The sequence below is a fragment of the Saccostrea cucullata genome, unplaced genomic scaffold, assembly GCF_032062105.1.
Source record: "Saccostrea cucullata isolate Sc308-1 unplaced genomic scaffold, CSIRO_AGI_Scuc_v1 ctg302, whole genome shotgun sequence".
Classification (NCBI taxonomy): Eukaryota; Metazoa; Mollusca; class Bivalvia; order Ostreida; family Ostreidae; genus Saccostrea; species Saccostrea cuccullata.
Window position 1 is genome coordinate 16,272 of NW_026923913.1, and position 65,103 is coordinate 81,374.

Here is a 65,103-nt window from a genome sequence, read left to right on the forward strand (position 1 = left end):
TAAATACAATATCATGAGAATGACACAAATGAAATTTGACTTTATTTTTTGAAATTTTAGAAATACAGAAATTTTCAATATCAAAACAAAAATTTACCTGTTCATTGGTGTCCTTACATATTAATTGGCCTTCGTAGTTCATGGTGGGCTTAGCAAGTGGGTATTCACAGATGAAAGTATTGTTGCATATGGTGCCAGCACCCTAAAAATTCAATGTGAAAGTGGTACATGTACACACTGGCTGACTGGTGCACACATACTGAAAACAACTATCCATTATTATGGCAACTTTGATTTTACTTTGAACTTACGAGTGATTGTCAAAAGCATCAAATTTCAAAAGCAACACAAAATTGGCTGATCAATACGAAATACGCACACTGAAATATGAAGATCTAGTACATGTGTACATTTAGTAGCTGTTTAGTTTTCTTTAGAACGTGAACTAAGTGCGTTTTAAACTTAAACTATTCAGTCAATATACTCGTATTCTCACCTGCTAATACTAAAGGCATGTCCGTATTATTTGATTCATTGATGTGATGATCTTCGTCGTGAAATAATCATGAAAATTGACGTTCAGATTTCGGATCGCCATCATGTTGTTTACTGCTGCCATAGCGGAAACACGTGGTTATTTCAATTCGTATCAACTCATACAGTGATGAGTCGTATTTATTTATAAATGCGAGTTTTTGTATTGTTAAATTTCGTGCCAATTGTAACACAATGAGCGTAAATTATAATGTTAATTTAAATATTAATTATGTGCAGTATAATTTTTGTTATATTAAAATGATTGTGTTAGAAATTATAATTGATACTATCAGTGTATATATAGAACAGCGGACATTGATACCCTTAATTATGAACTTGTTTACAAACTCTTCGAGATTGGTTATAATAAGAACGTCTTCATTTAACGGACAATTTGTTTTTATGTGTTGTGCACCAACTTTGACACTTTCCAATCAGACTTATGAGGATGATGCACCGATCTAATTTACTAAGGAATGTGCAAGTTCTCCGCTGTCCACATAAATAAAGGACATTGTTGTATCCTATAAGGAGATGGGGAAGAGAACTTTCGTGAGGGGCGGACTATATCAGTGTTAATGAAGTGATTCTTCTATTAACTAATTGTTATGACCAAATATGTAATTCCCCACTTATAAAAGTTGTGTACACTGAGTATCAGTAGCTTTTTACCATCCTAGCTACGAGACGGACTATGAGAGCTTATACGAACTTAGCTCTGAGACCAATGTGACATAATGACTATGTGAGCTTTCACCATCTTGGCTCCGAGATCTTTATAATTGAACTTTTTGATGTACCATTGTTTGTTTGATACCTTTGCTGTGACTTTTTAATAAAACTATAAACTTACAAAAGTCTTCTTAATCCAAACACATTGGCTAATTGTGTTATATAACGGATTAATTGGTGCCCGTGACCAGGACCAGAACGGGAAGTCTCACAAGGCTGAAAAGTGAAAAGAAACCCAAGACTACTGTAAGTAACTGTTTTATTATACCTTGATTTTACGGTATGGACAACCAAGACATGGGGAACGGTTTCGACTTAGGGGGTGCCTTTGTGACCTTGTCGACTGTAATAGAAACTAAATTTGATGGTCTTGATTCAACAGTTAAAGGTTTATCAAATGCAATTGGTACAAATGGGATTTCAAATATAATAACACCGTATGAGGGGGATCCTAGCAAATTTAAAGATTGGGTAAAATCAATTGAAAAGTATTCTTTCATGAACAATCTATCAGATGAAAAAGTCAAAATTGTGGCTTATGGTTCTAGCCGTGGGGCGGTTTCAGACTTTATTCAACGAATTCTCACGAATAACCCAGGGGGGACCTGGAATGCTTTGAAAAATGAATTATCCACAAGATTTGCTGAAGTAACTGATTCTCAACATGCGTTCATGTTATTACGAAAAGTTCACCAAAAACCCGAAGAAAATGTTCAGATTTTCGCTGAAAGATTATTGTCATTGGCCGAAGAAGCATATAAAGGTCTCGAAGGGGGACCTTCAGTTGAACGTCAATTGATTGGAATATTTGTCGATGGTTTATTACAAGACAGATTGAAATTCAAGGTCATGCGTGAAAACCCTGCAACTTTGCAAGCAGCTATAAATTGTGCTATGGCTGAACAAAACCTGTATAAGCGATTCGAACTCAGGTCGGGTACTAAGCAGACCCATATACCCATGGAGGTCGACCATTTTAGATCTAAACGCCCTTCAAAAACAACACCAAAGAGAAAAAGTATTTATTCAGTAAATAGAGCAGCAAGTTATCAGAGTGTTGAATGTTGGAATTGTGGAAAGAAAGGACACATTAAACGAAATTGTAAAAATCAAACTAAAGATCAGTTAAACGAGTAAACTCCTTCCAAAATAGGGCCATTGTAAGGAGTAAACATTTGCATGAATCAAAGAATAAAATTGAAAATAAAAACATTCCAAATTTCAAAATTAATATTGCAGGAAATCCAAATTCTTGTATTATTAAGATTAACGGTCAGAAATTTCGCGCACTCATTGATTCTGGTGCGGAAGTCTCTTTGATTCATTCAAAAGTTTTTAGGTCCTTTCATAACATTCCACAATTATCTAAAGAAAGAGTCAATTTACAATCTGTAAATGGTGATACGTTGAAAATCAAAGGAAAAACAAATGTCAGTTTTCAAGTTGGCGGCATGACTTTGAATCATCCATTTTTTGTCATTGAAGAAATGAATAGAAATGTCATATTGGGGCGCGATTGGTTGATCAAGAATGGCGTGCGCTTATATTATGATTTAGGGTCTTTTAGAATTGGGAAAACGTACATTCCATTTCAAGAAGATATTCATATCTCTGCAGTTGTGCGAGCGACTAGGAAATCTGTTATCAAACCTCAAACTGCGCATGTTTGTTATGGCAAATTGAAAAGAAGTTTTGTTACAACTGATGATTTAGTTGAAATCTCATCACTTGATAATGGTTTTGTGGGAGGCGAACCAGGGCTAATGATAGGCAATTCTTTAACAAAAGTTAAAAATAACAACAGATTGCCCATTTTAATTGTAAATAACACCAATAAAACAATTAAAATTAAACGAGGCTGTCCGATTGGTAGAGCAGAAAATGTAAATAAATCAACAATCGCTTCCATTAATAAAATCGAGAATGCATGCAAAACCTCAAATCAAATAAACTTAGAGCAAGTTGATGTGCCAGCAGAGAATAAAACGAGAATTGCAAAATTATTAATTGCTAATAAAGATCTTTTTGCTGAAAGTGAAACAGAATTGGGTCAAACAAGCACGGTTAAAATGAAAATTGACACCGGAGATCATAAACCGATCAGACTGCGACCATACAGAGTACCGTTAAATAAACGTCAAATTGTCGAAAGAACAGTAGATGAAATGTTAAGCGCCGATATCATACGAAGGTCAAAATCTCCGTGGAGTTTTCCGATTGTTGTAGTAGACAAAAAGGACGGGTCGAAAAGATTTTGTGTTGATTTCAGACAACTGAATAAAATAACTAAAATGAATTCATACCCTTTGCCGTTGATCGATGACATCTTAGCTACTTTGGGGAATGCTAAGTATTTTTCAAGCTTAGACCTTAAATCCGGTTATTGGCAAGTTGCTATGGATGAAGCCGACAAAGAAAAAACAGCTTTTACTTGTCACAGAGGTTTATTTGAATTCAATGTAATGCCATTTGGGTTATGTAATGCTTCACAAATCTTTTCACAATTAATGAGCGAGGTTCTTCAAGGTTATGAACACTATGCTACCGCTTATCTTGACGATGTGTTGATCTATTCTGCAACGTATGAAGATCACATAAAACATATTCAGAATGTGTTTGATAGGCTTAGGCAACATGGATTGAAATTAAAACTGAAAAAATGCAGTTTTCTGAAAAATGAAACAAAATATCTAGGTTTTGTTATTGATAAAAACGGAATTAAACCAGACGAAGATAAAGTTAAAGCGATTCGGCATGTGCCTGTACCAAACTGTGTTAAAGACGTGAGAAGTTTTTTAGGGATGTGTAGCTATTACAGAAGGTTCATACCAAACTTTTCAAAAATAGCCGAACCACTAATTGACTTAACAAAAAAGTATGCAAAATTCAAATGGAATGAAATGTCTCAAAGAGCGTTTGATTACTTAAAAGAAAGTTTAACCGTGGTTCCGTTGTTAGCCTATCCAGATTTAAACAAGGAATACATTTTGTATACGGATGCTTCTGACAAAGCAATAGGGGCGTGCTTGGTTCAAGAAACAGATGAACACGATGACGTCATTCATGGGGTTAAAAATGAAAAGCCAATTTATTATTTGTCAAACAAACTGAGCGATACTCAGACGAGATGGTCAACGGTAGAAAAAGAAGCATACGCAATTCATTACGCGTTACAAAAATTAGACCACTACTTACACAATGCAAAGTTTGTGATAAAAACAGATCATAAGCCGTTGAAATACTTATTGGAAGCGCCAATGAAAAACAAAAAGATACAACTTTGGGCTCTGAGTATAGCTGGTTACAATTGTAAAATAGAGTACATCGCAGGAACAGAAAATACGTGCGCAGATTTATTGTCGAGATTGCCAGACGATCCTGAAAGGAATAAAGAGGAAAACGAGAAATTTGTTGACCCTGATGTAAATGATAAGACATTTGAAATAAATTTCTTGGATTCAAATTCGTTTGATCCTAAACAATACGCTAGTTGCGAACTTGAAAGACCAGATCTACCTTTCAAAAATGACCTTGAAATTTTAAATGAAGAAAATGTTGACATGATCAAAGAACAAATCAAAGATCCAGAAATATTAAAAATCAAAAATACCATCTTACAAGGAAGGGCCGATAAAACAATCTTAAGTAAATACATGCTAATAGATGATGTTGTGTATTTCCTAACAAATCTGGACCATGATCCTATCGTACGCTTGTATGTTCCTCAACACTACAGGGATGGTGTCATTAAACAATACCATGACGATATTAAGCATATGGGAATAGACAAAACATTTGACTCTATTAGGCAAAAGTATTACTGGCCAAACTTGTATCAAGAAGTTTACAGTTATGTAACTAAGTGTGTTACATGTTCTATGAGGTCCTTAAAGAAGTTAAAACCACCACTTCAAGAGACAGACATACCTCCATATCCATTTGCAAAAATTGGGTTAGATTTGTCGGGCCCATACCCTCGGTCTTTATCAGGGAACAAATATATAGTGGGGTTTGTTGATCTATTCAGTGGCTGGCCTGAGGCTTTTGCTGTGCCAGATAAAACAGCAGAGACAATTGCTCATTTGATTTTAGAAGAAATCTTTCCGAGATATGGGGCGCCTTTGCAAATTGTCACGGACAATGGGACAGAAAATGAAAACAAAATTGTCAGAGAAACATTACAAGAACTGAACATCTCACACGTTACTACATCATATTACCATCCACAAAGTAACGCGAAAGTTGAACGATTTCATCGCACAATGCATGATGTTTTGTCCAAGAAATTACAAGATAATCTGACGACATGGGACATACATCTCAATCAGACATTAGCTGCAGTTCGTTTTCACATCAATGAATCGTCCAAGTTCTCACCCTTTTTCTTACTGTACAACAGGGATGTTGTTTTACCCATCGATAAAATTTTGAAACCTAGACGTAAGTACATGGGTGAAGACCTACATAAAATAGCGCTTCAGGAACAACACAAAACCTTTACGCGCGTTCATAGATTAATGAAAAAAGCAAAACAACAACAAATGAAATATGCAAGTAAGAACGCTATAAACGAAGAAATAAAAGTGGGAGATCCAGTTTATTATAAAAACAATCAAAAACAAAGTAAATTGCAAAGTAATTGGAAACCCTTTTATCGCGTTATTGAACAAACTACGCCTGTGACATTCAAAATTAAAAATCAGTTGGACGGTCGAGTGGTGAAAACACATAAGGAACTCTTGCGATTGGCAAAGGTAGACTGGGAAATTCCAAAAGGGGAAGACGGTAGACCTATAAGAAATGCAGCATATGCATTACCCCCTGAAAATGACGATTCAGACGAAGAGGACAAAAATGACAATGTACCTGACATTGATGACCCCAATGACGAAACACCATTAGCTAGACTTGCTGATAAATTTAGGAAGGAAAGAGACGATTGGTCAGATGAGGACGACATACCTTTGTGGGAATTGTCAAAACGCCTGAAACAACGACAACAGACCAACACTGGACAGGACATGGACTCTGACAAAATAGAAGATACCAGTGACAGTGAGACCATACCAGTATCAGACTTTGACGAAATGGACATAAACGAATGTAATCTACAAAAGTCTGAAGAGAAACCCATAAGACGAGACGAGACCTCAAATGATGGAAAAATATTTAATGATGAAACATTAAAAGCTGTTAAAACTATCCTTAAACTGTTACTCTGAGCAATCCCACCTTATTCTATAATCACGTGAAATATTTGTTACAGATGGCACTCAGACTTCATATCTTGCCACTTGAAATCAGGGAGATGATTAGACGATTCACTTACCAGGCTCGCATACAAGAGAAGAAACCCCTACAGGACGAGATGAAAGAATTAAAGAAACGAGGAATCCTCAATCCACCTTCTAGAATCTACACCTATAATAAGACCAAGAAATTTCTGATCAAGCGTGGACTCAGCGAAGAAGAAGCGGACCAGCAGGCCACTGGGATCGCTTATGCGACACACTTCTTCGCCAGTGTCACAGAAATCAGAATGGAGTTAATACTAATCATAATCAAAGAAACATCAAGATTTCTGGAGGCCAAATCATTGTCCTTGACATCTGTCAAGGACAAAAGGAGAATGTATGACACAATTGGTTGGCTGGCCAGAGGGCTGATGGACTATTCCACAAACGAGGAAGAAGCAGTCCGGATGGCTTTGGACTTGGCTGGGGTAGCCATCATCGAGAATGAAAGCGAAGAGTGGTTGATGTGCGTGGAGTAAAGAAATTGGGTCCTGTGTTATATAACGATTTAATTGGGTCATATTACATAGTGTACATTACGGAAACTGTGTGAGGGCTAACTAAATGAATCGTGTGTTATTAACGTGAACTTTGAAGACAGTTCTGTAAAATTATATAGAACCAAAGCAAAAAGTACATTTATATATAAATGAGTGTGGTCAATTTAAATAAAATGCTATGTGTTTACGGAATTTTTCAATGTAAAATAAAAGATAATAAATAAATAAATGTCCAAAGAAATCTTTTCTTATTTTTATTTGCAGGATTATGGATACAAAACCAAAACCACCTATAATACCTGGTAAACCCTTTAAATTAAAAGAATTATGCGAATTTCACCTTTATGGACGTATTCGTTGGAACGAGAAAAACAACTTCAGGCTGTATGAAAAATACTTTAGGCCTCTCAACACCCCAAAGTGCATTGATTATTTGCGTGATTTATATGAATATCATCAGAGTCATTAATTGAACATCACTAGTGCTACAGTAAGTAGCGTGTCTGGGTATGACATATTGGAATAAGTTTTCCAAACTAGATATTAAAGGGTAGATTAATGAGGTTTAAATGAATTTTAAAAGTATTAAATCTAGGATTACACTTCGTAATGTGTCAGAGTATGACAATAAGATGACGAAAATCTTACCTAGAAAATAACTTGAGACTTATACGGATGGTATTGTTGTATTTGTAGGTAAAATGAAGAATTTTATAGTTGGGCTTTTATTACTTACTCTTATCTTTTCTGGTACAACTAACACAACCCTTGTGAGAGAAAATGTGCTTTTTGAGAAAATACGCGAAATTACAACTACAAAAAGTAAATGGCTACTGACCCTGGTTATTGACCTAAAATCATTTAATTCCTTTATAAATAATCTTTATGAGGGTCTGAATGAAATTAATAAAGTTGCTGTTCCCCTTGTTTTCTTTTATCAGCCTTCACAAAAAAGACGGTTTTTCAACTCGATAAAAGGTTTAAATCAAGAGATTATTCGTGTACAAGAGTCACAAAATGAATTGTTAAGCGCATTTCTGGCAATACAACCTTTACAAAATGTGACTAGAGAGAAACGGTCTCTAATTCCAATAATAGGAAAAGCATTAAGTTTTTTGTTCGGCACGGTTAGCGAAGATGACATTCAAGCAATTCAAGCCAATGTAAACGGCCTAATGAATAATCAAAGAAAGATAACTCACGTCTTAGAAAAGAGTTTGACAATTCTAAACATATCGCGGGTTGAAATAAAGGAGAACAGGCACGCAATAAATGATATTTTAGAATCCTTATCAGTTTTGACAAAACAATTGAATAATTTTTCAACAACCATTGAAAAAGAAATTTTACAACTTGATCATTTCACTCAGTCTTATTTACGAATAAACGCGGCACTGAATGAAATTAAAGATATGACTTATGACGGTAAACAATATTTAAATCACTTAATGTTACAATTGAACATGCTTTCGTTGGGTCATTTATCTCCAGATATTATAACTCCAATTAAACTAAAGAAAGTATTAATTGAAATAAAGAATAAACTTCCCAATAAAATGAAATTACCTGCTGATCCGGAAAGAGATTTGTGGTCATTCTATAAATTATTAACATGCACGGCAACCTTGCAAGGAGATCAAATATATGTTATAATATCGATTCCTTTAATAAATGAGGATGAAAAATTTGAAATTTTTAAAATATACAATTTACCAATTGTTGCTCATGAAAATGCACAAAAGAAGCCAATTGAAACAAATTCAAGAAATTCGTTGGTTGCTCATTATGACCTAGAAACAGAAATTATAGCGATAAACTCTCAGAGGACTAGTCATGTAATAATATCTAATAATGAGTTTGAAAAATGTTCTCAGCCTATCATTGGTTACTGCTTCGTCAAAAGTCCTACCTACAAAACTAATTTGTCGAGATTATGCGTAATTGCATTGTTTTTACAAAATGAAGCAAATATTAAATCTTACTGTCGTGTTGTTGTAAAATTAGACACAATTTTACCATCAGCTAATTATGTCGCAGACGGAAAGTGGATTATCACTACTCAAAAGAAATTAAATTTAGAAATATTCTGTGAAAGAGGGCGTCAACAAGGTACTCGGTCAATGATCATAAATCCTCCTATCCAAGTTTTGCAATTACAAATGTCATGCACTGCCAACTCTGATTATCTGACACTTCCACCATATTTTCAAAGTGAAAGTAATTATAACATCAAACTTCCGACTGCGGAATTCTTGCATAGTTATAATTTAACATCGGTAAAATTATGGAAACCTTTTCATTCCACTTTTCCAAACTTCACCTTACGTAATTTACCCGAGAAATTAAAAGATGTAAAAAAGATTCCTATGAAAAAATTAATTCAAGAAATTAAGAGTGTACAAGATATTCCTGTCCTTGAAAATGGTTGGCCGATGTGGGTATATATTCTTCTGGGATTAATGGGTACTATTATCCTGGGGACTATGATATTTGTATATTGTAAATTCAAAGATAAATGTGAGAAAATGTCAAGGTCAATGATGTGTTGGTTGTCCAGAAAGAAAAGATCTAGGTATAATATCTCAGCCAATTGTTCAGAGTCGAGGGTGACCAAGTATCTAGAAGGCAGAGAGACGGACCAAAACAAAGCTCCAACGGCACCAGTAATGAATGTAGAAAATGCTGAAAATAACCAGAAAACAGTTTTACAGATGACAAAATCACCAGCCGCAATGGTTCTTAATTACCTTGAAGCGGAGACGAAATCCGCTGAAGCTGATAATAAACAGCCTCAAATCAACGCCATGTATCCAAGTCTCGGACTCGCCAATAATAATTAATCAAGAAAGCTTTAATTGACAATGTTGCAAATTACAAACTTTTCTGTGTGTTTACGTTTGCAGTGATGCATGAACACTTATTACCACTATACGATCACAAACATTATGACGATTTCTGTCAAGTTGAAAGATGTCACCTAGTTTGAGGGACATTCGACATCATTTCTGAGATGTCAACTCTCATTATCCACCTGAAGGATGTCACCCGGATTGGACGACATTCATCATGATCCATAAGATGTCACCCACTGTTAACCACCTGAGGGATGTTTCCGTGAAAGGGCCATTCATCGGAACAATTGGGAGTCCTCGATCTACAGGAATTTTGTCAAGAGGATGTCGCTATTTCCAAGGGACATTCGTCGCTATATATTTGTGGATGTCACTATTTCCAAGGGACATTCGTTATTATATATTACAAATTCCGTGGAATTCGGGACACTCCTCTTTACGGAGACATCAGTGTGTTGTGTGTTGTGTGTTATGGACATTTTAAAGTGATTAATTTATGGACATTTTAACTCATTGTGTTAGTGCGTTTTATTTTATGAAACATTGGACAATGTTTCCTCCGGCTTTGGGAGGAATGTAACACAATGAGCGTAAATTATAATGTTAATTTAAATATTAATTATGTGCAGTATAATTTTTGTTATATTAAAATGATTGTGTTAGAAATTATAATTGATACTATCAGTGTATATATAGAACAGCGGACATTGATACCCTTAATTATGAACTTGTTTACAAACTCTTCGAGATTGGTTATAATAAGAACGTCTTCATTTAACGGACAATTTGTTTTTATGTGTTGTGCACCAACTTTGACACTTTCCAATCAGACTTATGAGGATGATGCACCGATCTAATTTACTAAGGAATGTGCAAGTTCTCCGCTGTCCACATAAATAAAGGACATTGTTGTATCCTATAAGGAGATGGGGAAGAGAACTTTCGTGAGGGGCGGACTATATCAGTGTTAATGAAGTGATTCTTCTATTAACTAATTGTTATGACCAAATATGTAATTCCCCACTTATAAAAGTTGTGTACACTGAGTATCAGTAGCTTTTTACCATCCTAGCTCCGAGACGGACTATGAGAGCTTATACGAACTTAGCTCTGAGACCAATGTGACATAATGACTATGTGAGCTTTCACCATCTTGGCTCCGAGATCTTTATAATTGAACTTTTTGATGTACCATTGTTTGTTTGATACCTTTGCTGTGACTTTTTAATAAAACTATAAACTTACAAAAGTCTTCTTAATCCAAACACATTGGCTAATTGTGTTATACAATATAGATCTAAATACAAATTTAGAATACAGTATAATAACATGAATAAGATACAATAATATTAAAAATCTGATTTTTTTTTTTTTAGTAAAGATCGGCGTTTAGGGAATCTACAATTTTTATCAACATTGTATATCACTACATGAAATATACATGTAGATGAATTACATGTAGATGAATAAATTAACATTTCACTTCACACAAAAGGCAGAACAATAGTATATATTTGTTTTTTGAAATCTTTTTTTTTTGTATTATGTATTTATTTCAGTAAAAAATATATCTAAATGGTCAAAAAAGTCTTATAAAAGAATTTGTTGTTTCGAGTTAGACACAACAATATCGACCTTGACGTTACATGTAAATATTGACCGATTTTTCCATAAAAAATATGTGAAGGTCACAAATTCAAATTATCGTAATTAAGAAAATACTGAGCGTAAGAAGGCCTGTAAGGGCTTGTTGGAAAGGAAATTTTCTCTACTTTTACCAGCTTTATTTTGTTTTCCCTATTTCAATACAGAAATAAACGTAAAACTGAGCTTTGTATAAACATTACGAATAAAATCGAGAAAAAACACATAAGTGCAAGAAAATTCTTGTTTTTAAAACATACTTTAAAGTAATAACAATAATCTTTACATATCTTAAAAGCAGAGAAAATATGCTTTAAGAATATATTATACTTTCTTTAAAAAGTTAATCAGGAAAAAAATGTCAATCGTCTGGAAAATCGGCAATTGCTTTGGAAAATTACGTCATTTTCAAAAAGTCACTTTTGTCTTCACAACGTAAAATCTATTAAATACCGGCAATCAAGACAAAATCTTTTTAGATATTTTAAAAGTAGAGAAAATTTCCAAAAAGATGATATATAGTTTATATACCTTCATGCTACCATAAAATAAATACGGAGATGTTATTTTCGCGAAGTCGTGTTTTAACGCGCCACCGGTCAATTTGACCGGTACGGAAGTGAAGGGGTTAATGATAAATTATATTTGCTGTTAAATGATAAATTGTATTAAATTGACAAGCAACAATTTACCAGAAGAAAGGGCTGCAAATTTGGACCTGTACATGTACTCGGAACTTTATTTGTTTGGCAGCAAGTGGCCTGCTGCTACTAAGGACCTTGTTGTACGGTCTCATCCATGCATTAACGTGACGTCACAATGAGAATGCAGCGACGTTAGTAAAATGCAATAATATAGGACAGCGAGAAATTCAAATATTGAGTATATTTTGGTTGCCTCCAAACAGGTAAATTCTAAATTTAAGGAATGTTTTTCAGTTTAGTGTGAATTATTGGTGTGTGAATCACACAGACTCTGCACATAGGCATATTTTTCATGAAGCGCTAGCTCGCTTCATGAAATATGCCTACGTGACAAGTCGGTGTGATTCACACACCAATAACTCACACAAAATTTAAAAAAACATTCCTTGTAAATATACGCTCATAATTTAAAGTATCAAATCGATAATAGCATCAGATAACATAAATTTGAATACATAACAGACATAATTTGGTTGAATACAGGGTGTTTCAGAAAACATGCATCCATTTTGATTGTCTAGATTTTACTGGTGTTTTGACCGATACCATGCAACAATATATCTAACTTCATAATTTATTGTTAATGCAGCAAACAGATATTGGATTACAAAATAAAAAAAGGAATTTTTTTCAATGTAACTTAGTTAAAAATATGCCCTAGATTAGTTAGTTTGTTCACTAATTATTTTACACGATATTTTACAGAAGGATTTCATGTAAGTCTCTGGAACAATGCCTCTTTAGTAACATTGAAAATGTTTTCATGTTTTCGAATTGTTTTTTCTTTATTTTTCCCCTTTTCTTTGATCAAGTTATAACTATTCCATTAGCTACAAAATTTAATAGATTCATACAACTTCTACTTTATATTGCTATTCGTAAGTTATTTGTATTCTATAAACCTTATTTTTATGCATTACCATAATAAAATGAACTGGTAACATGCTCTGATTAAGAAGTGTTGTAATTCCGGGTGATTGTTTTTTATTAAATTCAACATAAAAAATGTTGAACTCTCTTTTTCAGTAATGTCAAATATGACGTCATTAGTAATTGAAATGGTAATTATTTTCTAGATTTTTGATATTGATGATAACGTAAGCCCTTTTCGCATAATGTTATATAAAATCTTCATATGTTCCTGTTTGCATATCAATATGGAGAGGAAAGTAAATGGTTGCATATTTCCTGAAACACCCGATACTCAGTGTATGTAGACATAATCTTCATGTTTTAGTATAAATAAGGAAAAGCTGATGTGTTCTAATTTTCGACCCATTTTCCACTTAATATGCTTAACTGTCAACTTTGAAAGAGAGATTATCAAATGATAAGTCGTTCAGTAAAATTAGATAATAAAATGTGTTAAAGATAACATTACTGAGAACATTATTTTAGAAAAATATAACTTTTCTGTGAATTTTGAAAAATGAGAAACATTTTTTCTCAGACGGGGGATTGTCCACCCCTTTCATGTCCTCTTTTTAGCTCACCTGAGCCAAAGGCTCAAGTGAGCTTTTCTGATCACAATTTGTCCGCTGTCTGTCGTCGTCGTCGTTGCCATTGTCGGAGTTGTCGTCGTTGTCGTTGTCGTCGTAAACTTTTCACATTTTCATCTTCTTCTCAAAAACCACTGGGCCAATTTCAGCCAAACTTGGCACAAAGTATCCTAAGATGACGGGGATTCAAGTTTGTTCAAATAAATGGCCAGGCCCTTTTCCAAGGGGAGATAATTAAAAATTAATGTCATTTTTAAAAATCTTCTTCTCTAGAACTGCTGGGCCAGGAATTGCTCATATTTATATGATAGCATCCCCAGGTAGTGTAGATTCATGTTTGTTCAAATCATGACTCCTAGGGCAAGGGTGGGGCCAAAATGGCAAACCCAAGTTTTATATAGGAATATATAGGAAAAAACTTTAAAAATCTTCTTCTCCAGAAAAACTGGGCCAGGAGGATGAATCATCCTCAGGTAGTGTAAATTCAAGTTTGTTCAAATCATGACCCACGGGGCTAGGATTAGGCCAAAATGATCGACCCAAGTTTTACATAGGGATGTATAGGGAAACCTTTAAAAATCTTCTTTTCAAGTACTTCAAAGGTATGCTTAAAGATATTTATATGGAATCATACTCAAGTAGTGTAGATTCTAGTTTGTTCAAATGATGAATGCCTGGACGGGGGGGGGGGGGGGGGAGTAAATTCAAGCCCGATGTGCTCAGGTGAGCGCTGTGGTCCATGGGCCTCTTGTTCTTATCTACATCTTTCCACTGGATTTTTTTCGATATTTATGTATTCAAAATTTTATTTTCAAAAAATGTGTTTGTTCCCGTTGACCTAAATGGAATCCTAATTAATCAAATACTGCTCGGGTAACTTTATATTTGAAAGTATTGAATACAGGATGTATATTTAAGATTAGAAAATTATGTCTTCATATTGGTCTGATACTTTAACACCATCCCAATCGAGATAGGAAAATGTATATAGATGTACGGGGAGCTTAACTTATTAATTTTTAAATGACCTGTGACAAAAAACCCTGAATCGGAGCAAACTAAAAAACATTTGAACAAATACTGCAGAAGATTTCAAACATTTTTTTATATTTATCTCTTATGAAAAGGAAAATAAGGTTTTTGAAAAATTATTGACTTTGATTTTTTAAATCTTGTCCTATTTACAAAATTAACAACCAGGTTTGGTTTCTTTTCTCGTAGTTATCTGTTTGAGAAATCAGAATTCAGTAGAGACTTCCGCTGTTTGATTCTATCCAATTACAGTATTTTTTTTTTATTATTATCGATTTATCGGATCAGATTAGGTATTGGAAGAAAGCCAAAAAGTCTTTATGTGAATTCTTGTTTTTTTTTCACTTAGGACAAAGGTGGGGTAAGTATGGAGATAACTTTAAACTTAAATTGTCGGTATTATTTTTTATCCTGATATTTTTTTTTATATTTGGTCTACACTGCATCCTGTTGTTTACCTTCTTAGACCCCGTATTATACCGGTAATCGATTTAGTTTTCGTCAAAGTTTTTCAAAGTGTCAAAGTTTTCGCCAAAGTTTTTCAAAGTGTTAAAGTTTTCGCCAAAGTTTTTCAAAGTATCAAAGTTTTCGTCAAAGTTTTTCAAAGTGTCAAAGTTATCACTATAGTAAATCAAAGTTTTCAAAGTGTCAAAGTTATCACTATAGTAAACTATAGTTAAATATAGTTAACTATAGTATTTTTTGTTAGTGTATTGACACATAGAACGGACATCGCTACCCTGGTCTGGAGGAGGTTTAAGAGCCAGCTTTGTATGTTTGTTTTCTGTTAAGTTTGCCATTTTCATTTTTTTTTCTTGTTGTAATCGATTCAATTCCAATGATTGTCTATGTGCAGAATAATATGTTATGATATATATGTGATAATTCAGTAATGCATGCCTGTATATCGATATGTATTTTGTACTCGACTAGAATGCAGAGGTCTGGAATCTCTAAAAAGATTCAGTGTTCAGAATGATGTTTTTTTGGTAAGTTTATCTTTCACAAGATATGTTTTATAATTAAGAAATGCTAATTTATTTTTTTACGAACAAATAAGTTTATTTTGTTGTATTTAGATACCGGACTTGTAAGTGAATTAATTTTATAAAAGATGTCCGTCATTGCCAGATTAAAAGACGAGAAATTAGCAGCAAAGCTAAAGGAACAAGCACAGTAAGGGAGTTAATGTACATTGTACATGTAGGTCTTGTATATTTTGTTTTTATTATATACAAACCAAGAATCCACTTTTCAATCTTAAACTATTTATGACGTAATAACATTCAAAATAAAGACATTGTCTTGCCATTGTTATTTACATTAAAGCGCAGTTTTAACCACATGAGAAAATTGTGAAAGGGCTTGAGCTTTATCTGGCATGTTTAATTTAAATCTCATTTTTTAATTATAAAAACCAAACTATTTTCTTTTTACTAATCGACAGAGATTTCAGGGGACGGATTTTAAGCATGATGGACAACCTTTACCAGACTGACGAGACTCTAGCGTTTGAAATTTTGGACGAACCAGACGTTGTATGGACTATCCAAGCCAAACCTCTATCGTTTGTGTATGAATCGAAGATGTACGATATTATTGCCCACCCTTGCTCTGTTGGTCTAATGAACAAAATATGGTTTAATGGTCTTATTCCAAGTGGAACAAGATTTATCAAAGATTTCTTGGTAATATATATATAAAGTTGTGTTTATGGTAGTACCTATTTGAAATAAATATCAATATAATAAAGCCTTATAATGTAATCAAAACCCTGTTTCTATGTGTGCGATATTAATTGTCTTTAACATTGAAAAACTTATTTTTAAATACTTTGAGTTTAAATAAATAAAATATCAAGTTCTTGAACATTACCCTAAATGATAAGGATAGTAGTATTGGTACTCTAACTAAATGTATCTGATGCGAGTACTGTAAAATCAAATATTTTTGTGGGGTCAAATTTTGAGATATGTTAGAAAGAAATGCTGAGGCCCGTTTCACAAAGCCTACTTAGGACTAAGTTCTGTCTTAGGAAAGAACTTTTTCCTAAGTTCATTACTTATCCGTTTCTCGTCTTATCTTAGGATATTCCTAAGCTATGTCGTAACTTTAGGAAAGGTAAATCGATGACTTAGGAAGAAACTACATATTGCGTTTCATATCTAAGATTTCATATGGAGAGAAGAATGTGTTTGGGGAAAGAAAATCTAATGGACTACTAATATATATGGATGATTGTGTTCTCTCTAGGTTAAAACTGCTTTACTTTGCACGTAATTACTAAGATTTCAATAATTGGCAAACATGTGTCAATAAGTCCAAGGTATATAAAAATGTCAGTTTACAAAACTGGAGTTGGCGAAATAGATGTGCACGTACTGGAATAAATTCCCATCATATGAAGAGCACGCCTTTTTAAATGAAAAATAGAACATGATTTGATCCAATTATTATACATGCATGCAAACATATAATGTTTTTATCTACATGTATATTTATTTATATATTACTAGTATTCTAATGGATATTAAAATAGAATTTAAAAAAGGATATTTTATAGATAAATGGAAACCCTTGATTACTTTAGATAAGTACATGCTTTTTGATGACCCCCAACCAAGCTCCAGATATATAGATGTTTCTCCCAAGAATGGCTGCATCTAATCTCCTCTAGGGCGTTATTATTGAGAAGACACAAACATTACGCAGTTTTGTTTTCTATAGTATTCTATACATAGGAAAAATTATTATCATACCCCCTCCCGTGCTCCTCCAGTTCTTGCGACCATGAGATTACAACCATTTATGATCTCTGCTTTTAAATACAATGTATAGCTGTATAAGAGATTTCAATAATTTTCCTTTCTAACTTCTTTTAGTATTTTCATATCTGTAGTCGTGAATTTGGATTTTTTTCTAGCATGGCATTCTTATCTTATATATGTGAGAAAGCTTCACACAGCACGAACAACTAATTTTTTAATTTAAACAACATTTTATTCACTGATGTTATTGTGAATAGGATTGGGCAGCAGGCGCAGCCTAATATAGCCCTCTCCTAACGTGGGACAATCATTAGAAAAGCATGTGTTCGCTACGAAGCAATCATTTTTAAATTTCATTCAATAATTTACAAGTATAAGGTAAAGTAAAAACAATACCTAGGATCGATATCTTATAAAGAGCAAAATAAAGTAAACGTATAAAACGTGGAACAATATTAAACAAAATACAAATGCGTTCCCCGAAGGGAAGAAGGATTGAGAGGATGTGTCTGTGAATGCCTAGTTCTAGCATAGTAACTTCGCATAGTTAAAACATACTTCTGTCCAAGTTCTTTGAAAGTGGGGGTATTTCCCTCCCTTTTTGAAGCTAAAAATATAACCCAGACTGACATACTGAGAATTGTTGATGGAGCGGGGAAGTATTTTCATTAGTCCTTATAAAGGCACAACTTAAAAAATGACTTAGGAAAAATTTAAGATAAGATTGAAACAGCTGTGACAAATCTTAGGAACTTCCTAAGTTATAACTTAGGCATATCTTAAGTTATGTCTTACGACATATCTTAGGAAACGTTTGTGAAACAGGCCCCTGGTTTGTTGGCATATGATTTCCTGGTTGGAGAAGTGTTTCGTATTTAATGCACATGAAATTTAATATATACTCTTCATAAAAAGAAACGCATAGTAGGAACAATGCCCTGAAAAATGTATGATTGTTTTGTCATGCCTTTTGTTTTTGTATGGATACGATGTATTCGAGTGAAATGCATGATTTTCCAATGCAGTAATTAACTTTACAGCTATTCTAAAAGTCTCACTGACAAAAAGACTTGATTTTGCAAAGTTTCCCCCAAAATTTTGATCTCAATTTTCATTTGTTGAATTCTGATGCAATTCCTTCAGGTACAAAGGGGCTATCAAAAGTGGGGGTTCTCGATATTTTGAATCTGGTTTTATCTGAAAAATGACGCTTCCAAAAAATGCTGCATCTGAATGTTGAGTGGCACAAAAAGGAAAATGGGCTACTAAAAGCAGGGGTACCGCAATCTACAAATGCAAGAGGTTTTATTGTTACACACAGATCATATCTAACCTATAGAACATAAACCATCAACATCGAACACCCAATGTTCGCAAAAATATGGAAGACTACGTGTGGCATCAGCAGCACAGCATCACTTCCGATGATTACGTAAATTGCATGAATGTAATGCAAGGACGTCATCTAAAGCACTAGTTATCCCTGAACTGCACAGATCATCTAACGAGACCGTTTTCAGTTGATTACGAATTATTGCAAGAGGATTATTCCGACTTCACAGCACCCCAAATATCGACTTCATAGATCTCAGATCAATGGAGTATGACTACAGCATCACTGCTGAACATTATGGTTAACTTACTAGTCCAGAATGTTTATCTGAAAGCCTCTTATACATATGTAAGTTTAAGAGTGTTAATGCTTTGTTATGAATGTTAAACAGATACATGTAACTACCCCCAGGACGTTAAAAAAGTTGGTGGTGGTAGTGTAATGATATGAAAAACGGTATTATAAGAAAGTAAGATTGGTTTGGTTCGAATTCAATAGACTTTGATGGAAAAAGGTACTCTAACCATGTTCTACCTACACATACCCACTCAAGTTTGCAACATCCTAGAGCCGTATTGCAATCTCACAATACACAGTCACATATGTCTCGTTTGACACACCTGTTTGTGTAAAGAAACAACAACATGTTTCAGCCAGAGTCATCTTAATCGCTAGATTTAATCCAAGTAAAGCAGCATTGGACAAAATGGATTGACATGATTTGCCAAAGACAATCGCATCCCCAGACTCTGCAACAGCTGACCAAAGTTTTACATTCAAAGTAAGAGGGTATTCCTTTGCAGTTTTTATTAAACATATTTGCTTCCATTAGATGCCGTTTGTGGTTATCATTTGTGTCTGCGGGGGGCATACCAGACATTGATCTTTAATGATCTTAAACTGACATTAATTCTAAAACTGCTGAGTAATTATGACATTTTAGATAGTATTCCTGTTGCTTACCACATTTCCGATTTATCAATGCATCATTTTACTAAATAAACTTTATGTTCAATATGCCACTAAAATTCTACTATGCGTTTCTTTTTTTGAAGAGTATATTTAGAGGTGGTCTTAAATTCGAGGGTCTCTGCATGCGTCGAAAACAGCGAAAATTAATCCCACACAAAAAATAGTAATTTCACAATATTTCATGAAACTATCCATATATTTCAAGAATGTAGCTGATGACAGAATTGATGCTTGTTTTATAGAAACAACATCGGGAGGCCCTGTGCGCACCTTGTTTCCACTTCGTTCTACATTACGTACGTAAATCTAAGATAAAAACTATTTATAAGGAATAAAGCAGCGCTAAATTGACCTCTTAATTAATAAAACATTACCTCCAACCATCCGAATAGATTCCTGTGTCAGCCCGAAATACGTTTTCAGAGAATGTTAGGTCTACTAAGTCCATTTCAATAACTCCTTTATCAGAAATTGTCTTCATTGCCTTCATCACCTGCATACGGAGTATTTATATCTCAGTTGATTCGATACGCAAGAGCATGCTCTACGTATGAACAATTTCTTAAACGAGGTAAATTATTGACAAGCAAGTTGATGAAACAAGAATATCAACAGTCTCGTTTAAAGTCATCATTTCGTAAATTCAATGGTCGATATAATGACCTTGTCAGCAAATACAATTTATCATTGAATGAAATGCTGACTGACGTTTTTCATATCAATTGTTAGTCCATTATTTATACACTGAATTGACTACGGATTTTTTCCGTTATTTCCTGATTATGACAACGAGCACACGGCGGGTGTGACCGGTCGGCAGGGGATGCTCACTCCTCCATGGCACCTGATCCCACCTCTGATGTTTCGGAGGTCCGTGTTTGCTCTGCTCTTATTTTGTATATTTGTTTAATGGACGTTGAGATTGAATACTGTTCGTTATTTCCATATCCTTCTTTAAATAATGAATCTTAATGATTATATGTTGTATAAAGAGGGAAAACAGAAAAAGAAATTAACCTCATCCATTTGAATGGATAAAGATTCACATACAAAAACTTACTACAAGGAATCATTTTAAGAGAGAATTATTGTCAAGAAAAAAGAAACTGTTGAATTTTCGGAACATCATTCATGTTCCTTTTTCAGAACAATGCAAAAATAGAAAGTCAGAAAAAGAAAGGAAAACAAAATTAGATCCATTAGGCAGTTACCTAAACTTTAAGATCGAAACTCTTAACGTTCTTATGTTAGTGTTTAGAGTCGTATTGTTTGAATGAACTTTGAGTATGAATACCATGTGTTATATATCTTTATATTTCATAGATTTGACAAAAAGATGTAATTTTGGACCTATTTTGGACCTATGTGTCGCATCATCACTCTGTCTGAGGTACTTGTTATCTATCTACCAGTTATAATTTTATTTTATCTATTAGATTTTCTTTGGTGTCATCCTTCTCATGTACGGTTACGCTGTGTTGACTCCATTGATGCCATATTCTAAGACGCCATTACTTTTACTGGTGTGTGAGGGCGCCCTCTACATCTGGACGATCCTAGACTTCATCAATGACATAGCCTCTGTGATGGTATCTCTATTTAATAAATGGCTATTTGCTTTGCAATTAATTTTCAATTCTGTTCTCTCTTCAGATATTTCCATTTTGCCCAACCATTGCTTATAGAACACAGCGGATGTGTCTGATTTACAGGGCATGCGCAGGATCACGCCTTCGATGTCTCTCCGTTTTTTAACTTATAAAATACATGTGTATATCGAAAAGTTGTTTTAATACTAATTCCACACATGATAAAAAATACATTTAGACAATGTGTTAATTGAGAAAATGTTTCCATGTATCTAAAATCAGTTTTTTTTTTAATCGGACTCTTTAGACATGCTTTTTCCAACATAAATTTTGTTCTAGTTGTACTGGTTAAATGTATCATAATTTTCAATGTATATCAGTCATTCTACATAGAATTTATGAAAATCAAAACTGCCCAGTTTAGGTTGAAAATGCATTCAATATGACGTAATAATCCCTCTAGTCAATGTATTATGACGTCATAAAATGCTTCATTTTCCCCATATGCTTTAAATGAGCTTCAATGAAGCTAAAAACCTATTTAATAGATCAGTCCAAAGAAAAGGAGCGAATATTTACTCATGGCGTTTGGCGCGAAATTATGACAAGTGCCCCGCCTTTTCTGATTTGTAGAAACTTGTACTGTTGCAAAAGTATACACAAGTATATTTAGAGCAGTACTCCCAAGTTGAAAATGCCTAAATTTGAAATTTTTTTTTCTATTTCAAATAGAGCACAACCTCTGATCCTGAAAACGCAATCACAAAATGAAAGATATGTTTCTGGAGATCAAAAAGCATGTTTTATTGGCTATGCTCATATTTTAATTCTTTGCTGACGATAGTCAAATACGCTTGTTTTCTGCAAAAAACTTTTTTTTTTGCATTTTTTCGAAGCCTGATTTCTAATAATTAGATTCTCAAAAAGAAAAATAATAATAGGAAATGAAAGTTATAACTCTCTACTTTATTTTGATATATGAAATGGTAAGACACTTTATTAATTGATATAAGGACAAGGCCGTTTTATGCATTAAGTGAACTAAGCTCTTTTAAATAGACACATGTTGTTTTTTTTTAAATGTCTAGCATGTGTATGTAAGTTATATGCAGTTTACGTTTTGATTTAAGCATAATACAATGTTTAAAAACGTATTCCACCGCAGATTTTGATGTCGCTTCATTCATTTACTTACAAGACAAAATTATTAGCGTTTCGAGAAGATTACAGGGAACGTTAAAGAAAAAAAAATAATAAACCACTTCTCGCTGAAAAAAATGCATGGATCTTCTTTCATGCCAAATCAATGTGTGTCGTAAAAGTCGAATAATTTCCGTTATGATTTTGTTTTAAATATTTACGGACAGAATGCAGATTTCAAAATGAACTGTAACGGTTCAAAGCTTATCTGCAAATCACCACGGAAACCTATTTCATTGAATCTAGTTACAAGTCAGCTTTTTAGACGATTACATGCTCACTCATCCATGGCACCGGATCCTACCTCTGATGTTTCGGAGGTCCGTGTTTGCTTTGCTCGTTTTTGCATTATTTTATGGACTTTGAGATTGAATACTGTTCGTTATCTCCATATACTTCATTTTCGGCATAGCAAAAATAAATTTGAGAGAAACAGTTTTCTCTGTTTTAAAAAGTAATTCCGGAAAGGTAATATAGAAAATATTTTGCAGTAAAGGTTTAATTTTATTATCATGATTTTTTTAGGTGAGGGGGGAGGGTGTTAATATCCTCCAAAGCTTTGATTTTAAATATTGCCGAAATTTAACTTTTATTGACGCGGAAATAACATTAACGTCCGCAACGAAACGTATTTTTACTGAAATTTTAACCGTTAAATAAAATCAAGGGCCAAAGAGTGAGTTATGACACATGCGTCAAGTTAAGCAAATGACACACTAAAAGAAAGGAAAGAAAGATGTACTATGAGGCTCTAATTTTCAACACCAGATTCGCAGATGACTTTCGGAAACAAAATTTCTATTGTTTTCTAGGGATATCCCGTGTCAATTGTCTTTGAATTTTATTCATCCTGGCAATTTGCCAGGGAACACTCGCAAATCTTTTTTGTACGACATAACGGAATGAATAATAACTTTCCTATTTCAGGATCTGATGCTAATAAGGATAAAATGGTGCTGTACATCTGTGGACACAAAGAGAAAAGCCAGATATAAATTTCTCTCTAGATTAAATGATATGTGGAAGGTCCTGGGACTCCTGTGTGTCTTTCTTGCTGTTGCTACCTTTTTGGCAAGGCTGAAACCATCGACGACTTTCAAAATGGCTACTCGCTTTTGTGCTCTTCTACTTCTCTTCTCGTGTCTTCGGCACATGCGTGTTTTTGTTGTTCATCAGCTGACAGGAATTACATTCGTTTTCCTGAAACACATGGTTTGTAATATTGTTTTATGGTTCTTAATGTATAAAACAATATCTGTATTTGCATCATTATCATTGTTAAAGAGTTTTCTCCCGTTTTTACGGAGATTGAAGAAGATAAGGAGAAACAAACTGGGATTGAACATATCTCCATGTAAACTTTTGTTCTGTTATTACTTCTTGGACAAAAAGTATTATTCAGCACATGCATAACTAGTTAATTGATAAATATATATATATTTAAAATAAAATGTTCTTCCAACAAAATGAGGATGAAACACAATGAATATAAAAAACCTGGTCGGGGACTTCTAAGACAAGAAAAGTGTTTGTTGCCCAGAAAATTAAATTTTTACTTTGAAAGTGTAGTTCTGAATGCCTAAAAGGCATAAGTAAAGTGGCCGACAGCCAAATGATCAATATACACCTATGTGTACCTATATTTTCAGCTTCTACATCTGGTGCAGTTTTTGATTACGATAGCATTCTTTGTGCTGGGAGTAGGGGTTTTCTTTGAGGCTATCGTCCATCAGCAGTATCAGCCTGGACTTTTCCCGGGGAAGTGGTACGAGTGGCGGATCTGGAGGATCATATACTACCCCTACTACCAGTACTACGGAGAAGTATTTGATGATGACTTTGGCATAAAGACAAGCAACGATGGTAATTCAAGCTGATCTTCCTTTATAGTATATTATATCCAAAGTGCAATGGGACTCAATCAATCAAGGTTTATGACGGCTTAATACTACTGCGCAAAAAAATGTAATGACGCGCCATGCCAAGGTCAGACTGTTTTAAATATAAATACAAAATAATTAAGACTTACCCTCATCTTTTTAATAGGCACTAGACTAACCCTGATCAGTCGTAAAAAAATTGTAAAAACTGTAATTTTGGATGGGTGGTTTACTATTGGACTAACTTTAAACAGCCAAATAGAGAGCAAAGACTTACCCTAATCTCAAAGGTGGGTTTGAGGAAACACATTATCAATCCAAAAGTGCTCAAGGACTAACCTTTCTCAGTTTAGTGATTTGCGAGGACTAGTTATAATAAATATATGGGTATAAGCAATAAACGATATCGGTAAAATAGTATGCTAGGACAAATACTGAATTGATTGGTTTTGAATGCAGGGCACCGGCGTAAAGGATTGACGTCGGAAGATAGTTACGTCACATACGTTGATTGTTTCTCCGCACCACCGGATGAAATTTTTTTTATGATAGCAATTTTAAGTGAAAATGCTCTACCAGAGGAATTTGTAAAATTTTAATAATTGTCCAATTAACTGCTCCTTGAATTTAACATTGAAGTCTATGGACAGCGCATGTTTATAACAATTTGGAAATACATTATTTGCAATTTTCTTCTATTTAATAGTAATTCTGAAGTTGAAACAAATCTCTTGGTGAAAATATGCATAAACTCTCTTGTATTAAACTGTGAATTAAAAATTTACATAAACCTCATATTTTTTGACAATTATTTTTTTTTTTTATCAAGGGCAGATAACTTTTAAGGAGCAAAATAACTGGCTTCTTACATGTTATCAGTCTTTTGAGTTTTGTTCATTTCACATTTATATGTATCTAGCAATACATTATAACTAGTTTAAAATCATTCAAATTGTTCAAAATCCCTTCATTATTCTTTGAATACCTTAATATTAACATATAGTACTCCAGACATTTAAAGCGACGTCCAGTCGACGTAAACCCAATTCGAGAAAGCACATTGTTCTTAATTATAGGCGATAAAGAAAGTGTAAATGTATTCGCGTATAATCTAAAAATAAAAGATTTACCAAATTCGATAGCTGAATGCAACTATTTCCATGTTTTTGTGATTTATTTTCAAAATATTAGGTACCGGGCAGGGTAGCCTAGTGGTAGCCCGTTAGCTTCGTGATCGGAAGGTCCGGATTCGATTCTTATTCGCGGCGCCGCGTCAAATCTAAGAACTAAACATATAAGGAGAGACTGTTCCTTCGCAAAGCACTCGGCATAAGAAATGAAAGTGACGGGTCTTTCGGATATGACCTTAAAACGTAGGTCCGTGTCACGGTAGGCATTGCCACGATGAAGAACCTTCACTGCTCCATGACCCCGAGTGTTGAGTATAGATCTAAGTTTGAGGCCTTTCATCGGCATACGCTGACGTCTATATACGAGAGAAAAAAACCTCAAATTGGACGTCAAACAATATTCAATTAATCATTATAATCGGCTCAAGTATACTGGGTTAAATGTGTGATAAAGAGTCAATGTGTTATACACTTTATCTGACCTATAATATTTTACGATCTTTTATAATTGTCAGAAGTGGATTGGAGTGTGAAAGCTGTAGCAGCAATACATATGATGGTGGGGAATCTCCTCATCGTCAACTTGATTATCGCCCTTTTTACGTGAGTATTCTGATGAGTCATCAATATTCATAAGTTTTAAAACATAAGCATAACTCAGAAATAATGAACAATTCACACTGCACTGGGTACTATTTAATTAATATAATACTTTTCATAAAGGTTAAAAACCTAATATTTATCTTCCATTGCGGACAATTTTTAATACAGCAAGGTTTAAGGTTTTAAAACATATTTATCCGTATCCCTCCTATGTAGTTTTCTATTTCCAACACCGAACTTTCATATTGATTATATATTTACACATTGACTTACTAGACTTGTTAAGTCGAAATTTTTCAAATTTTCAACGAATGAACTAATTCAATTTACATCTCAAAACCAGCACAAAGTATGAAAAAGTTCGTGAGGAATCGGCCCTTATTAGACAGTATGAACGATATCACGTGATTCAGGACTTCAGACACCGGATGTTTGCAAATCTTCACTTCCTTCTTCTGCCTTGTCGACTAGCCATGCGAGCAAGTAAGCTCAGAAGAATCTAAATCAATCTTGTTTTTAATAATTAATTCATTTAATATCTCAATTAATTTACAAGTGTAAAGATTATTTTGATTTATAATTCCTTACATTGATGATTGATTTATTATATTTAAAATCTTATACAATTTACAAGTGCGAGACCTCTTTCTCATTGATAATTTCTCATTAACATAATTAATCTCATTCTAAATTTTCAGAGTGTGCTAAACATAATGATCAGATTAGAAAGGAATTGAAGCGTATCCGTGAACGTCAGATTCTCCAGTACATAATGGCCGGTGTAACGACGAAAAGTGACCCCCGTAGAATATTGACCGGGGGGTCATTTTTCTACGTAGAAAAATGACCCCCCGGTCAATATTCTACGACAAGTAGGGTCATTTTTCGACTGTAGAAAAACATTCCAAACCATTAATTCTACGACTTCACACACGTTGAAAAATGACCCTCATAGGAATTTGACCCCCCTATATTTTATACAATAAAACTTTGTATTTGTCTCCTGATTTTTCATACTTTCAAATCCAAGTAGGGGGGATTTTTTTATGCAATCTTATCCTTTCCAACTTATATTCAATTGCATATCTTAAACGTAGCATCACAACCAATGCATGTATCTGGTATGGGTATATTTTTTGCTTGCAGAATCCCAATGAATATTTATTCATCGAGAACATAATTTATGATTATATATTTTGTTTTTTTTTTCATTCGAAGTTTTTTTGCGAAAATGGCATGATACGTTTCTAATTACTATAATCTTTGAAAATTCTTGCAAGAAAAAAAAATAGCACAGAAGCAAGAAAAAGGGATATGGGGATACCGAACAGTATTCAATATCAAAGTCCATAAAACAATACAAAATAGGAGCAGAGCAAACACGGACCTCCGAACATCGATAGCAACATTGTTTAACTATATAAATACAATTCCATTGTATGCATTTATTCTGCTTTAAAATACATACTTTTTAACTACCTTATATATTACTATACTTTTTACTTTATATACAGGAAATACAATACACATCAAGAAGTTCTTATGATGATATTACAAATTTCTCCAAAACTGGCAAAAATTTACACCTGAGTGAAAAATATTTCAACCTTCAGAGATATCTATAAATTAAAATAAAAACTTAAAAATCTCTTTTCAACACTTTTTAGCCGACAGATACGTGACCAATGGTTGCTGTTACATCCACTTTCTTCTGGGATTTTATAGACACTGGTAACCTTTGCAAATTAATGAACTCTTAGTTGTCATGCCCTTACTTCAAAATAAATTTCTAGCACATACCGTCCAAAAGTTAATGTTAAAGTAAAAGTGTGGAATTGTTGATTTTTTCCACAATGGATTAAATGTATCAGATCCATGTTAACGCCGCGTATTCAAGGATTGAGGGGTAATATGAAAACCCTCATTCATTCTGTGTTCAATAATCCAGAAGTGAAAAAAAAAATAGATAGATTATATGATCAGTACGTACTGGTCCTTGTCGACAAAGCAGGTTGTCTTCGTTTGTAAGTCTCATTAATTGTATTTTAGAAGAACTTTCAAGATTTAATTCTACAAGTGGTAATCCTACTTATACTCATACTTCCCTTTCTAAGGAAGAAATTCTTCAAAATTTTTGGTCAGTTTTAAATATTTTTAATATTACACAGAGCAAAAATAAATTTGAATTACCCGATATATATTGGATTCCAAACAAAGACACATTGCGGGTTCCAGTAAATGTTCATTCAAATCTCTTTTGTACTCCGCACTAAAGTATTGACAGTAGAGAAGGAAAAACTCTTAGTGTACTGCGCAACAATATATTCAAAAAGTGGTGTGAACCAGGATTTTTTTTATTTCAATGACAGCTGCTTTTTTAATAAATTTTTGTAAATTTACAATGGTCATTGGTCATTTGCAAAATTATTTTGTTAAAACACATTGCACACACAAGTACTCTGAAGTTGACGTGAAAGAGATGCTTGAGTTACTGATCGACAATATCTGTTTTTTTTTTTTTTTGGAAGACCAGATATTCCGACAATAAATTGGAATTCCCATGGGTACCAATTGCGCTCCGTTATAAGTAAATCTATTTTTATATTCACTTGAAACAGAATTTGTGCGAAGTGAAAAGAAGAAATTACTTGCTGTGGCCTTCAACTCAACATTTCGATATATACGAGGGTTGTTCGAAAAGTTCGTGGACGATGTAATTTTCTCCAAAGATATGTTGCAATTCGAAAAATTTTGTATATTACATTAAATGATGATATATTTTGAGATAATATGCAAAATTTCAGTAAGTTTTACTTACTTTAATTAAAGTTAAATCAATTTTTCTGATACATTGTCAATGCCCGCGGAGCAACTGTGGCGTATTTTTTGACGTCGTTACGTCACTATGTTTTATGAATAATCTTGCATCTTCTTAGAAACTCTTTCGATGCGATGATCCGCCGATTTTTTTTTCATCAAAGTAATTTCGGCACCAAACGAGTTCAAACCTTTTCAAATCCAAGAGATTTTTTGATTATTTCATGTGCCAAAGACGTATTTCAATTTTACCTCTTTATCCCTTACTGCTAATCTTCTATCTAAAGTTGTCAAGATATAACATTGACGCCGTCAATTCAGAATCAATAGTTGTAGGTCTTTCTGACTTTTCGTCATCCCAAGTATCACATCGTCAAGCTTAGTCTTTAAATCGTTTATACCACTTGCACACCATTGATCATGATATTTTTTTATCTATCCTCACTTCTTCTAGCTATTGTTTTGTCTCAAAAGTAGTTTTATATGTTACCACATAAAATTTTATCACAGTGCACTGTTCTGTGACGTCCACTTCTGACGCCGTTTTTAACCGTGAATTGAGACCATTCCCCTTCATTATAAATCGATAATTTGACAACCACTTGCTCAAAATAACTGAAACTTCTCAAATATGACGATTGCCTATTATTTTGATCTTATATTAAATATCATAGATTTTCGAGCGCAAAATTAAAAAAAAAATCTGTAATGACAAAATCGACTTAAAATATTCAAATACGCAGAAAACGAGGATGCTCCGCGACCCCCTGCTTAAGAAATTAGAACGGCTATGATATTTTGATTTAATGGACAAAAAAACTGAAAAGTGTTTTTTTTTCTAGAAACATGGTAGAATAAAAGTATACAAAGTTTCACTTCAAACATACAAATACAGCGGTCAGTACCGAACCCGTCCACGAACTTTTCGAACAACCCTCGTATATATCGACGACGTATTGTCAATTAAAAATGATAATTTTCATTCCTACGTCGATACGATATATCCTTGTGATCTAGCTTGAGATGAAAGATACCACAGAGTCTGACACATCTGTCTCACCCATGGATATTTTACTTGAAAAAAAGACGTTAATGGTAATCTAACAACTAGGCTTAAGGATAAATATGATGACAAACTTTTCTATCGTCAAATTTCCTTGGTTATGCAGCAATTTACCTTCATCACCTGCAAACGGAGTGTATATATCTCGGTTGATTCTATACGCAAGAGCATGCTCTACATATGAACAATTTCTAAAACGAAGTATATTATTGACAAGCAAGTAAATGAAATAAATAACAAGAATATCGGCAGTCTCATTTGAAGTCAACGTTAACATTTCGTTAATTCTATGGTTGACACAATGACATTGTCAGCAAATGCAATTTATCAAATTGAAACAAATGCTGACTAATGTTTTTCGTGCTTTTTGTTGGTCCGTTATTTGTGCGTAGAGTTTGCGGAGGATTTTCCTGTTATTTCCCAGTCGTGACAAGGAGAACATGGCAGATGTGACCGGTCAGCAGGGGATGCTCATTCCTATATGGCAACTAATTCCATCTCTGATGTTTCGGAGGTTCGTGTTTGCTCTGCTCCTTTATATTTTGTATTGTTTTATGGACTTTGATATTGAGTACTGTTAGTTAATATCTCCATAATTATTATCCTTGTGTAAAAGTGTGTCAAACTCCAAGGTCAATATTAAAAGGTCAAAATTGATTGTACACAAAAAGGTCTTGTCACAAAAATACACTTGTGAAATATGAAAGCCGTAGTCTTACCCAGTCATGGGCATGGGCAAGGTTCAAGTTTTGCAGAAAAATATACAAACAGACAAGCGGACAGGTAAAATACTATATACCCCCAGAAACTTCGTCTTCAGGGGCAAAACCCCGGAAATTTCGTTTACAGGGGCATAAGTATATCATGTAAAGTAACAACTTTTTCATCATCTAAATTTTTTTTTCTATTGGTTAAAAACTCCTAAAATCACCATATGTATTTTTATGTACATGATAGAACGGGGAAAACGATACTACATGTGCCTTTTTTTGGAAAGATGGGGACTTATTATTATTATTATTTTTTATTTAATCATGTTTTATGCTACAATCCCTATTTTGTTAACACTAGCAAACGACAAAAGACATTTTACAGGTTTTGAGCTAACCACTTTTTGTTTTCCTTGTATCATACATAAAGTTCAGAGGCAATTTAATTTAGTACTTATTTTTACAAATTAAATTATCCCTATTTTTTTAAAAAGAAGTTTGAAACTTCATTCATAGAAAATCAAATATTTTTATACGTTTTTTCTATGTTGGAACACTTTTTCGTGCCCGTTTTAAAAATATGGATAAAAAACTTTAAACTTTTGAAAAATTATATATCCAGGGTAAAATAAAAAAGATTCATTATTGATTAATAACGGAAACTTTTCTTTCTGACACCATACTGTCAGCTAGAAATGACCCATAATACCCATAGTCCTCTGCTTCTCCGCCAGAGAGAATTGAGATTTGGTTTGGTACAAACGAACTCCAGTGGAAATAACCCATTTTTAGAATTAAAATGGCAACCGTGGAAACTTATTTACTGGTTTAAAATTACTGGTATAAAATTTAATAAAAATTTCTATGAATTCTCGTATCTCTGCTCCTATAGCCTTTGGGTTAGAACATTTTGATACCGTTTTCCTCTAGTGGAGATAAACAGTTTGTATCATTAATGCAAGGTATTTTATCGCTTTGATTTTGTTATCTTAGCTTAAAAGCTTTCAGAAATTAACACTTTAAAGCATAAGTCAGCTTGATATTACCCGCTTGCATATGCCTAATAAGAATATTCCTTCTAAAATGAATTGTTTTGGCATCAAAAATGACAGGGGGTCATTAATCTACGGGGTCAATTTTCTACAATGCACACGGAGAAATATGACCCCAAGGCCATGATTTCTACAGAAAAAGGGGTCATTTTTCTACGTAGAATATTGACCAGGGGGTCAAATTTCTACGTAGAAAAATGACCCCCGGTCAATATTCTATGGGGGTCACTTTTCGTCGTTACACCGGCCGATCTCTGGGCAAGTGACGGGAAAAGTTACATAACGACCCCGATAAAAAACCAGGGGGTGTTTACAGATGGCGATAAAAGTATTCAGATATTTCATGATATGATCCACGCAGAAATTCACAAAGTATGAGATGTTCTTTTACTGATTTTGAATCTAGAGATAAGTTAAGGTCAAAGTCAGAAAGAGGTTTTATAGTTAAAAAAATGAAGTTATTTACAACACAATAGAGTCATTGATTGGTATATATTTAGACTAAATTCCCAGCGTGTATAATGCATACGATGTTTGTATAGTAAATCTGATAAAAAAAACAAACCTTAGTATTCAAATGTCTCCTTATTTGCCATAATATTTGTTAATTTAATTTATATCCTTTCGATATTTTGTGTAAAACTCGGTGTCACATTTGTTTGTAATTTTTGTGTTCCCTGTGTTTGTTTTTTCTTTTCCCTTGGGTTTTTGTGGGTTCTGTTGTCTTTTTATACATTTTTTTTAAGTTTTGTTTAGTTTTCTTGTTTGTTATCATCAGTTTACTCAAATAGACGATATTGTTTTATAAGTATTTACTAAAATGAAAGCATGTGTGTTTTTGACCAAAGCTCCCCCCTTCATTTTAATATATATTTACCTTTTTAGTTTGTGAACCTTTTTTTCTTTCAATGTATGTTGACTTTCTTTCAATATATGTCGAGTAAAATCTTTTATATTCATATGCATATATTCATTGTCATAATTACTATTAAAATGTTTTTAATCATTCAGATAATGTATTCGTTTTAACTCAACTGGAAGGGGCTTCTAAACTTTTAAATTGGGGGATGTCAACGAATATTCGAATATTCAAATGTTCATTCGATGAGTTGATATTTAATTAGGAATTAATTATGCAAATATTCGCATTTTAAGTATGCATGCTTTTGAAAGAGAGAAACGTCTTACAAAAAGACAGATAGAATAAACATATGATTTTAAAAAAAAACTCAATAAACATTTTTCTTGGATTTTCTTAATGGTGCCAAAAGTTATCTATTAAAATAAATGATTAATTTGATTATGTAATTAATCGTAGAGCAGTGTCAGGTAACTTCAGGTTGTATTTGTTGGGTACTGTTATACCGTAAAACATGAATCTGTTACAAAAATTATTATCAGGAAATTGATTACTAAGGTAGCTGAACATGATTAGTTTCAAACGGGAACACACCCTAATAGGCTGTTGTTTTTATTTTCAAAACATAATATATCAATTAAGACAGTTTTTCTTTAGTAGATGATTGTACAAGATTGTAGGAATTACCAGAGTAGTCTTTGATAAGACGATAAACTTATCTTTTAAATTTAAATAAAATGCAGCTGAAACAATCCGTGTTTTCCCTAAACTTTTATATGCCAATTTAGGAATCGACTCGGTTAATTTAAGTAATATTCTTAGTTCCATGAATTTGATACCATTTGGTCTGTGGGAATAATAATTGCCCAGCTTATTTTTTCTTACATTGGCTAAAGTTTTTCTTATAAAAGCTTGTAAAAATAATTTTTTATAAATTCTTATTGATAATCAAATTCATCAGCAGTTTAAGTACTGTTACAAAGTTTGTAAATTATCACAGTACATATAGCATTCAAATACACATGTAGCATATATACATTATATATACAAACTGGTCAGAGGTACATAAATTCTTTATACCAAGAAGATGACATGTGAATAAAATAGGAAAGAGATCGATAAAATGAGAGGGAAAATATATCAAGGAGGAAAGGCATCATCGTAAATTTTTAAGAAAAACATGCATAATTGCTTCAACATTTTCTCGCTTTTAGTTGACATTAGTTCCATGAATTTGATAAGATTTGGTCTCTGGAAATAATAATTGCTCAGTTTATTTTTTCTTACATTAGGTAAAGTTTTTCTTAAAAAAAACTTATAAATATAAATTATTATAAATTCTTATAATTAAATTCTAGTTGTAACGCTGTATTTGATAAAAAAAAATTACTTTATATCATATAAAATGGGTTGTCTACGTCACAATGACTTATGTCAAAAATGTATCAATCCGCCTGACGTTAAATTCAAATTTTGTACAAATTGAAGTCATTTTGTTTCGCGGTTTATAAAGTGTCAACTGCCCCAACCCAGTTTATACCGTATAAAATGGGTAGCTATTAAATTCATTACTTAAATAAATAATCAAATATATCAGCTGTTTGAGCACTGTTACAAAGTTTGTAAATTATCACTATACAAAGTTTGTAAATTATCACTATACAAAGTTTGTAAATTATCACTATACATATACTGATGTTCATAAAATATTAATATTCCTATCGAGGCACAGGGAAGTACTTGTGTCTTTGATAATACATATGTAACATCAGTTATTAATCTATTAAGATTGTGTTCTCTTTTTAAAAGATATATTTAATGATAGATTTATTTTTGTTTTTTTTCTCTCTTATTTTATCTTTTAAAATATCTACACAAATATGAAAATTTCGATATTGCCTTGCCTGTATATTGATATTATCAGTGCCTTAAAACTTAGATCTGCTAGCTTCCGTTCTATTAAGAACAATTTGATTGGTTTATATTGTCATGATTATCACAAGTCCCATCTTCTTCCTGTTCCGTTGTATGTGTCTTATATGTAAATTTACAAGTTCGTTGACAGATAAATTCTAAGATACGCCAACAATCCCCCTTTTCACACAATAAAAGAAAATACATGATCAGTACATACAGGTCCCTGCTGACAAAATCAATACATGTAACAACGTTGTCTCTGCTTTTAAGGCTCGTTTTCGATAAATTTTACATACTGTTCGGAAATTATTGAGACAATTACATTTACTTTACAAAGGACGGAGATAATTTCATGAAAATTCATCAACATCTTATAAAGAACGAATAAAACACTTATGCAAAATTTCAAATTACTATGACAATTAGATAAGTTTCGGTGAATTAATAAATATGCATATGTTTATCGACCCGGAGCAGCATCTCTACGTCAATTAACGTTACGTTAGCCGTAGATTGTTTTGCTTGTGAAACGATCGGGAAGCGTTTAGTACTCTTCCTTCTTTGTTATTACATATAACATTACAAAAATCAAACAGTCTCTTTTCTTAAACTATTCTTTAAAAATGCATGCTGTTGCTACCCAATACCCCAGTGAAAAATGTTCATTTGTGGGAAAGGATGACTTAGTATGCAACGCCAGTTTAATACCGTAATGTTATCAATACTGTACGTAATAACTCATAGTCGTCCAGATCTTTAAATTTTACTTTGGTTAAATTAATTGTTAAAAAAAATGCATATCAATGAAAAAAAAATCAAACACATTATTTTTTCTCGTTTTTATTGTTTTAGCAGATCGTTTAGTCTTGAACAGAGTTCTACACTGCGCTACACAAAATTAAAGGTATGCTGGCTGCTCCGCCCTTGACGCCAAAATCTATTTTTTCGTCGTTGGCAGATTTCTCGACCTCGCTTAATTTTTTAATGATCTCCGTATTTTTGATCAAAATTCTATCAAAGTTGCACAACATGAATTTGAAACATTTGAAAAATTATACACTTAAACTGAATTATTTTCGCTGTCATTATGGATCCACGAAGAGTTAGAATTTTGGAGTTACATATTTTCAATATCTGATTCCGCGACTGCTCCGGGTACCCCTTCTATATACATATTTATATACCATTGTATAGAAAATATTTAATATTTGTAAAATATTTCTTGCTCATATTAATTTTTAGTGTATGTCAAATGTATATGCAAATTTTCAACGAAAGGCATTCATTAGAAAGCAAAATATACACAATGTCTCAATAATTTCCGAACAACCCTTGTAGCATTTGAAAGAATGTTTTGACCTCTATGCTTAGTATGGGTCACAAATATATGGCATCCCTAATTTTTCTGCACTGACATCATTTGTTTAATCCTTATTGATTCAACAAAAGACAGTTAAAACTTTATCAGTAGCATGAATGGACTCTTTCAGGAGGCTGGCGGGTCAAAAATTTAATCTTAAATTAACCACCAGATTTAACTTATTTTTTTTAGATATGGTATAATTAGCTGTCAACTATCATTTGACAAAGAAAAAATTCATATATTTTACTTTTAAAATTCTATCATTTCTTTATATGGAGCTCTCCTTTTAAAGGAGATTGAAAAAGTCTAAAAATGGCTGCCACCCCCTAGCCTCGTTAAGCATGAAAAATCATCATTTGTAAATATTATCTCATTGTATTTCTTTTCGAAAATAAAATTAAGATCTGGGAATGAACTTTCTTAACACCCTTTATGAAATAAGGAACCCACATTTAATTCTACAACTGACAATCCAATGTATACTCCTAGCTACCTTTCTACGGAGAAAACCCATCAAATCATATGTCAGTTTTGAAAATTGTTAAAATTACAGACAACCAGTATGATCATCAATTACCACATCTATATAAGATAACAAAACTTCATTAATATCCTCCCAAGCAAAGATACATAGCGGCTTACAGTAAGTGTTCTACTAACCTCTTTTTTAAGATATTAACAATATTGAAGGACGCACTTCAACAGCACTGCTCAACAAGATATTCGAGAAGAGGAGTTCATCTGATAAACATGTATTAAACTATTTCAAGGAACTATTCGAACATTTCAAATCACAAAATGTTACAAAATCAACAGTTTTCATCTATATATACAATTCTTCACCACAACAATTATAAAGTCCAGGCTTTCTTACTTCATTGACAGTTGTTTATCAATAATAAAATAGCGAGCGTAAATTTATTTACTTAAATAGGTTGTAAATACAATATTTACTTATTGAACTTGTAAGTTTATTACTTACCTTGTCAATGATCATTTTCAAAACTACTTTGTTAGACAATATTCTGAATGTACACAAAATACTTTGAATTTGATATTCAAAGATGCTCGAAATTCTTATTGACAGTATTTATGTGGTTTTCGCAGACCAGTTCTTTCAAACAATCTAATAGATTTCACCTGAGTACCATTTGAACATAGAAAAGATGCTTGAGTTTCCGATTGACAATATATTTTGTTTTTGGAGACCAGGTATTTCAATAAATTTATAGGAATTCCCATGGATACCTATTGCGCCCCTTAATAAGCAGTCCTCTTTTTGTTTTCACGTTAAGCAAAAATTGTGCAAAATTTTATGTGTGATACTAACCTGCAACGTAAGGATCAACCCCTTTCATCCAAAACTCCAAAGCAATTGTGCTATTACACAGGCAACGCAATTATTTTTTTTTTAAATATTATTTATATATATACGCTCATAATCTAAGGTATAGATGTGTCAGACTCTGTGGTATCTTTTATCTCAAGCTCTCCTGGATATATCGTATCGACGTAGGAATGGAAATTACCATTGTTAATTGACAATACGTCGTAGATATATCTGAAGGTCGAGTTGAAGGCCACAGCAAGTGTTTTCTTCTTTTCACGCATGAAATTTTGCATAAATTCTGCTTAATATGAATACAAAAATAGGTCTGCTAAAAACGGAGTGCAATTGGTTCCCATGGGAATTCCAATAGATTGTTGGAAGACCTGGTCTCCAAAAGCCACATAGATATTGTCAATCAGAAACTCAAGCATCTTCTTGATGTCAACTTCAGAGTACTTTTGTGTGCAATCAGAATCTTTTTTAACAAAATAATTTTGCAAATGACCAATGACAAGGTAAGTAAATGTACGAGTTCCATTTTTATTGAAAAAAGCAGCTGTCAATGATATAAAAAGAAACCTGGATTTTAATTTATCGTGGGGAATGGTTGTGTATAAAGTTGAAAAGTCGTTTTTAAGTTTTTAAGCTGTTGATTTTGGTAAAATCTTGTGATCTCAAATTGTCTCAAAGTTCTTTTGAATTATTTAGTATCCACATCTGATTCACACCATTTCTTAAAAATATATGGTAAAACAGTACTGTTGAAGTTTTTCCTTCACTACTGTCAATATCTTAGTGAGGAGTAACGAAGGAAGATTGGTTAAATATTTACTAGAACCCGCAATATATCTTTGTTTGTAAGGATTCTTATGAAGTTTCGCACTCCAATATATATAAGGTAGTTCAAATTCATTTTGGTTCTGAGGAATATTAAAAATATTCAAAACTGACATATGATTTTGAAGAATTTCTTCCTTAGAAAGGGAAGTATGAGTATAAGTAGGATTACCATTTGTGGAATTAAATCCAAGTTCTTCTAGAATACAATTTATATAATGGGCCTTACAAACGTAGACAATGTTGTTAACTGCTTTGTCGGGAGGGACCAGTACATAACGATAATGTAATCTTTCTAATCTTCTAATACGCGACTCTAACAGATTTAATACATTTCATCCATTCTGACAAGGTGTCAACATTTTCTTTTTCATATCTGGCCCATCGTCTGGCGTAATTTTCAACAGAATCCATAATATTTATGAAATTCCGACACCAGTTGAAGGATCGGGGTTTCCTATATTTACTTTATATACTTTTAAAATAATGATCTAAAGTCCTCAGTATTAACTATATTTACGTCACCTGTAATAACTTGTCCTGCAGGACTATATATAGTTGTAGGGGGGAGAAGAACATGAACACGATGGAGGAGTATGTTTCAGATCCTTGGCATCCAGGTCATGTAAAGTGGTTTTTTTTTTTTTGTAATTGAAAAGTTTGGAAGCAATGGTCGATGTATATTTGTATGAAATACAAGGTGTAGTCTTTAACTTAAAATATGGTGGAATAAAAGACTGGACCCTTTTGTGATTAAGAATATCACTTATATTAACCGCGTCAATTCCTTTATTGGCATAATGAAGTTTAAGGAAGAGATGGATTGTTTTAGCTGCATTTTCTTCCGTTAAACGTGTGGGTTTAAAAAGCCTATGATATGCAATATCCATAATCACAGATCCGAGCCTATATTCTGGTGACTAGGAATCAAAAATTGGACTTTCCTTGGCCTTTTCAAGAAAACTATTTAAAAGTTCCAAAAGGACAGAGTAAGTTTGGTGCGAATATGATGTTGACCTAACTGTTGATTTACATAAGGTAGTAATGAATCAAAAGAGACATCGTGTATTGCAGGTTTATTGTACGAACGATGCCCGTGATTACGCTTACGTCTTGGTGTATGGTTAAAAAGTTCAATCACATTTACATTATTACACTGCGGGCTGGAACGATTTCCAACACTATCGACATTATCATTACATCCATAGCGAAAGGCTGTCCCTAGTTTTCTAATCCAAAATTCTTCTCGTTCTCTACGGAAAGCGACGGACTATTTGTGTGGTGATAAATCTGTTCGAGAAAGATCACTTCTTGCTCTAATAACTGCAAGATATCCTTTACTGTTAGATACCACGTGCCCCTGAATAGGAGATTGACCCATTTGCCTCCACACCTACTGCATATAGATCTTTCCAATCCGTTGATATCGTGTGGAGAGGGGCGCTATTACATTCCTAATATCAAATCCAAATGTGCTCAATGGGATTTGTTGTAATAATTTGAAAATATCATATGATTCTATAAAATAGTTTTAAATAAATACATTTATAAAATTGAACACTTGGAAGATTTGTTAAGTGTAAATCTATAAATGACTTACAAAAATCGTAGCAAACTAAAAAAAATGTATGCAAAGAATGTAGACGTCTTTAAAATTACTATTATATTCATCTTTTAAGAAAGGGAAAATAAAGTTTTTTAAGAATTATTGATTTTTAATTTTCAAATTTTGTCTAATTTACAAAATTTACTTCCGGATTTGATTTCTTTTCTCGTAGTTATCGGTTTGAAAAATCAGAATTCAGTGGAGACTTCCACAGTTTGTTTCTATCTAATTACAGTCTTTTTTTAGTAATATCGGTTCATTCGATCAGATTAGGTATTGGGAGAAAGCCAAAAAATCTTTATGTGAGTTCTTGTTTTATTTTATTTTCTTCATTTAGGACAAACGTGGGGTAAGTATGGAGACTACTTTAAACTTAAATTGTTGGTATTGAAATTTTTATGAATTGATATTTTTTTTTATATTTGGTCTACACGGTTTCCTGTTGTTAACTTGTTACCTCACATGAGATTAATGTTAGATATTTGATAATAACAATTATAATGGATAAATTAACTGATGTAATTGATTGCTTGGCGCAATGGTAAGAGCATCTGCCGCGGTTTCGAATCCTACTGTGGGGCGTGAAGACCGGTCCATCAATCCCACTATGGGGCGTGGAGAACGGTCCTTCAATCCCACTGTGGGGCGTGGAGACCGGTCCTTCAATCCCACTGGCGGGCATGGAGACCGGTCCTTCAATCCCACTGTGGGCGTGGAGACCGGTCCATCAATCCCACTGTGGGGCGTGGAGACCGGTCCTTCAATCCCAATCCCACTGTGGGGCTTGGAGACGGTCCTTCAATCCCACTGTGGGGCGTGGAGACCGGTCCATCAATCCCACTGTGGGGCATGGAGACCGGTCCTTCAATCCCACTGTGGGGCGTGGAGACCGGTCCATCAATCCCACTGTGGGGCGTGGAGACCGGTCCATCAATCCCACTGTGGGGCGTGGAGACCGGTCCATCGGATGAGATTGTATAAACGGAGGTTCTTTCTGAGACCATTTTTTTCCTCCTCTAAGTGGCCTTGGTGCTGAGCATTGATCAAGATTTGCAGCTCTCCACCGGCAGGTGATGGCGCGTTCCTATGAGTGAAACATTCTCGATAGGAACATTAAACAAGAAAACAATAAAGACGTTTAAAATGAGTTAGGCGACAGAAAATGTAATTCCTTTGCATGTTTATCCCAACAAAATTACCTAAATGCAAAAAGTAATGGACTGAAAAAGCAAGAATGAATGACGAAAAGATAAAAGTACATTTCCCTTGAAATGCACTGTGACAAAAACTGAAATATCAAACATAAACTATACAAATTCAGAAACGCTGCTTAATAATATATATTCCTATCTTTAAAATAAACCAATTATGGGACTCCTGTCTTGATTTTTAAGTAATTTCTCAAGAAACAAAATATTTCTTATAATTTTACAGGTTACAAGATGGAAGGACATGAACGGAAGAATACTACTATCCTAGATGCTTTCATGGAGTTCTACTACAGGGTCCCCCGCCCAAACATGATTTTTTCCGTCATTGGGGATTCTGACAACTTAATTCCGAAACAATGGCCGAAATCACGATTTCAGCAATGTTTGACCTATGCTGCCAAGGCTGCAGGGGGTTTGTATTTATTATCAAATTTCCTAATCATGTTTGTTTGTTTGTTGTTTAACATCCCTCTCGAGAATTTTTCACTCATAAGGAGACGCAACCATTTGCCGACAGAGATATGCAAGTGTTTTCCTATGCTCGGCACTCAGGGCTATTGAATAATACTAAATTTGATTTATCTTAATCTTTCACACTTTTATCAACATATTTATGCCTATATATTTACATTTCCAATGTCTTTGTCCGAGATAAAATTACCAATTGTAAATGTAATTGATTTCCTCATGAATGTTTTGGCGCGGTTCAAAAAAAAAAAAAAAAAAAAAAAAGCAGGGCGGGACAACACCTAGAGAGAAGCAGGCTTGGAGCCCGTGGATTGGCGGAATCAAAGCATGTTAATATAAGGAATAACTGTCAGATTTTTCAAATTCATGAAGATGATCAATGGATTGGCTTGTGTGATAATTTTATGCATAAACGCCTTCGGCATGTATATGCATTTTATGCATATTTATATTTTTTTATGTATTTTTTATTGCCTTTGTTATATTTTTGTGAATATCAAACAGATAACGAAATCTTTACGTGTATCTGTCAGCATAATAAAGAGATAATTTAAAACTTCTGTATACTTTAATCAAATAATAATGTTTATTTTGAAATTCTCAGATTGCTGGATATTGAGTAAGGGAGAGCCCCTAACAGTCTCTAAAATAGTCCGAGAGATGGTGGAAGAGTACATTTATCTAGAAAAACCGGTCCGTAAAGACCTCCGACTGATATCAATCCCTTCTAAACCTGTCATGGGCATGGGCCTCTTATTTGATTTGCCAGAAGTCCTAGAAAATGATAAAAACCAGAACAAAAAGAAAAAGGTATTTTTCAAACACTAACGATTTACTTTTAAGCATGGATATTATTATCTGATTTAAAATACATTTAGTCTGTTTTCATCCTCCTTTAAATCCAGACCCTCTCTGAAAATGAAGACGTGCACTGTCTTTCATGTTGTTTTTTTTTATATAATATTTAGAATACGTTGATATCTGTAAAGGCCATTATCTCAATTTGCTAAAGAATTAATGGAAGCAAGAAATTTAATTTCCCTAGAATAGAATTATCGTTTACCCAAAGGTCTAAAAAGTGATGGAAGAATTCTCGATGTAATTGTCTTTGAAAGTTTCTCTCAGTTCTACAATTATTTTGAAATTTTGAGAAAGCATAGACAAAAACCTTGCCGAAAAAATGCCTAGACCGTTGTGGAAGTTAATGTATTTTTCTAATGTGTGACAAATTTTATTCTTTCTTTTGTACTGTTATTCTGAAAGGAGACAGAGTTAATTTTAATTCTGGTATATTGTTGTTACGTTGTTACATGTGATAAAAAGAATTTTAAAAAGCATGCATATTTACGCACCAAAAGGAATAATATTTCTCGATGCTTTGGGGTCGGAGAGTTTTGGATATCAACAATCGCATCTCACACTTTTTTCCCCTTTTATCCTTATGTTTGAATAAATGACATGCATGTTACTTGTGATTTTTTTTTTAGACCTCACCATTAGAGACAGGTTGGGATGACAGTTTTTATGTTGACTTGCCTATCCCTTCTGACGGTGAAGACTACCTGGAGTTTAGGTTCGAGCTGGAAAGGACTCTGGAGAGACCTGCAGATCACGGTAACATATCCACTACAAAATGATGTTGCTTATAATATTTTAGTTAATTGGAAATAATTGCACAATTTCAAAATTTCATGTTTTGATATTATAATCATCATGATAAAGCAATTACCGGATTCTTTGCCCCTTACGCTGTCTGTAACGTAATAGTAGCATTAATTACATTTGTTACTTTTTGATGACGTTATCCTTATTCCCCGCAGCGCACTTGCAAATACGTGCTGAAAATACCTGTTTTTGAAGATGAACATTTACACGTGTTTAGTTGCAAATGTTGCTCTATATATCGCCCTAATATTCATGCAACCATCAGTAAAATGAATTCAAGTAATTTGATGATGATTTAATCCTGTTTATTTTGTTTAAATAATTCTTCTATGTGAACTTTTCTAAACTTAATTTATTATCATAGCTTAATACAAGTATTTTATTATAAATTTTAAATCTAAATCTAAAACAAAATAATCGTTTGAGTTTCCCGATAGGATGTCTTTTTTATGCTCGGGTTAAAAGACAGACAACGACACTCGCCCCCTTTTTTTTTCTTATTTCTGCAGTCACATGCATTAACATTTTATCGAAACTTCCAAAATCTTTCAATTATAAAAAAAATAGAAATGAGGTCTGGAAGAAAAGGGTATTCACCAGAGAAAATTTTTATAACAGTATTTTATAGATTTTTAGGACAAAAACGGGGTTGTAGCTTTCAGCACATTTAACTTGATTTAGCTATTCGAGAGTTTTTTTAATATAAAAAATTTTTGAAATATCGCTTAATTCTATTGAACAATACAATATAGCGCATTGTTGATGGAAGACATTTTAATTTTTAAAATAAATGAAGGAAAATTTAACTGATCACATCTTCTTATTGATATTTTGGCCGATATACGGATCAAATACTACCGTCGGACTCGTCATTAAAATAATCAGTCTTAAATTAGCAGTATATATCTAAACCTTGCTGGCAAAAAGTTTCCGCGAAATCCACTCTATATATAGTGCATGGTTGAGATGTGAGACGCATCGAAACCCCTTGGCTGCAGAGAAGATTGTAGAATCTTTACACCTACGGGTACATGCATTTGGGCTAAAACTACAGTACTAAAACATCAGTACTTTTAAAAATAAAGAAAAACTGGGGGGGGGGGAGCGAATTTGCAAAAAATTAAAATAAAAAAAAACAGAGAAAAGAAGTATTTCTTTGGAATGGAATTTTAATCCATTTTAAAAACAACAGAATAGTTTACAAAGGGTCCGAGAGTTCTTCGGACGTAGCAGTCGGTACTCGACATTTTCCCGATGGTGTCCGAAGTATTCCGATTGTTTGTGGAGCAAATCAGGCAGTTCTCTAAACAAGAGGCCCGCGAGCCTTATAGGTCACCTGAGCATCATGCAACAGTTCGTACGAAGGAGAGGGGGGTATACTGTTTTTCCCTTGTGAGTTTTTCCGTCTGTCTAGTATGTGTCTGTCCGTAACAGTTTTTGGTCGCAGTTTTCTAAGCAACTACGCAGTACTCATTACAGATGCTTGAAATTTTAGCACATTCGTCACTGTAGCATGCCATATGATGGTTTTCATTTTTTGTTCAAATCCGATGTCAACTTTCTGTTTATCCGTGCGTCTATCCGTACCACACATACATGTAACAAATTTTTATCGCATTTCTCTAAGCAACTACTCAATGCAGATTCTTCAAATTTTAGCACAATCTTTGTTGAGACATGCCATATAGTGGGATTTACTTTTGTATATGATTCTGATGTCAACTTCATATTTTTTCCGTGCATCTGCCCGTAACTGAACGTGTGTAAACATAATATTGTATATTCACATTAGAGCGGGGGATTATATGTGACTGAGCATTGGCTCACAGACTTTGTTCTGCCTTTTTTTAAATATCAAACATATATGCAGTATACCTGTATAAAATTTTCGCGCATAATTACCAGTGTTAGATTGACTTGTCCGGTGTGAGACAGCAGTGTGAGATTTTTCTGTCTTACACTGTGTATTACTACGCCGCGAACGATAACGTTAACATTCCGTCTTAATATAAAGAAATTGTAATAATGTTAAAAAAATATCATATGTAATTAAAATGTTGTCATTTAACTTATTAACATAAACTTATTTTCATTCAAAATATGGTCGTATTTTCACTTTTTAAATGGCACTATATTTAAATCGCGGAAGAATTCTTCTAGAATGAATGTTTACGCTATCGGATAAGTTTTTATTCCCAGTTTTAATCTATCTAATTAATTTACATGGACTGAAATTCGTTGTATTAGTTTACACTTTGTGTAAACCATTTCAGATACGCTCTCTCCGATGGTGTATTTAGATTTTTAATTAGATGGAAAATTAAAAAAAATGTTTTTTTTTGCCATAGGCGACGTCATTTACAGGCCGTTATTTTGGATAAAATAATGCGAGAAAAATATTCATTTATTACTTACTCATGTGGGAATAGTGAAATTCCACCTCGGCAAAGCGTCGTCATAGACTGTGAATCTTGTCCCCTCGGTGGAATTTCACTATCCAACACTCATAATAATGAATGATTCTATTATTCCCAAATACCTTGTTTTATGTATACATGTATACGTCTATTTTTAGAAATCAACACACACGATTGAGTTAGTGCAACACTTTTACATGTAACTGTACAATATCGGAAACGTTGACCATGTTGACTTGATTATAAAATCATTCAAATTCAAAATTTTAAATTAACCTCCTTTTCAACATTATATTGTCGTTCCTTCATTCTGTTCCTTTCTATTTGTATATGTGTATATTTTTTATTGATGTGAAAGGCGGAAAAAATCTGGTTGTGTTTTTTACGAATTTGAATTGAAATCGAACAAGAATTAAGATTACATGCCATTACATGTAACATATGATTACCTGCAAGCTGGACCAAACTTTTATTCCATGAACGAAACCTCTTTTCTTATCAGTTGTATCAGTATGTATCAACTTAAATATTCTTTCGTAATTTTATACGTCCATTCTGTCGATTTATCAAACATTTACATAAACAAATTGTCGAATTTTATAAATTCTGGATCAAGGATCCTATCTAATACAAGATTGAGGGACTTCCACAAACCAGTGGTGAGCTTATTTAGTGTCAAAAGAAAGATCTTGATTTAATTGTCTCCAAGTCACATCCTAAGTTTTGTCAAATAAATCGAACGACCCAGACATATTGAACTGAGGAAAAATATTATTATTTGCGATATATAACACAAGGGATTAAAAAAATTTATTATCTAATCATTTATTGTCATACCATCAAAACTTTACGCGTTACCAGAGCAGAAAACGTCAAAAACAAAATGTGCGTTAAAGTGCGTGATTGCGGGGTAAGGGTATATGCGTTAAAATGCGTGATTGCGGGGCAACGGTATATGCGTTAAAATGCGTGATTGCAGGGATGGGGGTTAACTCTTTGCCCCTTGCGCTGTCTGTAACGTAATAGTAGCATTACATTTGTTACTTTTTGATGACGTTATCCCTTTCCCCGCAGCGCACTTGCGATTGCGTGCTGAAAAGACGTGTTTTTGAAGATGAATATTTACACGGTGTAAGTAGCAAGTGTTGCCGTATATATCGCCCTAATATTTATGCAATCATCTGTAAAATAAATTCAAGTATTTTGATGAAGATTTAATCCTGTTTATTGTGTTTAAATAATTATTTTATGTGGACTTTTACAAACTTGATATATTATCATATCTTACAAGTAATTTATTATAAATTTTAAATCTAAATCTAAAACCTCGTTCAAAACAATTGTTTGATTCCAGACAGGGTGTCATTTTTATGCTCGTGTTAAAATGACAGACAACGACACATCCCCCTTTTTTATTTCTTCAGTCACACGCATTACCATTTTATCAAAAAAAATATTGTTGGAATATTGCTCTATTCCTAATGAATAATAGAATAGCGTATTGTCGATGGAAAACATTTTAATTTTTAAAATACATGTAGTAAGCATTTAACTGATCACATCTTCTTATAAATATTTTGGCTGATATACGGATGAAAACCTGCCGTCGGACTCGGCATTAAAATAATCAGCCTTAAATTAGCAATATTTATATATATATACCTTGCTACCCAAGAGTTTCCGATCCGAAATCTACCCTAGTGCATGTTGTAGATCTGAAGCTCATCAGAACCCCTTGGCTAGCAAAGATTGCAGAATCTTTACACTTACAGGTACATGTGGGCTACTAAAAAATCAGCACATTTAAAAATAAAGAAAAATCTGGGAGGAATGGGGCTATTTAAGGCGAATCTGCAATAGAGAAATAAATTAATACAAAAGAAAAGAAAAGCATCAAAAAGAAGTATTTCTTTGGAATGGAATTTTAAGACATTTTTAAAAACAATAGAATACATGTGAAGTTTACAAACGAGTCCAGGAACTTGGACATAGCGATCAGTACTCGACATTTTCCCAATGTTGTCCTAAGTATTCCGATTGTTTGTGGAGCAAATCCGGCAATACTCTTGTATCTGTATTTATTGAGAAATACAGAAAGAATTTCCACAATTCAAAAGGGTTGCCATATCAGATTTCTTTGACACAATGAATTTTATGAACGTGCAGCGTCAAAATACACGAAAACCTGTCCACTTCCGTAAAGAAAATGACGTATTTATATCAAATTTATTCAAACTTGCACAAAATGAAGTCAAATTAAGAAACAGGGTACACAATAAAAAAAATAAATTACTCAGGATCTATCAGGAGTATATACAAATGTAGTTCTATAGTATTAAAATATACAAGTTAACGGGAGAAAAAAAATGATCGAGTTTGTATAAGATATATAATTCTGAGCGAAAAATATGCATATAAATTACACAGGAGAATAAAGAGATTATCTCACTAATTTGATTGCATTCTTATTTATATAGACAACGAAAATACTAAAAGAAAACCCTAACAAGTCGTGTCAAAACTCAACAGAAAAAGCGACGTCGGCCGTCCGCACGGGGCAGCGTCCGATCAAAAAATTAAGTTTTTTAACGGTTTAAACGACGTGAGAAACAAAATATTTGTTAAAACAACTCAAACTTATTGAAATATATTTAGTGTGTCTATTTGGGATGGGTATTTACGATTTTTCAACGGTGTGCACAAATTCGAAGACACTACAAGATTTTAAAATCACATGTAATTTACTGAAAATGGAGATTTCTATTCATGACGTTGTTATAAATCTAGCGCAGCGTCGGACTGGGCTGTGCAGTTTGTGTATACAAACTGTGTATTTAGATGACGCTCGTAAATTTTAGTGCATTATTTTGAAATTTAAAAATTAAATACATTATAATCAATTCTTTTAGATTATTGCTAGCACTTCGAAGTGCGTTGCACCTTAGAAATAAATGTAGTGAGTGCCCTAACATAAATACTATAGTAAACTATTGTTAATTATAGTTTACTATAGTTAACTGTAGTACCAAAGTTAAAACTTTGGAACTTTGATTTACTATGGTGATAGCTTTGGAACTTTGATTTACTAAAGTAAAAACTTTATAACTTTGATTTACTATAGTGAAAACCTTGAAACTTTGATTTACTTTAGTAATAGCTTTGGAACTTTGATTTACTATAGTAATAACTTTGGAACTTTGATTTACTTTAGTAAAAACTTTGGAACTTTGATTTACTATAGTAAAAACTTTGGAACTTTGATTTACTATGGTATAAACTTTGGAACTTTGAATAACTATGGTACAAATTTTGGAACTTTGATTAATACTATAAAACCTTTGGAATTGCTTCCCATTCAGTAAGTTTTAAGAAATTTCAAGAATAAGATTCATTTAAGTTTCAGAGAACGTTTTAAAAATACGACCTGTCAACTAAAAGAACGAAGCACAAGAAATGAATTTTAATGTACAAATTGTCTATCGCACAGTTAAATAAACAATATTTATTATTATTTGAGGGGAAAATATTACATGTATAAGAGAAAAATTCCGTCATTTAGAATAAAAATATTTGCTTCCTTAACTTCAGATTTAAGATGAACAACAGAACAAGCCTAAACAAACCAATATCATCCACTTTAAACATACTAATGATAATAAAAAAAACTTCATAAAACAAAGTACAAAAACTTTAAATCTTTGATTTACTATAATAAAAAATATGAAACTTTAATTTACCATAGTTATGATTAACTATAGCGAAAACTTTGGAACTTTGATTAACTATAGTAAAAACTTGGGAACTTTGATTTACTATGGTGATAACTTTGGAACTTTGATTTACTATGGCGAGAACTTTGGAACTTTGATTTACTATTGTAAAAACTTTTGAACTTTGATTTACTATGGTGAAAACTTTGAAACTATGATTTGCTATAGTGAAAACTTTGGAACTTTGATTTACTATAGTAAAAACTTTGGAATTTTGGTATACTATAGTAAACTATAGTTAACTATAGTATTGTTTTTGTTAGGGTGTCAATGAATACTTTAAGTCAAAATCCAAATGTTTGACGTTATAATGAAATTAGCGTAACGTCAGACTGGTCCGTGCGCACAAACTGCGATCTTTAAAAATCCCGATTTTTACAAAAATATTAAGTTTCATCAGTAAAATTTTAATCATTCTGGCTTAATATTTCATGCGAAATATTTTGATATACAATAGAAGAATATAGAACCATTTATTTTAACAAAAACGTCATTGTCCACGAACTTTTGGACAACCCTCGTACATGGTATTTACCACCTGCACTACCCTTTGAAAACAGTCACGAGTTAACTGTCCATACATAAGTTGATGTCAAAAGTATTTTCTGTGTATAACATAAAAATATAGCTGGTGGAAGAATCCCATCAGACCTCATCGTCGTCCTCTTCTTGAAACTTTACTTCGCCAATTATTGATTTTTCAAAACCTAATACTAGTATTCCTTGTGTATGCAGTGTTGACATGCATGAACATATAGCGTATATATGCATTTTTTAAACATGAGAAAGCGGCTGATAAGTGAATATTTTTCAAATAATATTATACTGAGAATATAAACGTACTCGCGGCGGGTCAAGGAACATTCCTTAGGGACTATGTACCCACTGATAAACTTATCAGTAGACATGTGTCTTTAAATCATACCCCCAATGCAAAAGAGAGGGGGGTATACTGTTTTACCCTTGTGTGTTTTTCCGTCTGTCCAGTATGTGTCTGTCCGTAACAGTTTTTAACGGTAACTACGCAGTACTCATTACAGAAGCTTGAAATTTTAGCACATTCGTCACTGTAGCATGCCATATTGTGGTATTCATTTTTTGTTCAAATCCGATGTCAAATTCCTGTTTATCCGTGTTTATCCGTGCGTCTATCCGTACCACACATACATATAACAAATTTTCATAGCATTTTTGTAAGCAACTACTCTTTGCAGATTCTTTTAATTTTAGCACAATCTTTGTTGAGACGCGACATATAGTGGGATTTATTTTTGTAGATGAATATCTTATTCAATATGATGTCAACTTCATATTTTTCCGTGCATCTGCCTGTAACTGAACGAGTGTAAACAGAATAATGTAATCACACCAGAGCAGGGCATTAAACTGGTGAGCATTGGCTCACAGACTTCTTGTTTGTCCAAATCTGTTTTTAAAATTATCAACCAAGTATGCAGAATACTTGCATAAAATATTCCCGAATACCTTGTTTTATGTATACATGTAATACGTTTAATTTTAGAATCAAGACACACGATCGAGTAAGTGCAACACTTTTTCTTTTAACAATATCGGAAACATTGACTTGAAATTGAAATCATTCAAAATTAAATCAACCTCTTTTTCAACATTATATCGTCATTCCTTTATTCTGTTCCTTTTATTTGTGTACATGATTTTTTTTATTGCTGTTTATTTTAACGAATTTGAATTTTAAGCGAACAAGAAATACAGGTTACATGAGACTACAAGTAAAATAAAATTACATGTAAACTTGAACAAAGCTGTATTCTATGAACAAAACCTTTTTTCTCGTCAGTTGTATGAGTTTTTATACGTTCCTTCTGTCGATTTCTGCACAGGATTTTATCAAACACACATAAAAAATAATTTGTCGAATTCAATAAATTCTGGAACAAGGGTCCTATCTCACACAAGATTAAGGGACTTCCACAAACCAGTTGATAAAGTGGTGAGCTTATTTAGTGTCAAAAGAGAGACCTTCTTAAGTTGTTTGGCGTCCCAAGTTTCGTCAAATAAATCGAACGACTCGGACATATTGAATTGAGGAAAAATATTATTTGCGAAATACAACACAAGGGATTAAAAAAATATTATCTAATAATTCATTGTCATACCATCAAAACTTTTCACGCGTTTTCAGAGCAGAAAACGTCAAAAACAAAATGTGCGTTAAAGTGCGTGATTGCGGGGTAAGTTTATATGCGTTAAAATGCTTGATTGAACGGTTTATGAGTTAAAATGAGTGATTGCGGGGATGGGGGTTAAATTAATTTCTTATGAATAAGTAAATCCGATACAAACTTCGTAATTTTTTTAATGCAATTCACAGTTTTAGAAATGAATTTTATTGCGAGAGAATTATTTTTTACCAATATGGCCCCTTTCTTTCTTTGCCAAAAATGGCTTCTGCATTGGCGTCGGAAGCAAATTGAAAGTGGGTGGCTATTTGAAAAAAAATTCAAACATACAATAAAAACCTAACAAGCCAAAAAAAAGCAAACAAACAAACACACAAAACAAAGTAGAAAAAGTGAATGTGTTCATATTAAACATATTTATAATTCAAGATATCTTATTATTATACGAATATTCGTTAATATTTTCAGAAAGGAATGCCTTAGTATTAATTCTGGTGGAAGGCGATTTGTCGGCTGTGGACCACGTCAAGCTAGCCATTGAGGATGGAATACCTGTTGTGTTTATAAAAGGAACAGGCGGGCTGGCGGATCTCTTGTCTATCACTATGTTAGTTTCTTGCTATATTATTTACAATATCTATCTTTGTTTTCATTTTCTTTTTAAAGTTAGCACTTATTGAGTTAAAAACCAATTGAAAACATTTTTGAAAATTCATTTAGAAATTACAAACGTCAAATGTTTAACAAATATAATTTACCAACTTTGCTGCTTAAATTTCATTAAAAAGAAAGTATATAATATGATCCAACTGTAAGTTCAGATATCACTTGTATCTGGAATTTCTTTTGTTTTTGTTTGGGGGGGGGGGGGGGTGAAATGAAAGATAATTTCATAATTTCATGCAGTATTTGGAATCGAATTGTCTGATAATGCCGTTAATTAATGATAAATCAATTTTTAAGGGAAATGTTGAATGATAAAAAGACTTTGGAACTGAGAACAGTGCTTCCAACCTTGTTCGGAATTGAACTGGAGAATTCAGAGATTGAGGAACTTGACCGAAGCTTGAGAACTATCTTTAAAAAATCATATTTAGTAAGAGAAGTAAACTTTCCTTTTTTATCACCTGCATACGGAATTTATGCATCTGAGTTGATTCGATACGCAGGAGCATGCTCTATGTGTGACAAATTTCTAAAGGAAGTTAAATTATTGACAAACACGTTTATGAAACAAGAATAGGAGTAGTCTCGTTTAAAGTCATCCTTCCGTAAGTTCTATGGTCGATACAATGAACTTGTCAGCAAATACAATTTATTACTTTCAATTATAAATAAATGCTGACTGACGTTTTTATACCATTTGTTAGTCCATTATTTATTTAAGGAATGCAGCTTATTTCAACTTATGTTATCCGATATAACATAACTTGGGGCAGTTTAGGCTTTATAAACCGCGAACAAGTTTTGTTATATCGGTTAACATAAGTTGAAATAAGCTTCATTTCTTATAATTTAATTTCAATGTAGACAATGAGACAATATTTCCTCCATAAAAAGGCTTTAAAGTGAGCATTATTTTAAAAGTAACGTCAAGCAGTGATACGTTTTTGACATAACTCATTGTGACGTAGGCAAGTTATGTTATATGAAATGGATAAAACCGTTTAACCAATCAAATGTCGCGTTACAACTGAAATTAAATTATTACGCTTTATTTACATTACGGAATTCTTCAGAATTAAAGGTGCCATTGGTCGTCTGACTGACTGGGACAGCATGACGTTGCAGATAATACAAAACATGCAAATTCTCAATCCAATTTTATAAGTTAAATGTTTTTGTCATTCCTATTAAAGAATAGATAAACTAATAGACATGTAATATCTAGAACTAGAACCCTTAATTCATCATCCATTAATAAAAATAAATATTTCCGAGGCATGTGCATTGTATTTTACTGATAAAAATTTACATACGATAAACGATAGATAAAAATTGATATCTTTGTCGTTTCTACTCTTGATGGATATTAATCCCACAACAATAAAATGATTCAGTTGATTTTTGTTTAGATTTATTCACCGACATCCAACATATTGTTTACACCTTTATGTTACGTTTGTCCAAGAAATCCTACGAGATTTGTACATATTGGGACTTTTTTTCTCACAAAAGAGCGCACTTAGAAGTTTAACTCTTTCATAGTGGAAATAGGATGTATTGACGACGGATTTTTTCTGTTATTTCCCGATCATGACAAGGAGCACACGGCGGTTGTGACCAGTCAGTAGGGGATGCTCACTCCTCAAGGGCACCTGACCCCACCTCTTATTTTTTTGGAGGTCCTTGTTTGCTCAACTCCTATTTTGAATTGTTTTATGGACTTTTGATCTTGAATACTGTTCGTTATCCCCATTTGTTTCATCTACCTGATAAAATAATATTAATATCATTAAAATTATCCTTTCTCTTTTTTTACATTCTTTACATTCAATGGAATACAAAGAATATCAGTAAATCTCTTTGCTGCATTATTTCATTCATTTCAACAAACTTCGAAGTTAAAATACCCTTACATGTTTTTTCCTCTCTGATCAATTTTTATTTTGATCTGATCAATTTTTATTATTTTGATTTGAATATTATTTTATTGTTTTAAATGCTGTAGTGAATTCATTTAATATGTAATATATTTCCTATAGCTTGATGCTTTTGATGTCTACATTTAATATGTAATATACTTCCTTTAGCTTGATGCCTTTGATGTCTTCGTAAAGAACGAGGAACAGTTTGCGGCTTCTGTTGGGGAGTTGGTACAGAAATCCTGGTTCTTAGAAAACACGGGTCTTTCTGAGGATAAACACGTCAAAGGGAACAGTGAGAGATCACACTTATTTAAATGAATTGTGAATTTTTTTTTTCATAAATACTGTATATGGTGTGTGCATATTGGTTTACGTCCTTTTCGATATATTAAATCATTTGTCGGTGGGTCGCCCGCGTGGCGCTGTGATTCATGTAAGAGCGTCTGCTCTTGATTTGTGAAGTAAGGGACTATCTTAACGTCGCAGGTGTGAATCCCACGATGGGACGTGGAAACCGGGTTTTCGGATGAGACCATATAAACCGAGGTCCCATGACGCAGTAGGTGCTGGCACGAAGAAGATCCCTCAATGCTAAATGGCCCTGATCGCTGAGCATAGGACAAAATTTGTAGCTCTCTTTGTAGCTCGGTTGCGTTTCCATATGAGTGAAAAATTCTCGGGATAGACATTAAGCAACATACAATCAAATAATCATTAAACATTTGTTGGTAAAGGGTTTCAAATTTAGAGCTTAACTCGGCACTCAGAACCATTGAGCATTGAAGGATCTTCCGTGGTCTTGCACAGTAATTTTCACGGATATAAAAGACGAAAAATAGATTTAAAATCATTTTTCTTAATATTTTATGATATGATTTAACACAAGTGTCTTAGTCCTTTAGTATATCAATTTCAATCTCTTGGTCTCAAGGCACTTGAATACTGGATCGATAAATATCCACATAAAATTCATTGCCGTTTTAGCAAACAGTTTATCCTAGAGGCTAGTGATATAGTTTTGAAAAATAATACATTCGCATTTGACGATAAACATTATGAACAACGTAAAGGAACTACCATGGGGACAAAAATGGCTCCAACTTATGCCACCCTCACCCTAGGATACCTGGAGGAAATTATGTACGAAAAAACAAAACAACATTTTGATGAACAGACAACGGGAAGTATAAAAAGTAATTGGAAAAGATACCTGGATGACTGTTTCATCATTTGGAACGACAGTGATGCTAACTTAGAAGCTTTCGTAAATATGATGAATGATCTGGATCCAGACATCAAATTTACAATAGACAAAAGTTCTCAGAGTATTCCATTTTTAGATATCCTAATAACGAAACACGAGGAGCATTTATCGACTGATATTTACTACAAACCCACAGATACCCATCAATACCTCACTTTAGTTCTTGCCATCCAAGCCATACAAAACGCTCAATTCCTTATTACTTAGCAAGACGAATCTGCACTATAGTTAGTGACAAAGAAATAAGAGATAAACGTTTAAGTGAATTAAAGACGTTTCTCCTTCAACAGTATTATCCTATGGGTATCATTGAAGATGGAATCAAAGAGGCAATAAAACTGGACAGAGAATACCTTATTAATCCAACCAGAAGCCAAACTTCAGATTTAAAGATATTACCTTTGGTCACTACTCACAATCCGAGAAACAAGAATATTACTCCAACCGTTCGTGAACTAAACAATGTTCTAAAAACCGATGAGGAAATAACCAAAGTATTTGAAAAATATACATTTATCAACAGCAAACGACAACCAAGGAATCTACGAAGGATATTATGCAAATCCTCATTCCACCAACAACGTTTATATTCAGTGAAGAAGTGTTCCGATCTCCGCTGTGGAACCTGCAATTACATGAAAACTGGAAGCACCTTTAATTTCGGGAATAAAGACTTTACCGAAAGGCAGACATGACAAGCGAGTCTAAAAACGTTATTTATTGTATTACATGTGCAGGATGTGGACAATTCTATATTGGGGAAACTGGAACCACACTACGTACACGTATCCGCATACACAAACAGCACATTAACCAACCTGAATACCATAAAATAAATTTAAGCGGACATCTTGATATTTGTGGCCGGGGACAATTTTCAGTTTTTCCATTTTACCAACTTTATACAGACAATGTGGTGCAAAGACGGGAAAAGGAGAAATACTTTATAAAACTGTTAAAACCATCACTAAATAGTTCACTTAAGACATTTTTATATTTTTGTAAAACACAGACATTTGTATGCAAACAGTATGTTTATTTTCTTTAAACTCATGTCAAAGTTTCTTCCTTCACTATTGTGACGTCATTGTATTGCTTTTGACGTTCCTACTATGTAACGTTATTACGTCACAAGTTTAAATTGTTTAAAACGTCTGAAGAAAACAATGAAAGCGCTTACTTTTTAATAAGTGTTGTCTTTTTATTTTATTTTAATATATATATATATATATATATATATATATATATATATATATATATATATATATATATATATATATATATATATATATATATATATATATATATATATATAGGGAAAATGTTGTAGAAGTCCATGGTATAGGTTAAGTTATAAATCAAAATTAAATCCAAGATAAATAAACACGTTTACGTTTAATTTTTTATACTAAGCGCTTTCGCTGTTACGGCTCTTCAGAGTGTAACAATGATAATAAAAACAATACAACTTCGTTGTTATGACGTCGTTATTATGACGTCACAAAGGCAGCGTTATACATTGGCACAGGTAAATGTCAAAAAAGCGCCAAATGTATAGAGTTAAACACATGTACATTGTAATAAAATGGAACATTTCTTTAGAGCTAAAATGTTCAATTTACATTTACATTTAATTTAGGCTGAAATAATTTAACAAAATAATCTTCCTTGGCCCTCCGTAATTGTTCATTATCTTCTGTGATTTTATAAAACGGAAATATCAAAAAAAATTCCATTTGCACATAAATCAAAATGTTCACTGCAAGGTGTATTCCTGACGGAGGGGTCTCGTATTTGTTGTTTATGGACTCTAACACGGTCAGCTAGTTTGTTACCGGTCTGTCCAATATAGTCTTCCCCGCATGAAGTACAAGTCATACAGTATATTAAATTTCTAGTTTTGCATGACATATTCGCATTGACGGTAAACGTTTTACCACATTTAAATGTAAAATTTTCTCCGGTTTTTAAATAAGGGCAGGTTCCACACAGGGGATCCATACATTTGGCTACAGTGCGTTTTTCCTCATTCGATGAGAATCTGGCTCTTGTTAGGAGTTTCTTTAGGTTTGGAGGAAAACGGATTCCCACAATATATATATATATATATATATATATATATATATATATTGCATGGTTACTGTCTTTAAATATAAGCGATTTTTGGGCGAGGATAAGTAAACGTGATAAATGGCGAGACTTGCCGAGCCCTCCATCACGTTTTCGACACGGGCCCAAATATTGCTTATATTTCAAGACATTTATTTTGGTTATCCTGCAAAATATATTTCCATCTGACCTCAAAAATGAACTATTTTCAACGCGATTTAGACATATCTCTGCAATTGAAACTAAAACGCTATAGCTTAAAAATTGCAATATACGTGACGTCACAATGCTTTTAGAACGGCGGAATACATGCACGAGGCTTTATTAGGACATTGACCGTATAAAGCTTTGGTTTAAATGGTCACCTTTATTAGTTAATGCAAGGGGTAGTTGCAGGATATAATTGTAAGTCAGACTAGGCATATTTAAATCAGCGTATATTACAAACAGGAATAGAACGAAGATATATATTATATTTTAATGTATAAAAAAATGTGGTTCTTAAATGCTTAAGAAGCATGTAGATTTTAATCAAATTACTTTATTTCTTGGAAGAATTATCTAGAGAAAACAAAAACAAAGAGAATTTTCGGGTAAGCTGTTATGCAATGCCAGAGAAGTGGCAAAAGGAGACAATCACGTGGTATATGGCAAAAGAAGAACCGGAAATCCTTGGGTTTACAACTTTCTCGTCGCCATTTTCACTTCCGCTGGATTTCTTCTTCCGGTTTTCTAAGTTTTTGGAATTGAAGAGGAAATGCCCTTCCTCAACTAAGGTGGCAAATGAGGCGCAGGTAGCAACTCCCCTCTTTAAACAAAATTTGTGAATTTTTTTAATATGAGTGTATTACAATTCATTATAGTACATATCACGTGTTTCTGCTTATTTCAGAACTTGTTAAAGACAGCTCTGATAACAAACAGAACTGACTATATAGAAGGTCTTCTGGATTTAAATCTTCCATTATCATCAGATGAAGGTAGTGGGCAAGGGAACTGGCATATAGGTGATTTATACAAGGTCTGTAATATCCTATTTGAAATCCTTTTTTAAAGTTCAATAGACACTATCCTCTAAGTTATGTAATTTGATTTTCCCAAGAGTTTGATATCGAAGGATTTATACTTACATTATTTTTCACACAAAATTTTGCCAATATAGGGAAACTTTTCCGGCAATTGTCTAAGAAATATGTACTACACGTACTAGAAAGGCATCAGAAGCAAATTGAGAGGGAGGCTAAGTGACAATGGGGGGGGGGGTAAATTACAACTTAATCCCAATTTTCAGTGTCTATATTATGTAGATCTTTGCTGAAAAGCGGTCACTTATACCCCTGCTTACGACGACGTTGCATGAAGATAATATTTTAAAAATATAATTCTAATGTTTAATCTTTCAAATTGCCATTATCTCATTTTTGACGAAATTATATTTAAAGCAAATGTACTTAACAATTTAGGTAAAACAAGATAATTGCAACTTTGACATTTTCCCTAATTATAATACACAAAGAAACAGAACGAAAATTAGTATTAACAAATGATATTACTAATTCTAGCATTTTAATTTTTTAGGGATTTTTTGTTTTGGTTTTCAAGTCTTGTTAGTTACATTCTGCCTTTTAATTACAGTTTTCATTCTTTGATTACACGGAAAGAGCGGTCTTTTCAGGAATGCGCTGGGTTTTAAAGGTAAATCTTTTTAATACATTAAACATTAAATTAAACAGCATTGTTCATGAATATATTTTCTATTATTGTTATGTGCACCGAACAAAATGTCAACATTTATTAACACTAAAGAATTTGTGATTTATTCTACAGTAGCTGAAGAAAATATTAAATTTGTTCAGAAGTTATTCCTGCTAAGGAGTTCAATAATACCCTAATTCTTTTATGTATCTAAGCCACCACCATGACTAAATATGGTCATAAATATTTATGATTCGTAAGACCAGTTCTCTGTAAAAATCAAACAAATTGGAAAAGGTTGGCGACGACATCTTTAAGATTTTCATCACACTTGGCACATAGTATCTTCCTAGGGTAAAACATATGTATGGCATAGGTGTTTTTCTGGACATCTTCTGTTACCATATTAACCGGAATAAAAAAAAATCTGACCAATATGACTAATCTGTTCATTGCAATCTTGCTAAAATCATACATTGTACAGTACACCATCTTTGCTGAATCAATATTTAGGTTTAGAACTCTGTAACTATTTCTTTTATTTTTAATAAAACTACAACATTAATATTATCAATATATGTCTTTAGTATGTTAAAGAATTATTTGATAATTTTGTTGTTCTTTGTAAAACAGTTGCAAAATATCAATTTTTCAAAATTTATTCAAAACAGAAAAATTGCAACAATTTTGGAAGAAAGACAAAATATTAGCAGAATTTTCACAATGTATCATTTATTTCATCTGAGGGTACTTGTCACAAATAATGAAAATATTCAAAAATATTTATTTCCAAAAACAGCTTAAGTGCACATTTCATATAATAAGATATATTTTTTTTCTTTCTAAAATAGAAATTCAACAAATTAAGCCTAAAATCTGTAAAATTAAAAAGACATTGCCAGCTGACCAATAAAAGAATATTTATTCATATCTAAAGGCTAGAATATGATCATAAACATAGAACCCCCACTTTCTAGCGCTATAACTAGCACTATACAAAAATAACAATCCTCTATTACTGTATACTGCAGTCAATAATGCTGCATCACAATTTCTAAATTGTATGTTTTTATGATATATGAACATGATTTAAAAATACTGCAATCCAAAGCACAAATTATTTATATAGTTACCTGTTACATATGATAGCACAAAACTACAAGTATTGTAGGCTTGTGAATTCAATTTCCGAACCTCTATCAAAATCACATGTTCTTGTTCTTGTTAAGGTGTCTTCCGTTTCCGTATTATTCTTTTTTGTCTTCTACTTCCTAGACGCCAACTTTGAAGCCTCATATCTCACTCATTTATCAACAGATTTCGCTCAAATTTTCAGACATTATATACATTATTAAACTCTATCAGAGTGTTATCTAACATTTCAAAAATTCACTTCCGCTTTTGAGTTATTCTCCTCTAAACGAAAATTTATAGGCTTTTGTTTCTGGAAAAAGACTCAGAGACCACAAAAGCTGGAGCAGAATTTTTACTGATTTTAGGTAACAGAAGGATTGAAGTTGTGCACATCGGTTTTTTGTTTTTTTTTTCGATTTCTGTATTCACAATGGTGCTGTATAGGGGTAAAAATTAGAACGCCTAAAAGAGCGAAAATTTACACATACTTTCCTTTTTATCTTGAAAACTTAACATATTTTGTTAAGACATAATGAACAAAAGTTGTGCATAATTGCAAGGGCTTTTATATTACAATATTCAAAAGGGGCTGGCCCCTTTAATTAGGGATCAAGGGACCTTGAAAGTTTTTGCTTTATAACTAAAAAACGGTAAATATTTCGAAATGACTATCGATTATAAAGTTGTGCTTTAACATCTTACTGATCTCATGAAATTGTTATTGTGTTCGATTCTTGTCTTAAGTGAGCTGGTGCATAACATATATATGCACAGGTAATTCTTTTCACTCAGCACGTAAACGAGAGCTTCTCATGTTTGTAACCAGAGCAAGCTTACTGTAAATACATGTAATAAACACGGCTACATTGGATGCTAATATTCTTCAGAATAAAGTTCTCGAAGTGTTTGTGCTTTTTTCCTTACAAATTATTATGTTTATTCACTGACAACTTTCCCGTTTATTTCATTTTTTTTAAAACCGTACTAAAAAGGGAAGAAAATATAATATTTTCTTCTTATCACATAAAAGCAAACAATATAGTGAGAAAATTAAACATTACTAAAAAGCACATAATACTATTCACAGACATTAGATGTACGGCTTTAACACTCACCTTGTTTGTTTACAATTATATAACGCGCCTCCCTCGATAGCGGCGGGACAAAGTCTGTCACTGGGAATCAATCGGTGTGTGATCCAGCGACCTACAGTCATACACCAAAAAAACCACCACAGAATGGTTCAATTAATATTTGATGAAATTGTTCCTTCTTTTACTATCTCTGTCCCATGAAAATATTTTTTGTTCGATTCTTACGTATGGTAGGAAAGAAAGCTAGATCCGTATTCACCGTAAACAAGGCTCCATTCTCATTTTGATATTGAAGATTTCTCCAGCGTATAATTGAAATAAACTTGCCGTAATTAGTAAATATTTTACCACGCTGTATCATATCTCTTTTTAAAGTGTTTTTTGTTTCCCGTGCAGAGAATTCGATGGTATCATTTTCCTTTTATTAATATAGACCTTTTGAAGAGAAAGAGTTATAGAAAAAAAAGTACGAGCATCTTTTATTCGTTTATATATAAACACAGACAATTTGAACGGAAAAAATATATGCCCGGATTTCATTAAAAAAAAAATTAAAGGCCGAGGGTTTGTTTGATGTGGGATGGAGCTTAATCGAAGCGGCTGAGAAATCCCGAGGGAAAGACGCTGGCTTGTATATAGATACCTATATACACAGGATGTTACCTGAGACCCTGGGTGTATTACCTGTACATGCGTTTTCCTACGACTTTGTAAACCGAGGCCATTTTTTTTTCATGTTTAGCTCATGAATTTAAATGCGAAATGAAGCATTTTTTGTTGCAGACAGAACCCTTCTCAATTTCTTTATTTTAAAATAATTTATATTTTTAATAATTCGATATTTTTTATATACAATGTGTTTCTTTATGAAGTGTTTTAATGAAAATACATTTAGCACCAAACTCTGCCGTTGTAATCTGGCGACAAAAAGGGAAATAATCCAAATTACACGTCGTCAACGCAAAACGAAAGACGAAAGTGAATCATAAAACAGTCTCTCGGTAAATAACAACGAAACTTAGAAACAATGTTTTGAGAATAAAATGTTGAAGTAGAAATATCATTGTCTAAATAAATATCTTTCTAACATACCCTACTTGTTTTTTCCAGAACGCATGGTCTGTAAAAATGACCAGGGCTTCGGACAGGGGGTTGATTCCCCGACATAGCAGCTCTATGTAATGGGAAAAGAATCATCTGCATCGTTTCTTTTTTCTTTCGGGATTCATTATTAATTTCAAACATTAAATACAATTTTATTTAGTTCCACGATACTAAATTAAAACGTAAGTCCGTTTATTTTGGAGGAATAAATGTACGTTAACTCATGTTTTGACACGGAAATTAAATTATCAATTGTAATCGTGATATGAAATCTTCCCGTTCAAAATTAAATTTATAATATATATTATATAGCCATGATTTTCTTGTCATTTATTTAATCATTTGATAGATTGATTATATTTATAGCATATTATTATGAATTATAAAAAGAAAAGAACGATTAGATTGCTTCTTTATCACGTTGGCATGAGCGGTAGGCATCAAAAGCCTGAAAGTTAATTCGATGATCGGTACGATCTCCAGACAAGATACACAAGATATACACAACAGCTGCCAAGTAACTGTCAATCAAATCAGAGTATCCAATCCCAGGCTTAATTTCAGATGATTGACAGAGTTTCTAAGACCAGGTTAATTTGAAGGAGGTGCTTATTTCCTCCCCCATTAAGAGTCAAATAATACACAATTATTTACTACGCAATTCTCATATTCACCTGGAACCCAGATTACGTAATCTATCTTTCGATTACACGCGGCCAAGAAATTCTAGAGCGACACACCGCCGTGAACCATTGACCCCGCAGTCATAGGCTAATAATTTGTAAATACAAACCATTCTACAACAGTTAGAAAATATTACTTTCTCTAAGTAAATAAAATCTTTCAAAAATATCTTCAAATGTTTTAGGTTTGAATTTAGAACAAAACGCTGGGGCATTTATTTTACATGTACATTAATCAGTCTTCAATTCTTAAATATTCGATAGATCCATGTGTAATTTGACGATTCATAACACAAGGACTTGCGATTTGCAGTTATTTTACTTTAACCAATATTTATTAAAATGCACAAGCTTTGCTCTTTTCACACACAAATAAATCGAAATACATTTTTTTCATCACAGATATTAACCATGGCTATACCAATTTTAAACTTTTAAGAGAATCTTCCGAATCGTAAGGATGGAATTATACTCAATGAGATGGACTAAACATCGATTAGTAACGTATTTGGTCCGGCCGGACCTTTAAACGAGGCAGACCAAATATTATGCAACACCGGCACGTGTAAACTTCATAAGTGACTTCTGTGCTGCACACTATCTATTAATTTCTATTACAGGTTTTATAGTAAAGTTCAAGAAATAATGATTTTAAAGCAATGAACTTAATTTGTTTTATAATTTATTCAAAACCCGTATAAATGATTAGTATAGTGTGCTAACATAGTAATTTTGTTCCGTGATTAAATATCAGTAGCAGGATATACAATGTACATTCAAGTAGTAATAAACCCGCATATGTCCAGAATCGAAAATTTAAGAACATATATACCGGGGTAACAATCTTATCTGAATATTACAGACTTATCATGTAATTACACGCTTTTACAACCGAAATTAAACTGTTAAAATCATAACCGACACTAAAGTCAAACCATTTGTATCGTTTTCCGTATATAACTCAGTATTTTCTTTAAAATGATGAACTTATATCTAGTGCAAATTACTTTCCCTAGTTTAAAAAATACGCGTACGAGAGAAAGCGAGTGAGAGGCATTTTATTCATGTACATTCAAGTTTTTACCAGCGAGTCCCTGTATCAAGTATTGTCTAATTTTTATTCTATTAAACATCTCCCTTTCCTATTTAAAATGTAATTTATTTTATGATTTTATTCAACTTCAAGCACAATATCATTATGTAGTACTAAAATGAAGTCATGCACGGATGCTAAAATGGTGCGAGATAATGCAAATTTCAAACATCTTCATCGGCCAATTACAGAAAAGTTGTAAAATTCCTGACAAGCAAGTTGATGAAAGAAGGATATGGAAATAACGAACAGTATTCAATCTCAACGTCCATTAAACAAATATACAAAATAAGAGCAGAGCAAACACGGACCTCCGAAACATCAGAGGTGGGATCAGGTGCCATGGAGGAGTGAGCATCCCCTGCCGACCGGTCACACCCGCCGTGTGCTCGTTGTCATAATCAGGAAATAACGGAAAAAATCCGTGGTCAATTCAGTGTATAAATAATGGACTAACAATTGGTATGAAAAACGTCAGTCAGCATTTCATTCAATGATAAATTGTATTTGCTGACAAGGTCATTGTATCGACCATAGAATTTACGAAATGATGACTTTAAACGAGACTGTTGATATTCTTGTTTCATCAACTTGCTTGTCAATAATTTACCTCGTTTAAGAAATTGTTCATACGTAGAGCATGCTCTTGCGTATCGAATCAACTGAGATATAAATACTCCGTATGCAGGTGATGAAGGTATATTGCTGCATAAGTAAGGGAAGTTGACGATAGAAAAGTTAAAGTCATCACGTTTATCATATAGCTTGGTTGTTAGATTACCATTTGTGTCTTTTTCAAGTAAAATATCCAAGTATGAAGTAG

The 65,103-nt window shown here is 33.0% G+C and overlaps 3 protein-coding genes and 1 long non-coding RNA gene across 4 annotated transcripts in view; 3 read left to right on the forward strand and 1 right to left on the reverse strand.

The window, feature by feature from the left end:
* Nucleotides 1-660, reverse strand: part of LOC134265236 (uncharacterized) — a 2,817-nt gene extending 2,157 nt beyond the window's left edge. Inside the window, exons 1-2 of the long non-coding RNA XR_009991703.1 lie at nt 497-660; nt 98-202 (exon numbers count right to left, since the gene is read on the reverse strand). This is a non-coding gene — a long non-coding RNA (uncharacterized LOC134265236). The remainder of the gene's footprint in view (nt 1-97; nt 203-496) is intronic.
* Nucleotides 661-15,873: 15,213 nt separating this feature from the next.
* Nucleotides 15,874-20,227, forward strand: LOC134265237 (uncharacterized). The gene is made up of 3 exons (XM_062747484.1): nt 15,874-15,970; nt 16,242-16,482; nt 20,110-20,227. The coding sequence occupies exons 1-3, from the start codon at nt 15,909-15,911 to the stop codon at nt 20,200-20,202; spliced, it is 396 nt and encodes a 131-aa protein (XP_062603468.1). The 5' UTR covers nt 15,874-15,908; the 3' UTR covers nt 20,203-20,227.
* Nucleotides 20,228-21,323: 1,096 nt separating this feature from the next.
* On the forward strand, nt 21,324-26,273 carry LOC134265240 (transient receptor potential cation channel subfamily M member-like 2). Its single transcript, XM_062747488.1, has 4 exons — nt 21,324-21,456; nt 23,584-23,868; nt 24,306-24,519; nt 26,182-26,273. The coding sequence occupies exons 1-4, from the start codon at nt 21,328-21,330 to the stop codon at nt 26,271-26,273; spliced, it is 720 nt and encodes a 239-aa protein (XP_062603472.1). The 5' UTR covers nt 21,324-21,327.
* Nucleotides 26,274-41,265: 14,992 nt separating this feature from the next.
* LOC134265241 (transient receptor potential cation channel subfamily M member 5-like) lies at nt 41,266-54,422 on the forward strand. Its single transcript, XM_062747489.1, has 6 exons — nt 41,266-41,446; nt 42,107-42,312; nt 42,990-43,116; nt 51,985-52,123; nt 52,480-52,612; nt 54,270-54,422. Exons 1-6 carry the CDS (start codon nt 41,266-41,268, stop codon nt 54,420-54,422), a joined length of 939 nt encoding a protein of 312 aa, XP_062603473.1.
* Nucleotides 54,423-65,103: the final 10,681 nt, after the last annotated feature.

Coding starts and splice junctions, on each gene's coding strand:
- LOC134265237 (XM_062747484.1), top strand. CDS start 15,909: ATGTCCGTCATTGCCAGATTAAAAGACGAGAAATTAGCAGCAAAGCTA. Junction 15,971..16,241: donor AAGCTAAAGGAACAAGCACA/GTAAGGGAGTTA, acceptor ACTAATCGACAG/AGATTTCAGGGGACGGATTT. Junction 16,483..20,109: donor GATTTATCAAAGATTTCTTG/GTAATATATATA, acceptor CTTGTTTTATAG/AAACAACATCGGGAGGCCCT.
- LOC134265240 (XM_062747488.1), top strand. CDS start 21,328: ATGTACGGTTACGCTGTGTTGACTCCATTGATGCCATATTCTAAGACG. Junction 21,457..23,583: donor ATGACATAGCCTCTGTGATG/GTATCTCTATTT, acceptor TTCCTATTTCAG/GATCTGATGCTAATAAGGAT. Junction 23,869..24,305: donor TCGTTTTCCTGAAACACATG/GTTTGTAATATT, acceptor CTATATTTTCAG/CTTCTACATCTGGTGCAGTT.
- LOC134265241 (XM_062747489.1), top strand. CDS start 41,266: ATGGAAGGACATGAACGGAAGAATACTACTATCCTAGATGCTTTCATG. Junction 42,313..42,989: donor ACCAGAACAAAAAGAAAAAG/GTATTTTTCAAA, acceptor TTTTTTTTTTAG/ACCTCACCATTAGAGACAGG. Junction 43,117..51,984: donor GGAGAGACCTGCAGATCACG/GTAACATATCCA, acceptor TAATATTTTCAG/AAAGGAATGCCTTAGTATTA.